Raw genomic sequence first — 66,059 nt, forward strand, 5'->3', positions numbered from 1 at the left:
GAATGAAGTAACTCTATGAAGACAAGACAAATCACTGCATAAGAACATCATTGTGTCCTGCAATGACAAGACACATCTCTGCATAAGAACATGATTTTGTTCTTTGATGACAGAATAATACCCTGCAACAGAACATCCTTCTGTTCTGTAATGACAAGACAAATCGCTGCAAGAGAACATCATTTTGTTCCTTGATGATAAGACAAATCACTGCATACTTGTAAGAGCATCATTTCAGTTCTGTGATTACAGATCAAATCACTACCTATGTACATTTTGCACATGTACAAAAATTTACAGGAGTACATTATTCTGTGGTGTGATGACAGCATAAAATAATGCATGAGAACATCTGGTTACATGTTATTATGACAAAATTATTTTGTTCTGTGACAAGACAAAACACAGCATGGACAAGATTGTTTTTTTTTCTGTGACAAGACAAAACACAGCATGGAGAAGATTGTTTTGTTCTGTGACAAGACAAAACACAGCATGGAGAAGATTGTTTTTTTTCTGTGACAAGACAAACACAGCATGGAGAAGATTGTTTTGTTCTGTGACAAGACAAACACAGCATGGAGAAGATTAGTTTGTTCTGTGACAAGACAAACACAGCATGGAGAAGATTGTTTTGTTCTGTGACAAGACAAAACACAGCATGGAGAAGATTGTTTTTTTCTGTGACAAGACAAACACAGCATGGAGAAGATTGTTTTGTTCTGTGACAAGACAAACAAAGCATGGAGAAGATTGTTTTGTTCTGTGACAAGACAAACACAGCATGGAGAAGAGTAGTTTGTTCTGTGACAATACAAACACAGCATGGAGAAGATTGTTTTGTTCTGTGACAAGACAAACACAGCATGGAGAAGAGTAGTTTGTTCTGTGACAAGACAAACACAGCATGGAGAAGATTGTTTTGTTCTGTGACAAGACAAAACACAGCATGGAGAAGATTGTTTTGTTCTGTGACAAGACAAAACACAGCATGGAAAAGATTATTTTGTTCTGTGACAAGACAAAACAAAGCATGGAGAAGATTATTTTGTTCTGTGACAAGACAAAACAAAGCATGGAGAAGATTATTTTGTTCTGTGACAAGACAAAACACAGCATGGAGAAGATTATTTCATTCTGCGATGGCAATACACACCTTACACTCCCAAGTAGTATGAAATATGGAAAACTTCATAATCATATTAACATGTTTGTGACTGAAATGTGCTGACAGAAACGCTCACTTTTGAAAATGATATTGCAAGCTAGCCATTTATACCACGTAAAGGGCTCACGTGAATATATATACATACTTCTATGGTGTCACCAACTGTGTAAATGAGAAAAAAGGTATTAGAGCCAGACAAATTTAATCTGATGTACTGTTAATGGAGAACATCAATATGCATTTCGGTGGTTTATGGTGTTATTCAGCAGTTCCAACCTTCATGCTGTCATCACGGAACAAAACAATGTCCTCATGCCATGTCTTGTCTTAATAGTTCAATGTGCTGGTTTTGTGTGCGACTCAGTTAAGGTGGTGATACATGTACTCACATGGGCCCCCTTGGAGGCTTCCTCCCTCTGAGCTCCAGCTGCAAACCTACTGACATGCTCTATGATGGGTGCAGCGTTAGTAGGGCCGTACAACTGGACATTGCGAATACAGTTAGCATAGGCGTCAAGGACTCCCTGGATACCTGTTGGAGGTCAAAGAATGCAAATGTGAAAAGACAATAAGAATTTGGGATCAAAATCAGAAGTGAAATGCAGCTTATTTAGATGCAGAATAAGTGAAGCCAGTACGACATCAAAATCTTTCTGAAGCTATCATCTCAGACAAACATCACCATAAGCAATTTTATATTAACAAAACCCAATTTTCCTCCCAAAACAAGCCTATCCAACCAGTGTGTTCTTTAACAAAGAGATGCATGTAGTTCACAAGCAATGCAGCATAACTGTAGAAAATGGAGAAAGTCCTTAGACAGCTTGGAACTGACTTGAATATGTCAGAATATGGGAAATGCTCAGTGATCACACGCATTACCCTGGTTTATCACCCTCCTGATTCTAACTTCTGATCATACATGTAGGTGTTCATCACTTACATGTAGAAGTGCAGAAGTATCTGAGGCTGACCTGCCATTATTATCATGTTCACTAGTGTCACTGCCTATGGAACTTCTATATGGACATACAATTTTTTGGAATACATAAAGTGAGAGATATCTACTGTACCAGTAAGATTTATTTATTTATTTGTTTGATGGGTGCTTTACACCATACTCAAGAATATTTCCATTATACGAAACCGAGCAGAGCCGTGGGAAAACCCATGACCACCTGCTGGTTGCTGGCAGACCGGATAGGAATCTCAATATGTAACAGTATCTTGAGTTCACCTTGACAGTAGGGATTCTGTGGGTTGAAGTTGATGGGAAACTCATGAGACACAGACTGGTACGGTGGAAGCCTAGCTCCAAACCCCAGGGCTGGGAATAACTTGTCACTGTTAACATAAAGGAAAGGCAACTCAAAAGTAAATATCAACATTTTCACCAATAAATGCTAACACTTCAAAGTATGTTTTTGTACAGAATTATATGCCAGCAACCTAAAGTTTTTTTACCACACACTGTATTAAAGTTTTGAGCCCGATGGAATTATGAGGCAATGGGAAAGTAATCAACTGTAAACACTATCTCATTTTCATTTGTTCTGATAACAAATTTTTGACAGACATACCTGTACATGATATGTATTACATGTGTATTGATTGTACAGTAACTTGGGAGTAGTACATTTAGGCCTATGGAAAGGAACACTTAAGGCTTCACCCACAGAGTGTATAGCCTGCATGTACTCATTAGGGACCTGGGAGAGGTACATGTAAGTCAAGACACACTTACGCATCATAGTCCTGACAAACTTCACCCACAGAGTGTATAGCCTGCATATACTCATTAGGGACCTGGGAGAGGTACATGTAAGTCAAGACACACTTACGTATCATAGTCCTGACAGACTTCACCCACAGAGTGTATAGCCTGCATATACTCATTAGGGACCTGGGAGTGGTACATGTAAGTCAAGACACACTTACGCATCATAGTTCTGACAGACTTCACCCACAGAGTGTATAGCCTGCATATACTGATTAGTGACCTGGGAGTGGTACATGTAGGTCAGGACACACTTATGTATCATAGTTCTGACAAACTTCACCCACAGAGTGTATAGCCTGCATATACTGACTAGTGACCTGGGAGTGGTACATGTAGGTCAGGACACACTTATGTATCATAGTCCTGACAGACTTCACCCACAGAGTGTATAGCCTGTATGTACTCATTAGTAGCCTGGGAGTGGTACATGTACGTCAGGACACACTGATGTATCATAGTCCTGACAGACTTCACCCACTGAACATATAGCCTGCATATACTCATTAGTGGCCTGGGAGAGGTACATGTAAATCAGGGCACATGTAAATCAGGGCACACTTACCTATCATAGTCCTGACAGACTTCACCCACAGAGTGTATAGCCTGTATGTACTCATTAGTAGCCTGGGAGTGGTACATGTAAATCAGGGCACACTTATGTATCATAGTCCTGACAGATTTCACCCACTGAACGTATAGCCTGCATATACTCATTAGTGGCCTGGGAGAGGTACATGTAAATCAGGGCACATGTAAATCAGGGCACACTTACCTATCATAGTTCTGACAGACTTCACCCACAGAGTGTATAGCCTGTATGTACTCATTAGTAGCCTGGGAGTGGTACATGTACGTCAGGACACACTGATGTATCATAGTCCTGACAGACTTCACCCACTGAACGTATAGTCTGCATATACTGATTAGTGACCTGGGAGTGGTACATGTAGGTCAGGACACACTTATGTATCATAGTCCTGACAGACTTCACCCACAGAGTGTATAGCCTGTATGTACTCATTAGTAGCCTGGGAGTGGTACATGTAAATCAGGGCACACTTATGTATCATAGTCCTGACAGACTTCACCCACTGAACGTATAGCCTGCATATACTCATTAGTGGCCTGGGAGAGGTACATGTAAATCAGGGCACATGTAAATCAGGGCACACTTACCTATCATAGTTCTGACAGACTTCACCCACAGAGTGTATAGCCTGTATGTACTCATTAGTAGCCTGGGAGTGGTACATGTTGGTCAGGACACACTTATGTATCATAGTCCTGACAGACTTCACCCACTGAACGTATAGCCTGCATATACTCATTAGTGGCCTGGGAGAGGTACATGTAAATCAGGGCACACTTACCTATCATAGTTCTGACAGACTTCACCCACAGAGTGTATAGCCTGTATGTACTCATTAGTAGCCTGGGAGTGGTACATGTAAATCAGGGCACACTTACGTATCATAGTCCTGACAGACTTCACCCACTGAACGTATAGCCTGCATGTACTCATTAGGCTGGTAGGGACTGATGTAATGGAGTGATGTGGGCTGCTGCGGATTCCCATTGGATGCTGTGAAGTCTATACCCACCTGGAAACAACAACAACAAAGGAGTGATTCTAGCTATTGGTTGGTAACATGGAATACAAATGACCTGGTAACATTAAATATATATAGCTAGATGAAATATCCTGGAAAAAATGGTAAAACTATAACAGAATACTTAATGAATCAGAAATAATCAAAATATCAAAGAATGAATGATTATGGCTTAATGTTACTTGCGCAATATTGTAGCCATATTAGTGGCTTAATGCTACTTGGACAATATTGCACCCACACTTAGGGCTTAATGCTACTTAGGCAATATTGCAGCCATATTTATGGCTTAAGGCTACTTGGGGAATATTGCAGCCATATTTATGGCTTAAGGCTACTTGGTTAATATTGCAGCCATATTGTGGTTTTAAATAATTATTGCATTAACTCAGCCTTGGTTTATGAAAAAAATTAATGAAAATAGAAACTAATTCCAAGATAAGCTTTGGAGATCATCGTAAGGATAAACTGATCAGTCTACATTTATAACTACATGTACATAATTTAATAAAATGCATCAAGACCTATATGTAGAAAAGCTTTATGATCAAGACAGAATTTAACAGACCTGATATAATTGAGTCAATATAAGCCACCCAATGCTATAGTCCGCTGATCATAGAGAGACAAAGAGCAAGTTGTGAACATCATGAACAGGTTAACTGATAAAACCATTTACACATTTATTTCTTACTTACTGTGAAGTTGATTTGCATTCCACCCATGACAAACTCCAGGAAAGAATGTTCTTTTGTTATCTGTTGGAATCCAGATAAAAAACAAAGCAAATCATATTTAAATACATTTCTCAGTTACCTAGTTATATGCTGAATATTCGTTTTGTTTTTACTGTTGAAGAAAGATAAAGCCTTTCAATTGTTGGATCGTAAATATTGTGAAACCAAGATAAAATTTAATCTACACCATTGAAGCAAGAAAACACAGCATGTTACATAACTTGTCCTAACAAATACATGAACTAAATTCTGCAGTGTAGCAATGTCCATATTAACTGAGGTCAAACAGGCACTTTCTCAGTATGGTAATTCTGACAACTCATGGGCTATAATCGAAATGGATATGAGGTATACAGATTCTAAGGTCATGTTATTTGACCCCTAATGGGGTATTACACCTGAAATGAGGTAAGGCATACAAATGATAGTCTTGACCTTTACAGGGATATTATTTTTGGTTTGATAATTTTGATCTCTCTCTCAGAATACTATCCCTACAGCATTTGGTTATGACATCTCGAGGTCTGGAAATTCCAACCTCTTGTAGGATATTATTCCTATAGAGGTTGGTCATGCTCATTTCTGACCTCAGCAATTCTGACTTCTTGCAGGATATTATCCCTATGGAGGTTTGTCATGCACATCTCAAGGTTTGGTAATTCTGACCTCTTGCAGGATATTATCCCTATGGAGGTTGGTCGTGCACATCTCAAGGTTTGGTAATTCTGACCTCTTGCAGGATATTATCCCTATGGAGGTTTGTCATGCACATCTCAAGGTTTGGTAATTCTGACCTCTTGCAGGATATTATCCCTATGGAGGTTGGTCATGCACATCTCAAGGTTTGGTAATTCTGACCTCTTGCAGGATATTATCCCTATGGAGGTTGGTCGTGCATATCTCAAGGTTTGGTAATTCTGACCTCTTGCAGGATATTATCCCTATGGAGGTTGGTCGTGCATATCTCAAGGTTTGGTAATTCTGACCTCTTGCAGGATATTATCCCTATGGAGGTTGGTCATGCATATCTCAAGGTTTGGTAATTCTGACCTCTTGCAGGATATTATTCCTTTGGAGGTTGGTCGTGCACATCTCAAGGTTTGGTAATTCTGACCTCTTGCAGGATATGATCCCTATGGAGGTTGGTCATAATGCCCTTCTCAAGGTTTGGTAATTTTGACCTCTTGCAGCACATTATCCCTATGGAGGTTGGTCATAATGCACATCTCAAGGTTTGGTAAGTTTGACGTCTTCAGGATACCATCTCTGGAGAGGATGGTCATGCACATCTCCAGATTCAGCAATTCTGGCCTTTCACAGGATATTATCCTTATGGAGGTTGGTCAGGCACATGTTTGGTAATTTTGACGTCTTCAGGATACCATGCTAAAAGTTTGGTAATTTTAACCTCTTGCAGGTTTTATCTAATGGCAGATGGGCATACAGATCCTGAGGTCTCGTACATGTAAATTTGACCTCCTATCCAACAGTATACTTTTAATAGAAGTCAGATGCAAACATACCTTGATGGAGCTCAAACAGATAACTCCTGAGTTTTGGTAATTTCTCTTCTTGGCCTTCTTCTTTGGATTAACACAAGGCCAGCTTATCTGATAAACAAGTACATATAATATATATATTGAGACCACCATCAATAAAACTAGAATCCAGATGTCTGATATACCTCCCATAGGCTGGAAAATGAGAATAAAAATAATCAGACTGTCATTATCCTTAAGATGTACATGTACACATGTTTTAGTTTCAAGGAAAATGGTGTCGGTAATCCTTTAGCTGAAGTCGCATGAACAATATCTGTGAACATCAAAACTCATTACTGCACTAAGTACCTGAATGGGAGTAATAGTGAAAACAATTAGCTGATTGTAATTAAACTTTTGATGAACAAGTTTATATGATAGGAAAGATACATGCTAAGTTTCATGGAAATTGGTTCAGTACTTTAGGAAGAACTACATGGACAAAATCTGGCTACTTGGAAAAGCACAATTAAGCAAAACCCTAACCGCATTGCCATTAAACTTCAGTATGCACAAGTTCAGATGATAGGCAAGATCAATGGCACAGTAGTTTGGGAGGAGATGCATAGACAAAATCAAGTCTAAAGACAAACAGACAGACAGACAGTATACCCCCTTTTCATTCCTAAATTCCTTGAGGGGGGTATAATGATACAAATCCTCAAATGACACAATCCTTAAGAGACGTTCACCAAATTGTCGTCAACATTATATTATTATTTGTTACAGATGTGTTCTCTTCATACGGCATAAGTAATGACATCAAGCCCATACTGTGTGCTATGTGAAGAGCCTTCATGTGCACTTTTCCTTGTGGGTTTAGCAAAAACTTGAACGCGGATGTGTCAATGAATGTATCATTAATATTTCAGAGTCACAGATGACTTAAATGAATAAATTAAAGTAACACAAAAACAGTCTATTCCTGTGGATCAGCGATTTTCATTGTCCAGTCATACTATGGCCGGTTTCTTCACACCATAATGCTGGCCACTGTTGTGGAAGTGAAATATTCTGGAGTATGGAATAAAACAACAATCAGATAAATAAATAAAATAAATTGTCCAGTCATAGTATTCCCATACAAGTACACAACCAATTCCACTGCACAACATGTTTGACTGAACTAGCATACCTCTCTCCCTGTGACAGCCTGAGCCATTTCATCCAGCGAGGTGGTGAATCCACCAATGAAATCATGCGAGCCATCATTATCCCAGTCATAGCAATCTATCTGTAAACATGGAAAAAACTCTCAACGTCTCTGTACACGATTTACATTTATGAACAAAGTCTGACATTCAAACCTCTGCTATTAAACTGAAACCCTGCAGTACCAACCAAGCAGTGAAGCCAGTAGTGGCAGCAGTTTTTGAAACTGGTTAGTATGGTACATGTACTTCTTGTTTGTTTGAGCTGCATGATGATCCAATATAAAATATTTACTACATAGATGCATGTATATTTGTACCAAGATTGGAGTACAAAGCAGAGCTGACCATTAATGCTTTCACCACTAAATTATGACCTTCACTTGTAAATTACGGAGAACCATCCATCTTACATTACTCTCTTTCAAAGGAAACTGCACCCTGTAAGAAGTTCACTACTGGGGGTATAACCAGCATTTATTTTATTGCATATAAAGTGTACTACTACTATAAAACATAAATACACTTTTGAGACGTACCTTGATTGGTCTTGTTCTATCATTATTGCACAAAGTCTGTGAGGACAACTGAAATGTTCTCCATGAGGGGTTTAAGTTATTGCGCACAACCTTTTCAAAAGAAACATAAAATCAATACAAACACCTGGTGTTTCGAATTTCTAAGGCAACACTAGGCTAGAGGGTCACACATTAATTCAAGCCACAGACTGACAAGAAAAAATAGGACTTTTAATATACACATGTGAGCATAAAGGATTTGTGAGGATTACTGTCATGAGATTTGGAAGATACTTCCCTACGTTTAATCATTTCAACCTGAACACTACAACAAGTTATTCGATAGTTATGTAAAATAAGTTTTCTACTGTTGAATAACATAGATTTAAACCCCAATAGCCTAGTTCTGAAGAGGCTAAACTAGGAAAGGGGAAAAAAAAAAAAAAAACGCACTGACAAGAACAATGAATAAGTGCAAAATCACTCTTGATTCATTTATGGAAAACAAAAACATTTTTGAAGCTACAAAACTTAGCTAACCATATATATATAAATAAAATGGAATGGAAGTTTTATCAGCCCATGGCCAGATTATCCCACAATGTACTAAATGTTTACCTCTGTCCTGTGTACCACTTGCCATGTCCCATCAGAGCACGCTCGGGAAAACTCCAGGTAAGGGTCAGACTTCCCCAGGAAATCCTGACAAATTGTAATTAAACTGACCAACTTAGAGAACAATTAACTATGCTAGTTTTGACCACAGTAAAAGAAAGGTTTTTAACCAAAAAAGTGTAAGCCCTCAACATATACCTCTGACCTTGAGCTACAATATACGAAAGCATCAACATGCATACATGTATTATTTATTTACTTGATTGGTGTTTTACAGCGTACTCAAGAATATTTCACTTATGTGACGGCGGTCTGCATTACGATTTGAGGAAACCTAGTAGAGCTCAGGGGAACATATACGTATATGCATTACCTTGTATATAGCCTACACATACACAAGGTTTACAACAATAAAGTCCAACTGACCACAAACACCCCAATAGAAACCTAACCTGCCAATTTCACATATCACACTACAGAACTTGCTTTACTTCCTTAATTTCCATATGAGTCTGGCCCCATGATGTATATCCAAGTTTGGTTGTTATAACAGGACATCTGAAGGAAGTGCTGCTTGTGTGCATATTTACATTTATTGCCAAATTTCCTGTTTGGCTGAAGAGTACATTTCACTTATTTCACACAGTCGCAAAAACATATGTATTATCGCCAGCAGAACAGTAGGCCTTATCATGACGATGTCATCTATTGATGGAGTACTACTAACAGTTCGTGTTTTGAACATTTACAGTAAAAATGGTCAAATTTTTGTACTTCAATGACTCATTTTATTGACAGTGTCGGAACTAGCATTGCTGCATCAGAACTGGCTTTGCTGTGAGTGTTTGGATAAAGCGTATTTTACGAACGTCTTAATCGACTTAGTATGTACTGATTTGATTTCTTTTTCCTGTATAAATTTCACATCAACTGAGGCATACAAACGATTCTATAACCACCCTGGCTACATTAAAATGATTTCAGTGAGCGCACTGGAACTGGCTACGTGACAGTACCTTTTTGTCCAGCTTTTTGGCTTTAAATGTCATCTGACAAATATCCTTACTTTCTGCCTTCTCTTCTGCTCTGATCTGAAAATAGAAAAAAACATAGCTATTTATCCATCCTACATATCGGTATATCAATGAGTCTTTAGTGAAATGGTCACATTTTAGTTAATTGTAGTATTTAACTGTAAGAATAATTATGATGTGTTTGAAAAGCAATTTAAAAAAGAGAAATTTTTTAACGAATTCTTACAGTAATAGTTCCGTTTCCGGCTTTGTGTCCATTCCTCAGTAGCAATGGTTGGCTGAACGTGGAGTTGGAGACCACCTGAATAGGTGAAAGACAATCAATAAGAACCACTACATACATGTCTAAATGAAACACCAAAATGTAGACAAAATGCCGTGCAATGTGTAGAAGTCAAGGTCATGGTCACTAAAAATGAATGGGGTTCTGTTCCCTCACTAAGTGAATGTGTGTAATAAGTTGGTGGATATCTCAAATAGATTAAGAAATACAATGATTACAAGGAAATGTACATTCAAATCTTGATTCCTAATATTTATTTTAAGGGTTTTCCACATGTGTGATGTAAGTTTGTAAATGTGACACTTTCTCCCCAAAGAAAATACTTTAAAATTATTCTGACACAAAGATTTTGTTGTTAATTCACACCACATTCAAAAACTGATGTAAGAATATAATCTGGTAGTACCCAGTACCAGTACCAGACAAATTTAGTGAACATTCTATCAGACATTTGAGAGAGAAAAAATGTGATTTCACAGAGTACGCCTGAAATGTACTGATTTTCGCACATTTTAACCATCTTGAAAATTATGTTTATGAGAAGTTTACAATCAGTTATATAACTTTTACCAGCTGAAGGCTACTCATTTAAGAGAAGAGTTCACTTTGATGTTTAGACATTTTAGATAATGAATCCTTGACAGACAGTGATCTTACCAAACCAAGAGTTGTTTCCACCTGGCCTAAGAAATCATCATCATCCAACTGTACTGTAGTATTATCAATATCGTACACCCCAACTCTGATTTTCTGCACCTCTTCAAACAAATAGTCCACCTCAAGGCAACGAGAAAATTTTGGGTCCAGGCAGTTTTTCACATTTTCTGTTCTGCCCATCTGAAAAAGAAATATTTCTTTTTAGAGGTGTTTGACAGCAACAATCATTCTCAAAAATATCTGACACTGACAACAGTGACAAAACGGTAACTACAGAGAACCATAAAAAGTAATATTATAACCATAGTACTGAACCCTAGGAAGAAGAAAGCTGGGATAACAACATACATGTACATGTATGTTTCTGTAAACTCTACTGACATCACTAGGACAAACTCACAGATCTACTTTCTCAAGATAAGCTTCCTTTAAAAATGAAAATTGAGTGAAACATGGTAAGCATACCTCATACCAGTGTCCTCTCTGAAACATGTACAGCACAGCACATGGGTCTGACTTAGACAACAAATCCTTGTTGAGTAAGTTTTTACACTCTATCCGCAGTTCTACTTTGGACTGACACTGAGAAGGGGGAGGAGGGGCAGGCCTTCCTGGCTGGTATCCAGGGATGGGACCAGGGGTGGAGCCTGCTGGATAACCAGGGGCGGGACCTGCTGGGTAACCAGGGGCAGAGCTAGCAGGGTAACCAGGACGAGGGCCAGATTGAGTGCCAGAGGCAGTGCCTGTTGGGTATCCAGAGCTTGGGCCTGCTTGATATCCGGGTGCAGGGCCTGCTTGATATCCGGGTGCAGGGCCTGCTTGATATCCAGGTGCAGGACCTGCCGGATATCCAGGGGCCCCAGGCGAGGGGCCTGTAGGATATCCAGGAGCACCAGGTGAGGGGCCTGTAGGATATCCAGGAGCACCAGGTGAGGGGCCTGCTGGGTATCCAGGGGCACCAGGAGACGGGCCTGTGGGATATCCAGGGGCACCAGGTGAGGGCCCTGTGGGATATCCAGGGCCTCCAGGTGGCCGTGCACCTGCTGCACCTCCTTGTGCATGAACTGACATCCTGATCTTTAAGTCTGTCAAAATATGCAAACACTATTATTTAATTTCACATAAGTATACATAACAGATCAATATTTGAAATAAAGGGCTTCCAGCATTTAGACATCCTTATGTGCACAACCTTTATACTAAATAAACTTTCAGAAGGAAATCCCATTCATCAAGCTGAAAACTTCTGTTGAACTGATAACACTGCTCTCAAGCAGATGACTGTACTTGACAAAGTCTTTGTGCTGCAATGAGCAACTGCAGAAAACCTGGTTTTCCTAATACTGAGACCTGATATGTGGATGACAAATGTACACTGACTACCAAACACCATAAACCCTTCTCCAGAAGGTTTGTTAAATTTGCACAGAAATATCAGATATCAACAAGAATTTGACCCTCTCCACAGCTCATTGTTAAAACTAAAATTAAATTAAAACTATAGATTGCTTGGATTAAGAGCTTTGTACATTTTCAGTGCATCAGTCAATATTTCTTTCCAAATTAGGTTTTGGAGCAATTTACACCTGTCAAGTGACACTGAATACTAATACAGCGAACTAAGTGTCTTCTATTAATATTTTTGGCATTTATCTGGTGTGTCATCATACTGTAAGTCAATCAGATCTGATCATGTTCAACTATACTCCACAACAGATTAAATAATGGAACTACACTGTAAATGTATAGTCAAACGAATGGGAGCAAGTTATACCAGCTATGCAACTAGGACAGTCCAAAGCCTCTTTCTTAGCTGAAGCTTATAAATGCATATAGCAATGACACGCTACTAAGATGCTTTTAATTAACCCACGTAATTGTCCTATGACTGTCTGTTCCATCGGACTACATGTAACTCCATCAAAAACACAATATGTGTACACATGCATGATAACTCCTCCCCGTAATATGACGCAATCATACATACATACAGACTGTTGTTTTGTCATGTCCAACTACTATTTTACAAACTGTCAGTGTATAGCAGTAATTGATGATGAATCCTGTAGATACAGAGGACCATGCGCGCTCTAACTAGTCTAATGAAGTAGACGTTACATATCCTAACGTTGTTTAGTTATAGCATACAACGTCTAACTCATTAGGCTAGCTCTACACTAATGTCTAGCAATAAATGTTGGTGGCCCTGGCGGAGTAATTTCATGCAACATGGACTAGAAATAGCAGAAAAAAAATGGTTTAAGTTCCTCTCTGATATAAGCATTTTTGACTTCAACAGCTGTTCAATACATGAGGAGCCGAACCTGCTTCCCACTTCCTCGTCGTCATCTGCAACGAGAACATGAACAACAACAACAACAACAACTAATACCATTTTGCATCCTACAGAACTTAGCATTCTTGTACAAATATTTTACCTTTTTGTGGACAACAATCTTTTTGCTTCGTGCACAGTTAAGTAGATTAGGAAGAGAACGACATATAAATATATACTGGCTTCTCTTGTTTACTACCGTTTCGCAACACCTTCTGGTTTGACGTTTATTTGCATTGCAACATCGGGAGCGACTCGGACATAAAGGGAGATAATTCATAGCTTTGACATAGAAAATACCCTATGCAGCCAAAGTTACTCATCTTTACCAGTTTGATACTAAAAAGTATGTAGACCTATTAGGCTATCCTAAGCCTTGTCCTTAAATTTAAACTTGCTTTATCCTTGAAAGACATTCGAGATTCGAATAACGTGCCAGCATCTTGTTCAAGGTCGCACTTCACCTAAGAACCGAATAGGGAGAAACGTCGTGGTACAAAATTGTGGAACTCGGGGTTTCAAGCCAGCCCTTTCAACAGAGTGGCCACCACCAGGTGCGAAGTCCGTGAGTAGGCTAAGTGTAGTTGACGGTCAGCACAAACGCCTTGGTATTGCGGGCAATATAGCAGGGAGAGGTTTAATGCCCAATAGAAAGAAAGCCGTACAGAAGTGGTCAACGGCATCCATGGAAAATATTGAAACAAAAATATCACGTTAACACAGAATGTACACAGGCATGAATCATGTGGAGAAAAGGATATATGCCTTTATATCTGAATTGGATTAAATTCAAATAATTACAAAACGTGCATGATGTATAAGATGCATGCTACGTCATTTTAGCTTTATCATTCTTACAATGAAATATATAGTTAATAACTATTGCAGGGCTATATATTTACTTACAGGAACGCATGTATGGAATAAACAATGCAAGTACATGTATGTACAAGTAATGGATACGTAATGTATAATACACAAATTATTAGGTTTTCGGAAGAATTATGATGTACAACTTTATATCGAAAGCTTTTTTTTAATCCAAATTTTTGGATATGTTAAAATAATTTAAGATATCTTGAATTCATTTAATGATATCATAAAAAGGGATTAATGATATCATGAACTGAATCATCTATTCATTTCATGGTATCGGGAATACTAACCATTTCTTTATATCTTGGAATTAATAGATGGTATCATAAATTTAACTAATGATGTCTTGAACTCAATTCGTGATATCTTAAATCCTTTTCAGGATATCATTCAAGATGGTGAATCTATCCCAGACTTCAGAGCGTAGCGAACGTCACACGAAGTCGTGTTTGTAGCCATTTCACCCATCTTGAGTATTGGGCTAAATACGCGTGTCCGTGAACCGCAGTCGTAAGTCCTTGGGAACTGTTTTGATAATCTCTCTGCCTCGTGACTTGAGAATTAATTTTTACAGATTTTTCTGCACGTCCCAGTTTAATATTCTTATACTTTAAAACTGTCAGTACCACGTTGCCAAACAACATACAAGTTATGAAAATATAGCATAAACTTAAACTTTTATAGCATAAAAGACCTAGGAATATTTTTTTACTAGGAATCATGGAACGTTTGTGTCCTTACGTCCAACGATATTTAATGATATCTTGAAATGAATTCGTGATATCATGAATTGAAAATATGATATGTTCACATGAATTCGTGATATCTGGAAATGTTTCGAAGATATCAAGAAACAGACTACATTTATTTATATCTTTAATTCTGTTCTTCGTGTCTTTAACTCCTTTCCTGATATATGTAAATTATTTCATGACATTTAAAAACGCACCAACATATCAGTAAGTAATTTCAAGACGTCAGGAATGATTTGATGATATCAAGAATGAATTTGTGGTATCTTATATTATTTTACTGATATCATTAAATGAATTCAAGATATCTTAAATTATTTAATCATATCAAAAAATTTGGATTAAGAGGTAAACGGCTTGCCATACGTACAATGTATATGCGTGCATGTGTGGAAGTTCGGATCTCGGATAGCATTTCTGTATGCGTGTAGGACCTATTAACATACATACGTTTGTCATTCGTATAGGATGTCATTCAAATGATGTGGTCAGTTAATCTATTGTAGATGTCATTATGTGGTTTGGGCAAAGCACTGAGTGGCATTATTGATGGATTTCCTGGTGAGTTTCTGGCGCTAAATGGGTTACTGTTGTTTAAATATAGTGGTCAGTTGAATGCCCATAATGAATGTAATATCTGGGTTGGCTGAGTACCGCGAGGCAACATTGGTATGCAAATGTTCTGACCTTTATATAATGATAATGGTTGATCGAGTGGTCACTGAATGGCGTGCACCGACCCGAACGCCAGTACAAACTAAACTTTCTCTTACCAGGCGGTATATTGATGACCTTTACTAATATAAATAATCCCCGCAGACGGTGAAAGAAATCTGTTCACCTTTGTTGGATTTGAAGGAGATAACAGATAGCTCTAACGGTACATCTTATTTGGACCTACATCTGTACAAGAACGGCCACGGTTTCATCTCACGCTATTTATATGACACGATTTAAGCTTTGGTATTTATTATCAAAATAATTTACTTGGTATAAATTATCCGTATTTGGCTATTTGGCTACACATCTCGCCTTAGTAACACTTATTCTATACAGTGTCAAATGTGATAATTCCAATGATGTACGTCATTCTAAGTTATTGATTAAAAAACTAGCGTGTCAAGGATATTCCATCAAACGCCTTCACTTTAAGTTTCCTAAACTCTACAGTGAGTGAAACACTATTATTGATATATATGCAAAAAAAAAAAAAAAAAAATAGAGCGATGTGTTATATTTTTACAATTGTGAAGTAATTCCGCTTCACGCGGGATAACGGGATGTATAAGTGACGCTTTCGGGAACAGTTGCAATTAAGCCGCATCTGCACGAGATAATTATATTTTTCTCCTTTCTGGATATTGTTAATGGAATAGGAAATTGAAATTGAAATTTGATGCCATGCCTACATTATAGTCTGTCTTTATTTCAGCATTGAAAACTGTTGACTACTTTTCTCTAACATGTTACCATCTTCAATTTAACTTTATAAATTTTGTTAAGGGTCTCCGTATAACGTCGTACCTAACAATGTTTCAGTAATATGACGACGAAGGAATCCTTAGAGTGCATGTAATGTGCCTCCTTGTTGCAGGACGGATTTCCACCGCTCTTTTATTTAGTGCTGCTTCACTGAGACGCCTTACCGAATGCAAGTAAGACGCCATAGCCATTATACTGATACGGGTCAACCAGTCGTTGCACTAACCCCTTCATGCTGAACGCAAAGCGAGGAAGTTCCAACTTCCTCTTGTAAGGTCTTAGGTGTGACTCGACCAAGGATTGACCCTAGATCTACCGCTCCCGAAGCGCACGGTCTACCATCTGTGCTATCGGTGCCGGTTCCGTACTTTGAAAATAGCCAAACGTGCAAGTCCACCTGTAATATTGACGAAGTTATGATTTGCAACATTTCTACGATCTACACAGCCAAAGAGAATTAATTTATCATGACCCAGATTATTGAGCACATAAGTAAACGTTTACTGAAAAAAGCTTTCTAAAATTCGCGCGCGAATTTATGTAGTTCTCTACCAGATGAAAACGAAAGAGATCTCCAGGTACAAAATCACACACATCGCAAATATCCGTTTCTGAAATACTGTATTTAAACAATTTATCTGTCGTAAAAATAACATTAGGCAAAATCTTGAAACCTAACTATACGCTCTCCGGGCATTTTTTCCAAATCTGGTTCATATTTAGAACCGGATACTAACAGTCCAAAACGCAACATTTGCTGCTGATTGTCCATAACGATTCTTAATAACTTATAATAATCACCAGTTCGGAGAGAAGACACCATAATGTCTTTCTCTTTACGGTTACCGGTAGCTATCGTTTCAGCGGTTCCAACACTCTCAGTCGACTCTTCCAGCCGCGCTGTCCATTCGACCGGATTTGATTAAACGATACAAGATTTCAATGCGGCGTTCATCAGACCCCGGGAAAACAGACCAGATTATTCCACACGCGGCCATGTCTGGCAACAATCTTGGCACAACTTTGATGATATAACACCTTAGAGAGATATTCGTGAGACACTCCGTCGAATGCTTTCTCTTGATGAGCTTGACGAAACATTTAAAAGACTAATCCGTCCCCAATTCTTCAGAGCCTTTACCCTTGTAAACAAGAGAAATAACCCCACTGATCTTGAAAGACGACCTGAGCTGAAAGCTTCTGTGTACAGGTGAAATAAAATTGGCCCCACCTCTTAGCAGAAATGTACTTTGAATTCCCAAGGCAGTCCACCCCCACCCGAACTCTTGTTTGTTGACATTCCGAATACGGCTATTTTAAGTTCCTCGTGAGTAATGTCTAAGTTACAGAAATCTGAATCCTTGGTAGATAATACTTGGTTCACAGAGGGCAAAATTCTCTCTAAGACCAGGCCATCGACAACATCTCTCTTATATAAGTTTTTGTAATAATCATAAATTTCATCTAGGATCTCATTTGTATTCATTATGAACTTCCTTTGATTGTCCACTAGTTCAGATATCAGTTTCTTTTCCTGTCTATTTTTCTCAAGGTTCAAAAAATGTCTTGAGTTACAATCCCTTTCATGCGTTAAGATATCCTTAATCCTCAAAATAGCACCATTACATTTTTGCTGTTCAAAAACATTCAACTCTTCTTGCAATTTTTCGACAACCCTGGCATCATAGTGGTTTCCATTTTCGGCATTTTCTGTACTCATTAAAGTTTGTTTTGCAATATGTACATTTTATCAAATGTTTCCATACTGTCGAGCAAATTGTTTCATTTTGTATTCAGTATTGTCCCATCAACTGAGAATACCCGCTTCATATAACGGACAGTGTTGGTGGTCGCTAATTATTTTTCTAATGCGTTCACAGAACTTTTCGTCAAACAACAGAGTAATGTTGAATACATATAAACCCGGTCCGCGTTCAACCACTGCAAAGTCTATATTTAAACATACACTACCGTGATCACTAAGGCTGTTGTGTTTGCTATGGACTGACTTCACACGGGTCATGATATCCGTCGAAAACAAAAGTATAGTCAATCTGGCTCTGCCCAATTCCGTAAAGGCAATTTTTGTCAGGGTTACGTAACCGCCACAAGTGACCTAAATCGTGCATTTCCAAAATATGCTTTCGTGTTGCCCGAGACTTGTCAGTCTCTAACAACCTGGACGAGCCATCTAAACTAGAAAAGACGGTGTTGAAATCGCGAACTAAATATTTATTATGGGGTAACCTTTCTAACTTTCAACAAATTGGGTACCGGTTTAATCCGGGCCTTTCTAGTAATCAACTTATCCCCACCCCCTTTGTTTTTTCTGGTTTGAGTTTTTAGATCCGACAATTGTCCGTTCTTCTTTAGTCTGGCGATTGCTTTCTTGGCTGCTTACCGATTTGTCCGAGATTTCAGGCGCTTGGCTTCCCAATACCCCAGCTTCAGGCATGTCAGGTGGGTGAGGTCCTGGCAAAGGTCTCAATCGCACTGCTTCTTGCTCTAGAGGTTCCTCCGTCGGTTGGCTTGTAGGCTAGGAATCGGCACGTGCACCACTCGTCGGCAGTGGGGTTTCTGTTGGTAACAGAGAACTCATATTTTTCTCTTGTTCATCACTCAAAGGCGTCAGAATTATTGAACAGTGGAATTGTCCTCGGTTACGGGGCACACACACTCCTGATCATGGCACAGGTTACACAACAAACACTCGCACGGAACCTCCCGACGATCCTCACACTATTCGCAAACACAGTTCTCACCATAGTGATCACACTTCGCACTTGGGTGTCTCATAATTTCTTACAACATATCCTTGTAATTTACATCTAAACTCTGGACACGATTTGTACGTTTGATCGGCACAAAGTCATAGGCTACATACTTTCGTTTGGTTATCTTGAATAAGTTTGAAATATTCAGAAGTATTACCTGTGCGGAATTTCTTGGCAAACGGTAACGACTTCACTTCATGTGACAGAGTTAAGCGCACATACCTTGTCCAGCCCGCCACATACGTGTCTCTGTGGTACCTTGGCAGGAGCACTGAATTTGGAAAATACAGGCTTTAGGTGGTCGTGAGGCTGAGGGAGAGCGTTTTCCCGAAGCTGATAGGAAATCCTTGATGATCCGGTTGCTGGCGAATACTGTGTCATTGTTTACCATTTCTAAAAGGCGTTTGACCTGGTAGCTGGTTTTGCCAATTTTGGGAATAGTAATTCTGATTGGTGCCGGGTCCCTGATTATGCGTTGCTGTTTGCTGAATAATTTTAGGGTCTGTGAAATGATCTTGTTGATTAGTTTTGTGGGGTAGTCGTTCAGGTCAATAAAGACAGATCTAAACAGGTATCCTAACCCGTGTGAGTTATCTCCGTTTCCAGGCCTTGTTGGGTGGAAGACAGGTTTTTTGCTCCACGGACTAGTGTAGAGATGATACCAGCCTTTATTCCGCTGGGATGATTGGATTTGAAGTTGACGTACTTGTCGATGTGTTTGGGTTTCCTGTAAACGCATATTTGAAGTTTACCATTGTCACTGTCTTTGGTAACTAGGACGTCGAAGAAGGGGAACCTCTGGTTCTGTTCTTTTTCCATGGTGAATTTTATCCGGCTGTCTTGTTTGTTGAGAGGGTCTAAGAGCTATTGGGTCGTCATCAGGTCGGAGTGTCGCAAAGGTGTCGTCAACTTTCCTGATCCAACAAAGGACTGCCCATGGGTTCCCCAACCCCCAAAGCCCCCACCCACCCCCATCCCCACCCCACCCCACCCCCATCCCCAGTCATCACAGGGATTTTTATGACTCACCTGGAAAATGCTGCTCTACAAACATCCCCAGTAAACCTCCTTTGTCGGACCAGGAAGTTGACGACGTACTGAACTTCTTTACAATCTTGTTTGAAACACTCCCATCTCTGTATTAGGTCAATATCCCCACTGATATAGTCAGTAAATGTATTAAGATGCATTTATTTGTGCCACAAGATCGTTATCATGTAGAACAGAAGTATTGCATTTCCAGTAAAAGGGTCCCCAAGAAATTACATCTACAAGTTTATACCAACAACAGGACATGAATGATCGGAAAAGGAGACATGTTTAACATGAAAATAAGTTACACAACCTTGAATAGAATTAGACACATAGGATTTGCCCAGTCTTCTTGCGCTCTGGCTTTTAGCCCAGGTATACATTTTTCTATCTGGGTGATGTTTACGAAAAATATCAGTCATCTCTTTTCAACTTAGTGATTTCCTCTATACCCTATTTCCGGAAATGGACATAAAAACCCTTTCTGTCTAACACTATTCGCAACACAATTAAAATCTACACCGAGAATTAACTATTCAAGTTAGTAATAAACTATCCTATCTCTTCCTTTACTGGTGACATATATACAAATAAGATTTAACGTTATATTATTTAAATCAGCTTTAACACTAATAAAGCGACCATTAGGACATCTGTTTACACTTTTAATAACGCAATCAACACTATATCTGATAATTATTCCCACGCCACAACATCTGCTAGAGCCGTATGCCCATTTGGCATCCCCAGTAATTGGTAAACTCCTAGCATCATTATAATCCTGAAAGTCTGTTTCCTGTAAAAGCAATATATCCATGTACTTACCAAACACAGTCTGTTTAAGCTGCTCTTGTTTACACAATCACACAAACCATTAACATTTAATAACGCGAAACAAAGCTATTTAACAACGACGTGACAAAAAGGCAAAAATGTGGGGAGGAGATCATGTTAAAACAAACAATTAATCTTTATTCATTCACCTCCTCCGAGAAGCAAATCCCTTCCTCTTTCTATATTCTAATGACATATTGTCATTTTCCTAGGACAGGGTGGGCGTCATGTAGGCTGAAGACTCCTCGACATTTGCGTAATCGGACGAAGGAGAGACTGAATTAACAGGAGAAATGACGTGTTCTGCATCAGACAGGCCACCATTGTCCCGTTTTGGTATTTTTTTTCATTTGAGGGGAAACCTGCGTGCTCTGCTCATTCTCGTGGACGTCAGCTGTAACGAACGCTAACAGATCTGACACTATTGTCACCATCAGAACGTGGCTCTTACGCATCAGTCACCTAAAAATCGTTGTCTTCATGACGTTATCGGAATAATCTTTTACGCAGCTGACGTCACGATTTGGAGTCGGCGCCATTGACGTCATCGACGCCATTGACGTCATCGACGCCATTTACGTCATCGTCTTCTCCCTCATGAACTAGCTCCATGACAGGCAAATTCAAAATCAGATTTTCATCGCCACTATCGACGGCCACTTCAACGTTACCGTCAACGTCAACGTCAACCTCACCAACCATGTCTGTTAATCCATGTCATTCACGACCTGGCGTGAAACGTCACTGACGTTACTTTTTACACGGGCTGCATAAGATGCCGTCCTCGCTCAACATCCGCTCACAGTATGTTGATGGGAGCCACACCACAAGGAGTTGCGGTCGGCTGCCTTGTGGCTTTACTGGCCATATTTCCGGCACTTATACGTGTGTCCTGGATAAGTAAACATGACATCACCCCCGAAATTAATAAAGTTCGGCACATATTGTACTTTATGGCACCTAAAACGGTATATCCGAATCCCTGTTCGTACATGAGACAGTGTGGCTCCTTTCAACATACTGTGAGCCGATGTTTTGCGAGGACGGGGTAGAAACACGTACGTAAAACATATTCTTCAAGTGGTTCTTCTGGAAGCCAATTAGCTCAGATTTATTTTAATAACGCTCGACAGAAATCCAATAAAGTCCCTCTGGACCGCCGTAGAAAACTAACACACTGCCTCTGGTTGAAAAAGGCACAGACAATGTTCTGTTTGGCTTGCTCACAGGGGAGAAAGTCACCGGTTCAGACATACCTTTTACAAACGGGCACAATCGCTCCTCACGGTACGTGATTCTGTCCAAAATTAGTCCGTATCTTCAACGAACCTAAGAAATATTTATCAAAAACACAACACGTCCGACCACCTTCAGAGTCACATCAAACCCCCATTTATGATTTGTACGTTAAAGGAGAAGAAAATTTAAATATCAATCAAATACCATTGAAAGCAGTATACATTTCCTCGCAGGTCCATGCCATAAAAATTCTAATATGTACCTCAAGTTGATAAATTATAAATAAAGCCAGCGCCCAAATCCGCTGTGGGCGACTCCATTTTGCCTAAAAACCGACCCCCATTATCTTTCCATAAGCGACAATGTTAACGTTTAGCGCTGTAGCTCAACCCCAAACATTTCGTGGCCAATAAGCTTTGGTGCATACCTGACCCAGCCTAGGGGTGCCTAGCAACGCCAAGGAGACGTCACTCGCAGCTTCATCACCACCCATCTCCTTGTTGTCCTCTCGCCCAGAATTTCAAACTTTCATCATTAAAACTCAAAGGAGTTAGACAATTTCCATCATTTTAATATCAAGCATGCACCTGTTTACCAAAAACGGCAGGCTGGCAGCAAAAAAAGACTTTAAACCCTAAAATACACAGAATTACATTCGTCCCTCCCGATAAACGGAAGTTCTAATGGGAGTTTGTGTCCAACTAGTCCTGAAGTTTTCTGTGTTAGCAGGAGAATTGCCGTCGGAAACCACCGAAGTGCAGTTCGTACATTTCCGGTAGAACTCTTCTTCCCAGAAGTTATTGAACAGTACAGTTCGTTTTCCGCTTGACGATCGGGAAACCGGAATGTTGGACGTAGGTTCCGAGTTTACACGAAGAAGCCGGCAGTTTTAATGACTCTGAATGGTTGAGAGGCAACACACCCCCAGATTAAATTACAGGGTTTTAGAGATGGAGGACGCGATGGACTCAGCGATTTATGCCAGCTTTGCCGTTTTCAGGCTTTACGTGTAAAGAGAGGAAAAATCGCAAAATTATACGGCAGGCACCACCAGGAGAAAAAATGTGCTCTTTTCGGTCCATAATGTCATCTTTTAAAACAAAAACAAAACGATTACGAAGAGAAAGAAATGGCAATGTGGACAAATATTCTAACTCATGTGGGTAGAGTATAATGGATTAACAGTCCATCGCCTTAACAACTCGGCCACTTCGTCATTGGCGACAATTATCTGCAGAACAGATTATTCGTTTATCACCAGTTTCGCTGACGTTTCATTATCTCTTTTTCCTACAATTGTGTCAAACCACAAGTTGGACAATGAATTTGCCCAAACAACAATCGAAAATCATGTTTGGGCTTCAAAAATTCCTTGATTTTCATGTGTTTTTGCTGCGATTGCAAGGATGGGTATAATTTTTTGGCAAATCAATAGGCAATAAAAAAAATAACTGGGTAGCCATGCCAAACATTGAATCACAACTGTTGAAAAATGGACTCGGAATCATTGTGGCAAAGGCTCAAAGAAAATGAGGAAAAATGTCCATTTACGAGAAAAACAAGCTACAAGCGAAGCGTGGCATTATATACCACATTGATAGTGGCAATAAAAGATGTTGTGAGGAAAAGTTTTCAGTCGATAAAATCTAAAAACCGAAAGATGTACTGTCATGCAAATGATTCAGGTGTAAGACACTACATTCATATTGACGAATGTGAAAACATGGAAAATGTCTCGATTTTTTCTATTTGTAAAATGCGAAAATTGTGCATATTTCCAATAAATTATAAGGGTTAGCTGAGAACAGAAAAACTATGACATGTATTTGAAATATTACATTAACGTAATACTTAAATAGCATTGTCGTCACGAAAACTGAAGAAAAAAGGCAACAATAAACAAAGCGATTTCGAAGATAAACAAAAGGCATTTACGACGAGGATGGCATTCGTACACAGGCGGGCAGAGTCCAATAAACCGGCAGTCCACCGCCTTATCCACTCGACCGCCTCGTCACTGACGACAATTATCCGTACAACAGTGAGTGAGTGAGTGCTTGGGGTTTAACGTCGTACTCAACAATTTTTCAGTCATATGACGACGAAGGAATCATTAGGGTGCATGCACGTGTAATGTGCCGGATTTCCACCGCTCTTTTATTTAGTGCTGCATCACTGAGAAGACTTACCGAAGGCAAGTAAGCCGCCCCGCCCGAGCCATTATACTGATACGGGTCAACCAGTCGTTGCACTATCCCCTTCATGCTGAACGCCAAGCGAGGAAGTTACAACTTCCTCTTTTAAAGTCTTAGGTGTGACTCGACCAAGGATTGATCCTGGATCTACCGGTCCCGAAGCGGACGCTCTACCAACTGTGCTATCCGGGCCGGTCTATCCGTACAACAGATAAAGGATTTACCAGCAGTTTCGCTGACTTTTCACCATCTCTTTTTTCAAGCAATCGTCAAAGCACTTCACTGGGCAATGAATTTGCTCAAATAAGGATCAAAAATCATGTCTGGACTTCAAACCTGCCATGATTTTTCACGTGTGTTTGCTACATTTGCAATTAAAGGTATAATTTTTTTGGCTAATCAATAAGCAATACAAAATATAACTCAGTGGCCAATACATTGAACGACAGCTGTTGAAAAAGGGAAGCGCAACCATTTTAGCAAGAACGCAAAGAAAATGAGAAAAAATATATGTAAAGTCCATTTACGAGAAAAACAAGGTACAGACGAAGCGTGGCATTACATGTCACACTGATAGTGGCAATCAAGGATGATGTGAGGAAAAATTATCAGTCCGAAAGATGTAATGTCATGGAAATGATTTATGTGCATGATACTACATTCATTCTGACCTGTTTAAAAACATGGAAAATTTTCGATTTCTCCGATTTGTAAAATGCAAAAAAGGTATGTATTTCCAATCATTTCTAAGGAATTAGCTGAAAACAAATAAACTATTACATGTATTCGATACATTTATGAACCGTACGTAACGGAAGCCTTAAATGGCATTGTTGTCAAGAAAATAAAAAAAAAACATCAAAAAAGAAAGCGATTTCTAAGAGAACAAAAGGCAATATCGACGAAGTCGGGATTCGATCCCACGCGGGCAGAGCCCAGTGGATTAGCAGACCATCGCTTTAACCACTCGGCTACATCGTCATTGATGACCGCAATGCAGAAGTATGATTTTCTAGCAGTTTCGCTGACGTTTGACTACATATGTTTGGAGCAATGGGGTCAAAGGGCCTTTTTGGACAATGAATTTGCCCAAATAACGATCGAAAATCATGCGTTGGCTTCAAACCTTCCATGATTTTTCACGTGTGTTTGCTACGTTTGCAATTAAAGGAGCAGGATGAGGACGAATGCACGAGCTACACTGAGCGGGGCGGCTCCCATGGCATTCTCAATCCCTGTTCAATGGCGAAAGGGTATATAAGGCCCTTCACGTACATAGCGTATTCGCCTCTAGAGAGCCCCAGAGACGGCCTACTGCCCTCGCCGGCCTGGTCAGTTACGTTTGACCCGACTCTTGACTAACCTTGCTGATCGAACTCCCATTTAGGGACTGCAATAGATATACCAAAAGCGCCATGAAGAGACATAATCACTGCGCCTGGATCAAAGTTGGTGAATCTGAGATCTGTGGAAAGAGCTGCCTCAAGACTTACTGTAAAGTACACTTTGCGAGGATCCGCCGCGGGCGTAAGATCCCCGGGCGCTGCAGATTTTGTGGGAAAGGCTTACAAAGCGGCATTGAACTTTGCCGGGACTGTGGTCGAAAGACGCTTCGACAGAGGCTGATAGCCAAAAAGAAGCGGGCGAACAGCAGTACTCAGTAGTCTTAGATGAGCTTCTTGCTCCCATTTAGAGCTTGCAATAGATATACCAAAAGCACCATGACACATCGGCAAGGAGCACACACATTACGGGAAGAGTTTGCGGCCGTCACAGGTGTGCGACCCAGATATCCCAGATCCCGCAAGGCTTTGGGAGCCTTGCAGGGGGTTCTCGACAGGTATAAAACATCCAAGGACCGGCATGAAACGACCAAAGCTATCAAGAAACAAATGGCCTTTGAAGCCGAGTGCAGAGGACTCGCAGCCATTGAAAATGATGTGTTTGTTGACCTGGATGACAAGGCCTCTCCCCCGGCAAGGTTCCCAACGGATGAGTCGTGCGTTATGACCCTGCAGTTCATCCAGGAAGCTACCCAGAATGAAGCAAAAGCATTCTGACTTCTTGGCCTGCAAGACAGGCAACTAACCGCCGACCAGTCCGTACTTCAGGACAGGCGTACCTACAGGACGCGGGAGGTTTACGAAAGGCTCCAGAAGGAATGTGAAGCCCTAGGCGACAATACGTTACTCGACAGAAACTTCGGAATCAACCACGCGGCCAGTATTATGGCCAAGGAACGCAATAGCTGGTAACCAACGCCAGCCAACCTCATCGACGATGTCCAGAAGGCTTGCGTTTAGCATGGCCACGAGGGGCTCTGGAACTCGATGTGTCCAAAGACGTTGTCAGCATCTACATGAGGGCCTGCTACCCGGTCTCCTTCGAGGGAAAGGGCGGAGCCAAACCCTACTTCGAGCGATTCGGACATCTAACCCACCGAATGGTCGACATCGCATCAATGCCCCCCTTTCGGAAGACATCGGCACAGGCTTCGCCGAGTTCCAGGTATGGGACTTCGTAGATAACTGCCATTCTGTCATCCCCACGTGGCTTGGTAGGCATTTCGCAGATGGCAAATGGGCCCCGAGGGCACTCCTCGCCTCCCTGAAAGAGTCTGGCCTCTTGAAATTCTTTAATGTCCGCGAAGCCATCGTTGCTTTCAAGACGCAGACTGACCTATCCCGACAGTCTAGACCAACCCTGCCCAATGATAGGCAAATTAACACAGGGCAGCATGGCCGATGGGTACGGCTGAACAGAAGGCCGGTGACAGACTAGGGTGAACTTGGCTTCCTTGTGAGGTACACCCTCCAAAACGGCACCTTGGTTTTCGACTCCCAAAGGAGCCCTCTGGACCACATCCTCACGTACTACGATGGTTCACAGCCCCAGTATACCCATCTAGGCGCAAGTATGCTCGCATATGCCCACATCAACCTGATCTCTATGCTTTCGAGGTTCGAACCAGAGGAGGCAGTCCGCGTTGGCTCAGTACAGCGCCTCTTTGAAGCTGCCATCTTCCATGTGAAACTGGGCGTCCATGATCACATATAGATAAACGTTCAATACGCCCGCTGCATCTGCCTCTTTTGTGACCTGTATGGTCATCCCTTCGCTGGCGTTCTCCACGCGCCTTCCACTGCCAGTGCAGCTGGTCGTCGTCTTGGTTCTTAGGCCCAAAGACAGAGCATACTTGGGCTTGAGGAATTCTTCCAAAGACACGTCTGCTAGGCCTAGATCTCTTACGACCCTGGCCACCTCTGGGTGCCGCTTTGTGATAGATGAGCAGGCGTAGGACTTCCCGGCCTCTTCCCATTGCTGGTACACCCGCATTCCTTGGTTGCACCTTGCATTCCACCCGCTGATTGGGGATGCTCTCGTAACCTCTACCGTTGTGATCTGAAGGCTGCAGAAGGACTTCCTCTTCCACGGCGCTCCGGCTGCTTCAGTCTCAAACAGCATCAAGACACCCTTCAGCGGTTTAGCTGGCACATTGAGGTTTATGTTCCAGAGTGTGTCCGATTTGTCCTTCACAAGTCTGCGGTGCCGGAGAACGCGATCATATAGTATGACGAGCCTCCCAAACTGGATCTTTCTAGCCATCTCCGGTTCAGTGACCATATCGAACTCCAGACTGATGTTTTCGACAGTGTAAATGCGTCCAAACGGGACGTTGATCTGGTTGTGAACCCACACCTGGTGCAGATATCAATGGGCGTTGTGGTACGTAAGATTTTTAATCGCGACACGGCTTTCCTCTCGTGCACGCACCTGGGAGGAGGTCCCAACTCAAAATCCTGGCTCGATCTCATCTCACCATTTCCACCATTTTCCCGGTTACCCGCATCATTCGGGGTATTGTATTGGGTCCTAATGCAGTACCCGATCCCTTCCATGTCCTTCCTGGCTTGAGGATTGGATGGTCGGAAGAACGTGTCGGTAGAGACGGACTCGTCGTAAAATTGCTGAAGGGAGGATCTATTAAAGTCAAGACGACGATAGACAATGTCCAGGCCGCTGCGGCACAACCGGTGCAGATGAGCCGAAAAAATTTAGAGCATGACATTTCAGTTGATTTATTTATTTAGTTTATTTATTTGATTGGTGTTTTACACCGTACTCAAGAATATTTCAAGAATTGTGCATGACACTACATTTACACTGACCAAAGTGAAAACATGGAAAATTCCCCATTTTTCCGGTTTCTAAAATGCAAAACAGGTATTTATATCCAATTAATTCTGAGAAATTAGTTGAAAATAGATAAACTATTACATGTACTTGATACATTTATGATTTGTACATTAATGGAAGCCTTAAGTGACACTGTCGTCAAGAAATTAAAAAAAAATAACATCAAAAAACAAATTGATTTTGAAGAGAAAGAAAAGGCAACCTGGACGAGGATGGGATTGGAATCCACGCGGGCAGAACCAACTGGATTAGCAGTCCATCCCGTTTTATTCTTATTGTGTTTTTTGATAAGAACTGTTGAAATGTACAATATAAGATTAATGACATACCCAGCACAGTTTTTATTCCCAAAATAATATCACAGAAAAGTGGGGATGTATACACATGTTTCTCTTTTAACAATCAAAAGTCATACTTGGTATACATTTAAAAACATACATGAGTTCTCCAGATTCAGATAATTTTATGACATGACTGTTTCGCAGAAATCGTTTGGAGAAATCTCCGATCCGCCTTTTAGATCTATAGTAATCATGATACTGTTCAAACGTCTGTTTAACTCAGTATACAAATAGTCTGTGGATATCAATATCAGTGCCATGAAAAGTCTTTAAACGTCTTCTTTTTTCAATTACAAATCTGGCCGTAGAACGTATTATGTTTACAGCATTTTCATTGACAAGTCTTGATTTCATAAGGAAGCCGAAAAGCAGTAAACATTGAAATGAATGGTAAGTTGGATAGAAATGTGGAGCTTTTTGAAAAAGTGCTTCCAACAAATCATTTACATTCAAGTGAAAATGGCTCAAAACTTCACATTGCAAAGGTATATGTGCTATATCTTCGGGTTCTTTTCCACATATACTACACAAAGTTGAATTCACAGTTCCCATTTAAAACAGTTTTGTTTTTGTAAAAATGGCGTTGTGCAAAATTTTAAGATCTAATTCTCGCCACTCGGGATTCTTCAGTGTAAAGTTTCTCGCCACGCGGGATTCTTCAGTGTAAAGTTTCTCGCTACGCGGGATTCTTCAGTGTAAAGTTTACCAGTTCCAGAATTCTATTCATAGCCACATTAGGTAGGGCATTTTTCCACATTTCCTCTGAGCCGCAAGACTTTTCCACACCTTTACCGAGACACATGTAGAACTCCCGTGTTTGCAATAAGCAAACAGTTTTTTTAATATCTCCATCCTTTACAACAATATCTTCAGACATTAATTCTGTCCGCCTAACAGTGGTATTTGTCCAATCCTTTGGGATGCATGACTTGATAAGAGTAAACATAGTTTCAGTTTAACTGCATCGGCGTTCGGGAACCGCTTGGATACAATCTGTATCACCACCTGAGCTGGCAAATAACCAGGAATTATCTCAATAAGTGTTTTACCAGAACAATGCCACTGCTAGTAAATGTGTCTGAGCTGAGCGACCTCCCGTTAACAGTTATTCTCGGATTAGAAAACAAAGGTTGGCACAATTTCTGGGACTTTGTCTCAACAATTAGATCTGCATGCTTCAGAAAATTATACCAACTGGCAAAAACTTCCTTATAGTAATGAGGATTGTGAAAAGCACGATGAACATTTGACATAAACAGTAACTCAGTTGTTACATTGAGTTTACAATGTTTCAGTAGAAAACCCCCCAAAAATTCCTTCCACAGTACACGACAGCTGGTATTTAAAATTTTCGCCAATGTTTTCAGTGTAAACGCCTCCTGTTTCAAAGCTACATCTTTGAGGTTTAAACCGCCTTCTGTTCTAGTTTTAACAACAGTGCCATAAGCTACTAAATGGGCACCCCCATTCCACAAAAAATCTACACACATGTTTTTAATTCTTTTTATGTATACTTCAGGCATTGGAATAACTTCTAACTTATACTACACTCGTGACACAACCAATGAGTTGATAACCGTTACCCTACCATGTAGAGTCAAAAGACGCCGTCGCCAGTTTTTTTTAGCAGGCGATGGGTATCATTAGTCACCTCTTGCCAGTTGAGCTCACTACACAACGTTGCGTCAGGGCCTAGACATACACCCAGTACTTTTATACAGTCTCGTTTCACTCGTATGCCTGAAACATGGCTTTCATGTTCATTATTTCCCACATACAGCAAATTATTTTTACTCATGTTCACTTTAGCGTTGAACGCTTTACAATATACATCAATAAATGACAATGTCTTCGTTACTGATTCTTTGTCCCTTAGCGTCAAGGTAGTATCGTCTGCATGCTGAAAGCAGAGCGACGTGCACGAGGAAAATGGAATATCAATGCCTTGTATAGAACTACAGTTTCTTATTAGGGCCCCCAGTTGTTCAGCAGTTAACACCTATAACATGGCGGAGATAGGACAGCCTTGTCAGACCGATTTGCCCACCCTAAAAAAGGCATGACAAAACCGTTGACTTTTACAACACTTCTAATGTCATTATAAAGCATACTAATCCATGTGATAAACATCGTGCCAAAGCCAAACTTATCCAGCACTTCTAACAAAAAGGCGTGCGAGACCCTGTCAAAGGCTTTCTCTTGATCAAGTTTTAGTAAATACATTTTGAGATTGTCCTCCGCTACACAATCGATAACATCTCTAATGCTCGCTACGGTGTCCGCTTTATCTCGACCAGGCACACATCAGCTTTGTAATGGCAATATGAGACTTTCCATAACACACTTTAGTCGGTTCGACAGGCATCTAGGCAATATTTTGTAATCTACACTGAGCAAAGTCATGGGTCTCCAGTTTTTTTTAGGTTGTTACGAGCACCTTCCTCTTTATGTATAAGAGTGATTACACCAGAACGCATTGAGCGAGGCAGATTGCCACAGGCAAAACTCTGGGTGAAAACATCAAACAAAATTTTACACAACTAAGGTCAGAAGAAACAATAAAATTCAGCCGTGAGCCCGTCATTGCCAGGACTTTTGTTTTTCGCCATACCTTTCAGTGCCACACACAATTCATCCTTTGTCAACTCCGTGTCACAGAAAGTTCTATTACCATCATCTAACATCATACTGTAACATAGGCCAGTAAGTTTTTAACATCATTCAAATCAACCGCATCTTTAGTATACAGTTGCTCATAATAATTATACATCTCATTTATAATGTCATCTGTAGAGGTCACAATATCATCGGTAGTCTTAATTCACTGATAATTTTGTTTTCCTGATTGCATCTCTCTATATTGAGAAAAAAGAGGTATTTCTGTCACCCTCCACAGCCCATAGGGTCTTAGACCGTAGAATAGCGCCTTTACATATATCCAATTCTATGCTCTTGAGTTCCGATTCTAACTGACAAATTGATGTTCTGTCATAGTTGGGTATATTCGCAGCCCTCCTGTATTCATTAACCAACTTGCATTGAATGCTGAATATCTGATTACATCTTTAATCCTTTCTCGTCTTGCCAAATAATAGGGCTAAGCTTTTAGATTATCCCACAAGACAGTAATTTCTTTGGTATACTGCTCGTTTTGTTTCTCTGTATCGATGAATTCCAGCACACGATTAACGAAATCGTTGTCTTGCAATAATAGGTTGTTAAAATAAATAACCCCAGGGCCTTGCTCAACAGTACAAAGATCAAGTCTGAGGACAATGGTGCTGTGGTCACTAAACGAATTTCTCCGCTAGTGCACTGATTGTAATTTAGCTGTTAACGCCCTGCTCGCAAACACATGATCAATGCGGTTTTGTTGTAATACATCGTTAGCACATCGTCTCCAAGAAAAACTAATCTTATCAGGGTGGCAATACCGCTACATATCTCTGACATCGTGCTCACTGACAAAGTCAAGAACACCTGACGTGACCTATCATGTTGTAGGACCTTAGCTGACCTATCACGAGTTGAAAACACCACATTTAAGTCCCCAACCAAAATACAATAAGCCTCTGGACGTAAATAGTTTGAAAGAGACTGGACAAAAACAGTTCATGATATCATATTTCACAGCATTTACTTCTACACATAAGCAAATAATTCTACCTGCTGCGTCACGTTTCCATTCAGTAACACAATGTTGCGGTTTCTGACTTACTACAATGCGCCCCCTTCCCGGCTTCTCCCGTCAGCATTGCTAAAGTACAATTTGCCGGGAAATAGATGTTTGAATTGGTCAATAAAGTTATCGTCCCAAAATGTTTCCTGGAGGCATATTATGTCTGACGCTCAAGCAGAGAATAATATGACCAAATTTGGGTGAGGCTTGAGTTTTCGTCTTCTTTGGTTCCGGACCGTGGAGAAACCCGAAGATTGTGTGACCAACGCCTCACTGTCGTCGCTGTCCCCCTCCTTTGTTTTTTCGTTTTCCTGACTTGCTGGTTCTTCACCACCTTTTCTTTGTATTTCAGCGTGGGGTTCAGGAGCCTCGGCTTGTTCATGCACGGGTATTTCCAGGTCACTGGTGACAACTTCTCTTTGCTGCACGTCCCCCTTTTCTTTCTGTACATTTTCGCCGGTTTCTGGATTTTTGTCAGTTGTATGAGATTGGAACCCAAGCTGAGATACCTTCGCAGATAAATAAAGGGCAAGTGTCACACAATTCACGGTTGTCGTTGTATCTACATCTCAAAGAAACAAAAGGCAATCTCGACGTAGATTGCATTCGAACCAACGCTGGCAAAGCCCAATGTATTAGCAGTCCATCGCCTTAACCACTTAGCCACCTCGTCACTGACAACAATTATCTGCAGAACAGAAAAATGAGTTAGCAGCAGTTTCGCTGACATTTCACCATCTCTTTTTTCCAGCAATTGTGTCGAAGGCCTTCATTGGACAATGGATTTGCCCAAATAACGATCGAAAATCAAGCCTTGGCTTCAAGCGTTTTTTGAATTTTCACGTGTGTTTGCTGCATGTGCAAATTTAAGGTATAACACTTTGGCTAATCAATGAACAATACAAAACATAACTGTGTGGCCAATACACTGAACGGCAGCCGTTAAAAACGGAAGCGCAATCATTTTGGCAAGAACGCAAAAAAAAAAATGAGAAAAAATATATCTAAAGTCCATTTACGAGAAAAATAAGTTACAGACAAAGCGTGGCATTACACGTTTCATTGATAATGGCAATCAAAGATGTTGTGAGGAAAAATTATTAGTCGAGAAAATCTAAAATCCGAAAGATGTAATGTCATGGAAATCATATAGGTGCATGACACTACATTCATACTGACAACTGTAAAAACATGGACAATTTCCGATTTTTCCGATTTCTAAAACGGAAAAAAGGTATTTATATCCAATTAATTCTAAGCAATCAGGTGAAAATAGATAAACGATTACATGTATTTGATACATTTATGACTTGTCCATTAACGGAAACCTTAAGTGGCACTGTCGTCCTGAAAATTAAAAAAAAAACCCTTAATAAAATGATTTCGCAGACAAACAAAAGGAATGTCGACGAGGATGGGATTCGAACCCACGCGGGCAGAGCCCAATGGATTAGCAGTCCATCGCCTTAACCACTCGGCCACCTCGTCACCCACTACAAAAATCTGCAGAACAGAAAAATGATTTAGCAGCAGTTTCGCTGACGTTTAACGATTTCTTTATCCAACAATTGTGTCGAAGGCCTTTATTGTAGAATGAATTTCCCCAAATAACGATCGAAAATCATGCTTTGGCTATAAACAGTGTTTTGATTTTTCACGTGTGTTTAGCGCGTTTGCAATTCAAGGTATAACTTTTTGGCTAATCAGTAAGGAATTCAAAATATAATTGGGTGGCCATTACAATGAACGACAGCTGTTCAAAAAGGGAAGCGTAATTTTATTTTGGCAAGAGTGAAAGAAAATGAGAAAAAATATATGTAAAGCCCATTTACGAGAAAAACAAGTTACAGACAAAGCGTGGCATTACACGTTTCATTGATAATGGCAATCAAAGATGTTGTGAGGAAAAATTATTAGTCGAGAGAATCTAAAATCCGAAAGATGTAATGTCATGGAAATCATATAGGTGCATGACACTACATTCATACTGAGAACTGTAAAAACATGGACAATTTCCGATTTCTAAAACGGAAAAAAGGTATTTATATCCAATTAATTCTAAGCAATCAGGTGAAAATAGATAAACGATTACATGTATTTGATACATTTATGACTTGTCCATTAACGGAAACCTTAAGTAGCACTGTCGTCCTGAAAATTAAAAAAAAAAAACCTTAATAAAATGATTTCGCAGACAAACAAAAAGTAATGTCGACGAGGATGGGATTCGAACCCACGCGGGCAGAGCCCAATGGATTAGCAGTCCATCGCCTTAACCACTCGGCCACCTCGTCACCCACTACAAAAATCTGCAGAACAGAAAAAATGATTTAGCAGCAGTTTCGCTGACGTTTCACGATTTCTTTTTCCAACAATTGTGTCGAAGGCCTTTATTGGAGAATGGATTTGCCCAAATAACGACCGAAAATCATGCCTTGGCTTCAAACGTTTTTTGATTTTTCACGTGTGTTTGGTGCATTTGCGATTCAAGGTATAACTCTTTGGCTAATCAATAAACAATTCAAAATATAATTGGGTGGCCAATACAATGAACGACAGCTGTTCAAAAAGGGAAGCGTAATTATTTTGGCAAGAGTGAAAGAAAATGAGAAAAATATATATGTAAAGCCCATTTACGAGAAAAACAAGTTACAGACAAAGCGTGGCATTACATGTTACAGTGATAATGGCATTCAAAAGATGTGAGAAAAAAGTATTAGTCGAGAAAATCTAAAAACTGAAAGATGTAATGTCATGGAAATCATATAGGTGCATGACACTACATTTATACCGACCTTTGTAAAAACATAGAAATTTCCCAAATTTTACGATTTCTAAAACGGAAAAAAGGTATTTATACCCAATTGATTCTAAGCAATTAGGTGAAAATAGATAAACTATTACATGTATTTGATACATTTATGACTTGTACATTGACGGAAGCCTTAAGTGGCCCTGTTGTCCTGAAAATTAAAAAAAAACCTTTAAAAAAAATGATTTCGGAAACAAACAAAATGCAATGTCGACGAGGATGTGTTTTGCAGTCCATCGCCTTAACCACTCAGCCACCTCGTCACCCACGACAATCATCTCCAGAACAGAAAAATGAATTAGCAGCAGTTTCGCTGACGTTTTACTATTTCTTTTCCCAACAATTGTGTCCGCCTTTATTTTTGGTGTATTTGCGATTCAAGGTATAACACTTTGGCTAATCAATAAGCAATACAAAATATAACTTGGTTGCCAATACATTAAACGATAGCCCATGAAAAAAAGAAGCGCAATCATTTTTGCAAGAGCGCAAAAAATGAGAAACAGTATATGAAAAGTCCATTTACGAGAAAAACAAGTTACAGACGAAGCGTGGCATTACACGTGGCAATACACGTTTTATTGATAATGGCAAAATAACAGAAAAATGATTTAGCAGCAGTTTCGCTGACGTTTCACGATTTCTTTTTCCAACAATTGTGTCGAAGGGCATTATTGGAGAATGGATTTCCCCAAATAACGATCGAAAATCATGCTTTGACTTCAAACATTTTTTGATTTTTCACGTGTGTATGGTGCATTTGCAATTCAAGGTATAACTCTTTGGCTAATCAATAAACAATTCAAAATATAATTGGGTGGCCAATACAATGAACGACAGCTGTTCGAAAAGGGAAGCGTAATTATTTTGGCAAGAGTGAAAGAAAATGAGAAAACATATATGTAAAGCCCATTTACGAGAAAAACAAGTTACAGACAAAGCGTGGCATTACATGTTACAGTGATAATGGCATTCAAAAAATGTTGTAAGAAAAAATTATTAGTCGAGAGAATCTAAAAACTGAAAGATGTAATGTCATGGAAATCATATAGGTGCATGACTCTACATTTATACTGACAACTGTAAAAACATTGAAATTTCCCAATTTTTCCGATTTCTAAAACGGAAAAAAGGTATTTATATCCAATTAATTCTAAGCAATTAGGTGAAAATAGATAAACGATTACATGTATTTGATACATTTATGACTTGTACATTGACGGAAGCCTTAAATGGAATTGTCGTCCTGAAAATTAAAAAGAAAAAACATCAAAAAAATTCAGATTCGCAGACAAACGAAAGGCAATCTCGACGAGGATGGGATTCGAACCCACGCGGGCAGAGCCCAATGGATTAGCAGTCCATCGCCTTAACCACTCGGCCACCTCGTCACTGACAACAATTATCTGCAGAACAGAAAAATGATTTAGCAGCAGTTTCGCTGACGTTTAACGATTTCTTTATCCAAGAATTGTGTCGAAGGCCTTTGTTGGAGAATGGATTTGCCCAAATAACGATCGAAAATCATGCCTTGGCTTCAAGCGTTTTTTGAATTTTCACGTGTGTTTGCTACATGTGAAAGTTAAAGGTATAACTTTTTGGCTAATCAATAAGTAATTCAAAATATAAGTTGATGGCCAATACATTGAGCGACAGCTGTTCAAAAAGGGAGGCGTAATTTTTTTGGCAGAATGAAAGAAAATGAGAAAAAATATATGTTAAGTCCATTTACGAGAAAAACAAGTTACAGACAAAGCGTGGCATTACATGTTACAGTGATAATGGCATTCAGAAGATGTGAGGAAAAATTATTAGTCGAGAAAATCTCAAATCCGAAAGATGTACTGTCACTGACAATGATCTGGAGAACAGAAAAATTATTTAGCAGCTGTTTCGCTGACGTTTCATAATTTCTTTTTCCAACAATTGTGTCGAAAGCCTTTATTGGAGAATGAATTTGCCCAAATAACGATTAAAAAGCATGCTTTGGCTGCAAACGTTTTTTGATTTTTCACGTGTGTTTGGTGTATTTGCGATTAAAGGTATAACACTTTGGCTAATCAATAAGCAATACAAAATATAACTGGGTTGTCAATACATTGAAGGACAGCCCATGAAAAAAGGAAGCGCAATCATTTTTGCAAGAACGCAAAAAATGAGAAACAGTATATGAAAAGTCCATTGACGAGAAAAACAAGTTACAGACGAAGCGTGGCATTACACGTTTCATTGATAATGGCAAAAGAACAGAAAAATGATTTAGCAGCAGTTTCGCTGACGTTTCACGATTTCTTTTTCCAACAATTGTGTCGAAGGGCATTATTGGAGAATGGATTTGCCCAAATAACGATCGAAAATCATGCCTTGGCTTCAAACGGTTTTTGATTTTTCACGTGTGTTTGGTGCATTTGCGATTCAAGGTATAACTCTTTGGCTAATCAATAAACAATTCAAAATATAATTGGGTGGCCAATACAATGAACGACAGCTGTTCAAAAAGGGAAGCGTAATTATTTTGGCAAGAGTGAAAGAAAATGAGAAAAATATATATGTAAAGCCCATTTACGAGAAAAACAAGTTACAGACAAAGCGTGGCATTACCTGTTACAGTGATAATGGCATTCAAAAAATGTTGTAAGAAAAAAATATTAGTCGAGAGAATCTAAAAACTGAAAGATGTAATGTCATGGAAATCATATAGGTGCATGACTCTACATTTATACTGACAACTGTAAAAACATTGAAATTTCCCAATTTCTCCTATTTCTAAAACGGAAAAAAGGTATTTATACCCAATTAATTCTAAGCAATTAGGTGAAAATAGATAAACTATTACATGTATTTGATACATTTATGACTTGTACATTGACGGAAACCTTAAGTGGATTTGTTGTCCTGAAAATAAAAAAGAAAAAACATCAAAAAATTACAGATTCGCAGACAAACGAAAGGCAATCTCGACGAGGATGGGATTCGAACCCACGCGGGCAGAGCCCAATGGATTAGCAGTCCATCGCCTTAACCACTCGGCCACCTCGTCACTGACAACATAATCTGCAGAACAGAAAAATGATTTAGCAGCAGTTTCGCTGACGTTTCACGATTTCTTTATCCAAGAATTGTGTCGAAGGCCTTTATTGTAGAATGGATTTGCCCAAATAACGATCGAAAATCATGCTTTGGATATAAACAGTGTTTTGATTTTTCACGTGTGTATAGTGCGTTTGCAATTCAAGGTATAACTCTTTGGCTAATCAATAAGGAATTCAAAATATAATTGGGTGGCCATTACAATGAACGACAGCTGTTCAAAAAGGGAAGTGTAATTTTATTTTGGCAAGAGTGAAAGAAAATGAGAAAAAATATATGTAAAACCCATTTACGAGAAAAGCAAGTTACAGACAAAACGTGGCATTACATGTTACAGTGATAATGGCATTCAAAAGATGTGAGGAAAAAGTATTAGTCGAGAGAATCTAAAAACTGAAAGATGTAATGTCATGGAAATCATATAGGTGCATGACACTACATTCATACCGACCTTTGTAAAAACATGGAAATTTCCCAAATTTTCCGATTTCTAAGACGGAAAAAAGGTATTTATACCCAATTAATTCTAAGCAATTAGGTGAAAATAGATAAACTATTACATGTATTTGATACATTTATGACTTGTACATTGACGGAAGCCTTAAGTGGCCCTGTTGTCCTGAAAATTAAAAAAAAAACCTTTAAAAAAAATGATTTCGGAAACAAACAAAATGCAATGTCGACGAGGATGTGTTTTGCAGTCCATCGCCTTAACCACTCAGCCACCTCGTCACCCACGACTATCATCTCCAGAGCAGAAAAATGAATTAGCAGCTGTTTCGCTGACATTTTACTATTTCTTTTCCCAACAATTGTGTCCGCCTTTATTTTTGGTGTATTTGCGATTCAAGGTATAACACTTTGGCTAATCAATAAGCAATACAAAATATAACTTGGTTGCCAATACATTAAACGATAGCCCATGAAAAAAAGAAGCGCAATCATTTTTGCAAGAGCGCAAAAAATGAGAAACAGTATATGAAAAGTCCATTTACGAGAAAAACAAGTTACAGACGAAGCGTGGCATTACACGTGGCATTACACGGTTCATTGATAATGGCAAAAGAACAGAAAAATGATTTAGCAGCAGTTTCGCTGACGTTTCACGATTTCTTTTTCCAACAATTGTGTCCAAGGGCATTATTGGAGAATGGATTTCCCCAAATAACGATCGAAAATCATGCTTTGACTTCAAACGTTTTTTGATTTTCACGTGTGTTTGGTGCATTTGCGATTCAAGGTATAACTCTTTGGCTAATCAATAAACAATTCAAAATATAATTGGGTGGCCAATACAATGAACGACAGCTGTTCAAAAAGGGAAGCGTAATTATTTTGGCAAGAGTGAAAGAAAATGAGAAAAAATATATGTAAAGCCCATTTACTAGAAAAACAAGTTACAGACAAAGCGTGGCATTACATGTTACAGTAATAATGGTATTCAAAAGATGTTGTGAGAAAAATTTATTAGTCGAGAGAATCTAAAAACTGAAAGATGTAATGTCATGGAAATCATATAGGTGCATGACACTACATTTATACTGACCTTTGTAAAAACATGGAAATTTCCCAATTTTATTGATACCCAATTAATTCTAAGCAATTAGGTGAAAATAGATTTTGTAAATATTTGAATTTATTCCCAGATTGTCATCAAATACACAAGATTTAACAATACCCGGCTATCACAAACTTTTGAAATCACAAGGCAGTCTTAATTAAAATAAAATATCATAGAAAAGATGACTGCTTTGTGAATAGAACAATTGCACATTAGCTGCTCATTTCAATAAATGCACTAATTTATCATTCTGTAATGTACAGAATACTTTGTTTATACACCAGATTTTCTCGAAAGATGGCCTGTCTAGTCGAAAAAAGTCAATATGAATACGTGTTTTAATTATTCCTTTGGCAGCCTTAACAATAGCAACAACATCCCTGTTCTTTTTCTGAAATATTATGTCGTTGCGTGCACACCAAATACTAAACTGAAGAACACATATGACATACACCATCACCGCTCTAACTTCCTGGTTAAAGGTGGAATTGAATACCTTGTAAATTAATGTTTCCGAGTCCATATTTGGTAGGTAGTTCGCAAACAAAACAAATATCCGGTTAAAGTCATTAAACACATCCTCAACGATCTTACATTGTACAAACAGATGTTGCCGAGTTTCAGACAGGGAGCAAAAAACACAAAAGTCATCGGTGGCTACATTTCTCCTAAGAAGTTTTTCCTTAACGGGCAAAATGTCATGAACCAACTTATAACTGAAGTTGACCAAATTGTGATCTAAGAATTGATGAAAAACAGTTTTCCATATTCTAACCCAGTCCAAATGCGGCATAGACACCATTGCTCTTGGACAATGTACTGTTTTTGTTACAAAATATTCATAAATATACCTGCTTGAACACAATGTTACAGGTTGCTGTACACCTGTGGTAAATTCTCTCCAGGCGCTCAGGGCCAGTCTATAAAAAGGTGGAATGTTTTCAGAATGTGGGACATTGGAACGACAGAATTCACGACAAACATGCCTTAAGGGTAAACCCAACCAATAGATGGCAAAGTATTTCCATTCCGCTGTTGTTCCATGAATTAATTTTAAAACATGCCGAGTAACAAGTGCTTTTATTTTACATTCTATATTATGTACGTTTATGCCTCCATTCCCTATTTTATTATGTACGACAACTCTCTTCAAACTTTCGGGCTTGTTATCCCACAAAAGTCTGAACACAGTTTGGGAACATTGATTGACACATTTAGGTGGCAACAGAGTACACTGTGCAGAAAACCATAAGACAGCTAAAGCAACTGTATTAATTAAGACAGACCTCCCCCGTAGAGTCAAATATCTTCCATTCCATGCTAATACATGTTTCTTTACCTTACTTAAAACACGCTCAGAATTGAGTTCTGTTTGACCTGGCCCAAAAAATACCCCACAAATCTTTGAGTTTGTAGTGATGTTAAGCCCACCACCGTGCACGTTAGTTTCGTCCCAGTTACCAATGGGAAGAACCGTGCTTTTCAACAAGTTGAGTTTTGCTCCTGAGGCTTTTCCATACCTTTCTGCTATTTTAATTACATGCGGAACAGAACTCTCTTCAGATAAAATTGCAGTCGTATCATCTGCAAATGCGGACACTCTTTTTCCTTATTTGTGCCGGGTAACCGTACACCATTAATTTCGTCATTGTTTCTAATGGCCGCTATAAAGGGCTTTAAGTACACATACAATAATGGTGACAAAGAACAACTCTGTCGGACACCTCGACTCAGTTTAAATTCTTCTGTTATGTGCCCGTTCACAATAACATTACTTGTAATGTCAGTATATCATAATTGCACCCACTTACAAAAGTCGGGTCCGAAGTTAAATTTCTCTAAACATTTGAACAAAAATGACCAGTCTACTCTGTCAAAGGCTTTCTCTTGGTCTAAGTTAAGAAAGCATCCTTTTAAATCTTTTTGTTCAATATAATCATATGTATTTCGTAATAAGTGAAGGTTGTCAAAAATACTTCGGCCTGGTATTCCACATGTCTAATTCTGAAGTACAATTGTATCGATCACATTTTTAACCGATTGCACAAAGCTTTAGAAACAATCTTATAATCTACATTTAGTAAGCTAATTGGCCTCCAGTTTTTTATGCTTTCGGCATTGTCGGGGTCCTTACATAATAGTGTGATTAACCCAGAACGCTGTGAATTACTTAATCTACCCAAGTTAAAACAGTAATTAACTACATCCGTAAACACACCCGAAAACAGGGGCCAAAATTGTACATAAAACTCTGCTGGCAAACCGTCGCATCCCGACGAACGGTTTTTAGACATATTTTTTACTGACAAGAACTCATCTTGAATGGAAGAGTCAGTATCTTATTCAGTATACAATTTCATATAATACGACCTTATACACTTAGCAATACCTTCCTCATATTCATGGAATATTGAAGAATCACTATGACAAGTAATACTTTTGATCATCTTCTTTCTGCCCCTACCAACTTCTGGTCTAATGAATTATTTCGTTGTTTTTTCTCCCTGATCAAAATGAACAACTTTAGCACGGATAACCGCTCCCGCATGATTCGACTTATAAAGGGCATTTAGAGTCTTTTTCACATTGTCAATACGCTCACAGTAAGTGACTGGACTAGATTTTAACACATTTAATTCTTGTTCAAGTTCTAACAAATCACGTTTTTTGTTCATAGATTTCTCCTTACAGTAACTCCGAATTCTGTCTTTACATTCCCTTTTAAAAATCTCCCATCTGTCTATTAGATCTGCATGACCAGTTGTACAGACAGAGAAAATATCATGGAAGACGGGTTTAATATTATCAACAAGCTCCATGTCATTTAACACAGAAGTATTACACTTCCAGTAGAACGGCCCCCCTGAAATGACATCTTCAAAAGAAATATCAAAAAAACAAACACGAATAATCAGAAAAAGACACATGTACAGCATCACACTGGGTTACATACTTAAACACAGCGTTAGGGATATAAAATCTATCCAGTCTACTGGCACACTGGCGCCTAGACCACGTGTAACAATTCTCATTCGGATGGAGTTTCCTAAAAATATCACAAATACCAAAATCTCTTTTCAAATTATTAATTTCGTCCACTCCATCATTCCTTCCATTAGTGGCACAGCCAGCTCTATCTAATTCAATGCTCTCGACACAATTAAAATCCCCACCCATAATAACCAACTCACTGCCCTGCATCACATTATCTAGATTAGAAATAAACTCTTTTCTTTCCTTTGGATTATTAGGGGCATATACACAAACAAGGTTTAAAGCAATGTTGTTGAGTTCAACCCTAAGACTTACCGACCATTAGGGCACCTCTGTATTTTCTGTATAAAGCAGTCTACCGTATACCTAATAATTATTCCCACCCCACAACTTCGATTTGACCCAGACGCCCACCTTGCATCGCCCGGGATTTGCAAATATTTAGTGTAATTATAGTTTTCGAGGTGTGTTTCCTGTAAGAATAGTACATCAATTCCTTTATCGAAAACAAATTGTTTGACATGTTCTTGTTTAGACGGATCCTGTAAACCATTAACATTTAAAGTCCCAAAACGAATATTATTTAAGCTCATTATACAAATAAGTAAAGGTAGAGCGTACATACCCATTGTGGTCAAATAAGAGAGTCCTAATTACGCTATACCTCATTTGTCTCTTTTCATTCGCTGCCTCGCACGAGAAGCAAGCGATTTTCTTTTCCTGTATTCCAGAAGCATGGTGTCCCCCTCCTCAGATGGAGTCGGCGTCATACAGTCTGACGACTGATCGGCATCAACACCATCATAATCAGTAGGATGGGAACTGGGCGGGATAGATGACGCTGCCTTTTCAGCTGTACTGCCATTGTCCATCATAGATCTCTTTTCCTCGACTGGGACTGGTGAACCCACGTCGGGAGCGTGCACGTCAGCCACGACCACATTCTTCACCCTCAAGATAGGTGATGACGTTTCATTATCACCAACATCCACTTCTTCGGTGTTCTTAGTATTCTCCCGGACGTCCATCTCTTTATCAGACTCGCTGTCGTCGCTGACGTCATCATCGGCGCTGTCGTCACCATTCTCGTCGATTTCGTCTTCGTTCTCGTCGCCGTCTTGAACCAGTTCCATAGCAGGTGGGTTGAATGGGTCATCATCGTCGCTGACCTCAACATCAACGCCATCTTGTTTTACAGCGTCTTCCTTATTATACTGGCGCATAGTCGGTAGGTTCCCCTTAACCCGCGCCTCGTACGACATTGCTCTTGCACAACAGTCACTGACCGTATGAAGCCCTGAGTCACACATTCGGCATGGATCTGTACAGTCCTTCTCTGTATGAGGATTCTGATGGGGGGGAGAAACCGTCGCAGTTAGAACACCACAGTGCCCTACACTCTGCTGCCTTGTGTGAATTTTGGCCACACTTCCGACATTCATAGGTTTGCCCAGGGTAGGTAAACATAACAATGTCACCAATGTATAACATTTTGGCTAATCAATAAGCAATTCAAAATATAAGTTGGTGGCCAATACATTATATGACAGCTGTTCATAAAGGGAAGCCTAATTATTTTGGCAGAATGAAAGAAAAAGAGAAACAGTATATAAAAAGTCCATTTACGTAAAAAACCAGCTACAGACAAAGCGTGGCATTACACGTCTCATTGATAATGGCAACAGAACAGAAAAATGATTTAACAGCAGTTTCGCTGACGTTTCACGATTTCTTTTTCCAACAATTGTGTCTAAGGCCTTTATTGGAGAATGGGTTTGCCCAAATAACGATCGAAAATCATGCTTTGGCTTCAAACGTTTTTTGATTTTTCACATGTGTTTGGTGCATTTGCGATTCAAAGTATAACACTTTGGCTAATCAATAAGCAATACAAAATATAACCGGGTTACCAATACATCGAACGACAGCCTTTGAAAAAAGGAAGCGCAATCATTTTTGCAAGAACGCAAAAAATGAGAAACAGTATATGAAAAGTCCATTTACGAGAAAAACAAGTTACTGACGAAGCGTGGCATTACACGTCTCATTGATAATATCAACCAAAGATGTTGTGAGGAAAAATTATTAGTAGAGAAAATCTAAAAACTGAAAGATGTAATGTCATGGAAATCATATTGGTGCATGACACTACATTTATACTGACAACTGTAAAAAACATGGAAATTTCCCAATTTTTCCGATTTCTAAAACGGAAAAAAGGAATTTATACCCAATTAATTCTAAGCAATTAGGTGAAAATAGATAAAATGTTACTTGTATTTGATACATTTATGACTTGTCCATTAACGGAAGCCTTAAGTGGCACTGTCGTCGAAAATTTAAAAAAAAACCCTTAAAAAATGATTTCGGAAACAAACAAAATGCAATATCGACGAGGATGGGATTCGAACCATGCGGGCAGAGCCCAATGGATTAGCAGTCCATCGCCTTAACCACTCGGCCACCTCGTCACCCACGGCAATCATCTCCAGAAGAGAAAAATGATTTAGCAGGAGTTTCGCTGACGTTTCACAACCTCTTTTCCTTACAATTGTGTCGGCCCTTATTGGAGAATGGATTTGCCCGAATAACGATCGAAAATCATGCCTTGGCTTCAAACGTTTTTTGAATTTTCACGTGTGTTTGGTGCATGTGCAAATTAAAGGTATAACTTTTTGGCTAATCAATAAGCAATTTAAAACATAACTGGGTGGCCAATATATTAAACGACAGCTGTTCAAAAAGGGAAACGTAATTATTTTGCCAAGAATGAAAGAAATGAGAAAAAATATATGTAAAACCCATTTACGAGAAAAACAAGTTACCGACAAAGCGTGGCATTACATGTTACAGTAATAATGGCATTCAAAAGATGTTGTGAGGAAAAATTATTAGTCGACAAAATCTCAAATCCGAAAGATGTACTGTCAGGGATTTGATTTAGGTGCATGACACTACATTTATACTGACAAATGTAAAAACATGGAAAATTTCCGATTTTTCCGATTTCTAAAACGCAAAACAGGCATTTATATCCAATTAATTGTAAGACATAAGCTGAAAATAGATAAACTATTACATGTATTTGATACATTTATGACTTAATAAATGGAAGCCTGAAATGGCATTGTCGTCCTGAAAATTAAAAAGAAAAAACATTAAAAAATAAAGATTCGCAGACAAACAAAAGGAAATCTCGACGAGGATGGGATTCGAACCCACGCGGGCAGAGCCCAATGGATTAGCAGTCCATCGCCTTAACCACTCGGCCACCTCGTCACTGACAACAATTATCTGCAGAACAGAAAAATGATTTAGCAGCAGTTTCGCTGACGTTTCACGATTTCTTTTTCCAATAATTGTGTCGAAGGCCTTTATTGGAGAATGGATTTGCCCAAATAACGATCGAAAATCATGCTTTGGCTTCAAACGTTTATTGAATTGTCACGTGTGTTTGTTGCATGTGCAAATTAAAGGGATAACTTTTTGGCTAATCAATAGGCAATACAAAATATAACTGGGTTGCCAATACATTAAACGACAGCCGATGAAAAAAGGAAGCGCAATCATTTTTGCAAGAACGCAAAAAATGAGAAACAGTATATGAAAAGTCCATTTACGAGAAAAACAAGTTACAGACAAAGCGTGGTATTACAGGTTACTTTGATAATGCCAATCATAGATGTTGAGAGGAAAAATTATTAGTCGACAAAATCTAAAATCCGAAAGATGTAATGTCATGGAAATCATATAGGTGCATGACACTACATTCATACTGACGAATATAAAAAGCAAGGAAAATTCCCGATTTTTCCGGTTTGTAAAACGCAAACAAGATATATATTTCCATTTAATTCTGAGGAATAAGATGAAAATAGATAGACTATTACATGTATTTGATACATTTATGACCTGTATATTAATGGAAGGCTTAAGTGGCATTGTCGTCCTGAAAATTGAAAAAAAAAAGAAGAAAAAAATTTCAAAAACAAACAAACAAAAGGCAATCCCGACGAAGATGGGATTCGAACCCACGCAGGCAGAGCCCAATGGATTAGCAGTCCATCGCCTTAACCACTCGGCCACTTCGTCACTGACAAGAACCATTTGCAGAACAGAAAAATGATTTAGCAGGAGTTTCTCTGACATTTTACGATTTCTTTTTCCAACAATTGTGTCGAAGGCCTTTATTGGAGAATGGATTTGCCCAGATAACGATCGAAAATCATGCTTTGGTTTTAAGCGGTTTTTTGATTTTTCACGTGTTTTAATCGCGTTTGCAATTCAAGGTACAACTATTTGGATAATCAATAAACAATTCAAAATATAACTGGGTGGCCAATAAATTGAACCACAGCTGTTCAAAAAGGGAAGCGCAATCATTTTGGCAAGAATGGAAGAAAATGAGAAAAAATATTTGTAAAGCCCATTTACGAAAAAAACAAGTTACAGACAAAGCGTGGCATTACATGTTACAGTGATAATGGCATTCAAAAAATTATTAGTCTAGAAAATCTCAAATGCGAAAGATGTACTGTCAGGGATTTGATTTAGGTGCATGACACTGCATTCATACTGACAAGTCTAAAAACATGGAAAATATCCGATTTTTCCGATTTCTAAAACGCAAAACAGGTATTTATATCCAACTAATTGTAAGAAATTAGCTGGAAGTAGATAAACTATTACATGTATTTGATACATTTATGACTTGTACATTAACGGAAGCCTTAAGTGGAATTGTCTTCCTGAAAATTCAAAAAAAAAACATTAAAAAAAAATGATTGCGCAGACAAACAAAAGGCAATCTCGACGAGGATGGGATTCGAACCCACGCGGGCAGAGCCCAATGGATTAGCAGTCCATCGCCTTAACCACTCGGCCACCTCGTCACTCGAGACAATCAACTCCAGAACAGAAAAATGATTTAGCAGCAGTTTTGCTGACCTTTCACGATTTCTTTTTCCAACAATTGTGTCGAAGGTCTTTATTGGACAATGGATTTGCCCATATAACGATCGAAAATCATGCCTTGGCTTCAAACGTTTTTTGATTTTTTCACGTGTGTTTGCTGCATGTGCAAATTAAAGGTATAACATTTTAGCTAATCAATAAGCATTTCACAATATAAGTTGGTGGCCAATACATTATACGACAGCTGTTCATAAAGGGAAGCCTAATTATTTTGGCAAAATGAAAGAAAATGAGAAAAAATATATGTAAAGCCCATTGACGAGAAAAACAAGTTACAGACATAGCGTGGCATTATATGATACAGTGATAATGGCATTCATAAAGATTTTGTGAGGAAAAATTATTAGTCGAGAAAATCTCAAATCCAAAAGATGTACTGTAACTGACGACAGTTATCTGCAGAACAGAAAAATGATTTAGCAGCAGTTTCGTTGACGTTTCACGATTTCTTTTTCCAACAATTGTGTCAAAGGCCTTTACTGGAGAATGGATTTGCCCAAATAACGATCGAAAATCATGCTTTGGCTTCAAACGTTTTTGATTTTTCACATGTGTTTGGTGCATTTGCGATTCAAAGTATAACACTTTGGCTAATCAATAAGCAATACAAAATATAACCGGGTTACCAATACATTGAACGACAGCCTTTGAAAAAAGGAAGCGCAATCATTTTTGCAAGAACGCAAAAAATGAGAAACAGTATATGAAAAGTCCATTTACGAGAAAAACAAGTTACAGACGAAGCGTGGCATTACACGTCTCATTGATAATATCAACCAAAGATGTTGTGAAGAAAAATTATTAAGTGAGAAAATCTAAAAACTGAAAGATGTAATGTCATGGAAATCATATAGGTGCATGACACTACATTTATACTGACAACTGTAAAAACATGGAAATTTCCCAATTTTTCCGATTTCTAAAATGGAAAAAAGGAATTTATACCCAATTAATTCTAAGAAATTAGGTGAAAATAGATAAACTATTACATGTATTTGATACATTTATGACTTGTCCATTAACGGAAGCCTTAAGTGGCACTGTCGTCGTAAAAATTAAAAAAAACCCTTAAATAATGATTTCGGAAACAAACAAAATGCAATGTCGACGAGGATGGGATTCGAAACCACGCGTGCAGAGCCTAATGGATTAGCAGTCCATCGCCTTAACCACTCGGCCACCTCGTCACTGTGAACAATTATCTGCAGAACAGAAAAATGATTTAGCAGCAGTTTCGCTGACGTTTCACGATTTCTTTTTCCAACAATTGTGTCGAAGGCCTTTATTGGACAATGGATTTGCCCAAATAACGATCGAAAAGCATGCTTTGGCTTCAAACAGTTTTTTGATTTTTAACGTGTGTTTCCTAGGTAAAACTCTTTGGCTAATCAATAAGCAATACAAAATATAACTGGGTGGCCAATACATTGAACGACAGCCTTTGAAAAAAGGAAGCGCAATCATTTTTGCAAGAACGCAAAAAATGAGAAACAGTATATGAAAAGTCCATTTACGAGAAAAACAAGTTACAGACAAAGCGTGGTATTACACGTTACTTTGATAATGGCAATCATAGATGTTGTGAGGAAAAATTAAATTATTAGTCGAGAGAATCTAAAAACTCAAAAGATGTAATGTCATGGAAATCCTATAGGTGCATGACATTGCATTCATACTGACGAATATAAAAAGCATGGAAAATTCCCGATTTCTCCGGTTTGTAAAACACAAACAAGATATATATTTCCATTTAATTCTGAGGAATAAGATGAAAATAGATAGACTATTACATGTATTTGATACATTTATGACCTGTATATTAATGGAAGCCTTAAGTGGCATTGTCGTCCTGAAAATTGAGTGAGTGAGTGCTTGGGGTTTAACGTCGTACTCAACAATTTTTCAGTCATATGACGACGAAGGAATCATTAGGGTGCATGTACGTGTAATGTGCCTTCTTGTTGCAGGACGGATTTCCACCGCTCTTTTATTTAGTGCTGCTTCACGGAGACGACTTACCGAAGGCAAGTAAGCCGCCCCGCCCGAGCCATTATACTGATACGGGTCAACCAGTCGTTGCACTATCCCCTTCATGCTGAACGCCAAGCGAGGAAGTTACAACTTTCTCTTTTAAAGTCTTAGGTGTGACTCGATCAAGGATTGATCCTGGATCTACCAGTCCCGAAGCGGACTCCTGAAAAAAAAAAAAAAAAATTCAAAAACAAACAAACAAAAGGCAATCACGACGAGGATGGGATTCGAACCCACGCGGGCATAGCCCAATGGATTAGCAGTCCATCGCCTTAACCACTCGGCCACCTCGTCACCCACGACAATCATCTCCAGAAGAGAAAAATGATTTAGCAGGAGTTTCGCTGACGTTTCACAACCTCTTTTCCTTACAATTGTGTCGGCCCTTATTGGGGAATGGATTTGCCCCAATAACGATCGAAAATCATGCCTTGGCTTTAAACGTTTTTTGAATTTTCACATGTGTTTAGTGCATGTGCAAATTAAAGGTATAACTTTTTGGCTAATCAATAAGCAATTTAAAACATAACTGGGTGGCCAATATATTAAACGACAGCTGTTCAAAAAGGGAAACGTAATTATTTTGCCAAGAATGGAAGAAAATGAGAAAAATTATATGTAAAGCCCATTTACGAAAAAAAACAAGTTACAGACAAAGCGTGGCATTACATGTTACAGTAATAATGGCATTCAAAAGATGTTGTGAGGAAAAATTATTAGTCGACAAAATCTCAAATCCGAAAGATATACTGTCAGGGATTTGATTTAGGTGCATGACACTACATTCATACTGACAAATGTAAAAACATGGAAAGTTCCTAATTTTTCCGATTTCTAAAACGCAAAACAGGCATTTATATCCAATTAATTGTAAGACATAAACTGAAAATAGATAAACTATTACATGTATTTGATACATTTATGACTTGTACAATAACGGAGGCCTTAAATGGCATTGTCGTCCTGAAAATTAAAAAGAAAAAACATTAAAAAAATAAAGATTCGCAGACAAACAAAAGGAAATCTCGACGAGGATGGGATTCGAACCCACGCGGGCAGAGCCCAATGGATTAGCAGTCCATCGCCTTAACCACTCGGCCACCTCGTCACTCACGACAATCATCTAGAACAGAAAAATGATTTAGCAGCAGTTTCGCTGACGTTTCACGATTTCTTTTTCCAACAATTGTGTCGAAGGCCTTTATTGGACAATGGATTTGCCCAAATAACGATCGAAAATCATGCTTTGGCTTCAAACAGTTTTTTGATTTTTCACGTGTGTTCCCTACATGTGAAAGTTAAAGGTATAACTTTTTGGCTAATCAATAAGCAATTCAAAATATAAGTTGGTGGCCAATACACTGAACGACAGCTGTTCAAAAAGGGAAGCGTAATTATTTTGGCAAAATGAAAGAAAATGAGAAAAAATATATGTAAAGCCCATTGACGAGAAAAACAAGTTACAGACAAAGCGTGGCATTACATGTTACAGCGATAATGGCATTCAAAAGATATTTTGAGAAAAAATTATTAGTCGAGAAAATCTCAAATCCAAAAGATGTACTGTCACTGACAATGATCTGCAGAACAGAAAAATGATTTAGCAGTAGTGTCGCTGACGTTTCACGATTTCTTTTTCCAACAATTGTGTCGAAGGCCTTTATTGGACAATGGATTTGCCCAGATAACGATCGAAAATCATGTCTTGGTTTTAAACCTGCCATGATTTTTCGTGTGTGTTTGCTGCATTTGCAATTCAAGGTAAAACTCTTTGGCTAATCAATAAGCAATACAAAATATAACTGGGTGGCCAATACATTGAACCACAGCCGTTAAAAAAGGGAAGCGCAATCATTTTGGCAAGAACGCAAAAAAAAAAATGAGGAAAAATATATGAAAAGTCCATTTACGAGAGAAACAAGTTACAGACGAAGCGTGGCATTACACGTTACATTGATAATGGCAATCATAGATGTTGTGAGGAAAAATTATTATTCGAGAAAATCCAAAAACCAAAAGATGTAATGTCATGGAAATGATTTAGGTGCATGGCACTACATTTATACTGACCATTGTGAAAACATGGAATATTCCCGATTTTTCCGATTTCTAAAACGCAAAACAGGTATTTATTTCCAACTAATTGTAAGGAATTAGCTGAAAACAGATACACTATTACATGTATTTGATACATTTATGACTGGTACATTGACGGAAGCCTTAAGTTGCATTGTCGTCAAGAAACCTTTGGAAAAAAACATAAAAAATAAAATGATTTCGAAAAGATACAAAAGACAATCTCGACGAGGATGGGATTCGAACCCACGTGGGCAGAGCCAAATGGATTAGCCGTCCATGGCGTTTTTTTATCGTGTTCATTGGTCAGATCTATTGAAATGGACAATATAAAATTGAGACATATACACAGCACAGTTTTTATCCCCGAAGGTCAACAAAAACAGCAAACATTCAAATGAATGGTAAGTTGGATAGAAATGTGGAATTTTTTGTAGAAGTGTTTCCAACAAACCATTTACTTACAAGTGAAAATGGCTCAAAACTTCACATTGCAAAGATATATGTGCTGTATCTTCGGGTTCTTTTCAACATATACTACACAAGGCTGAATTCACAGTTCCCATGTTAAACAGTTTTGTTTTTGTACAAATGGCGTTGTGCAAAATTTTAAGATCTAATTCTCGCCACTCGGGATTCTTCAGTGTAAAGTTTACTAGTTCCAGAATTCTTTTCATAGCCACATTAGGTAGGGCTCTTTTCCACAGTTCCTCTTCCCCACACCTTTACCGAGACAAATGTAGAACTCCCGTGTTTGCATTCAGGAAACAGGTTTTTTGATATCTCCATACTTTACAACAATGTCTTCAGACATTAATTCTGTCCGCCTAACAGTGGTATTTTGTCCATTCCTGTGGGTAAACTAAGAGTAAACATAGTTTTAGTTTAACTGCATCGGCGTTCGGGAACCGCTTGGATACAATCTGTATCACCACCTGAGCTGGCAAATAACCAGGAATTATCTCAATAAGTGTTTTATCAGAACAATGCCACTGCTAGTAAATGTGTCTGAGCTGAGCGACCTCCCGTTAACAGTTATTCTCGGATTAGAAAACAAAGGTTGGCACAATTTCTATGACTTTGTCTCCACAATTAGATCGGCATGCTTCAGAAAATTATACCAACTGGCAAAAACTTCCTTATTGTAATGAGGAAGATTGTTATAAGCACGATGAACATTTGACATAAACAGTAACTCAATTGTTACATTGAGTTTACAATGTTTCAGTAGAAAACCCCGAAAAAATTCCTTCCACAGTGCACGACAGCTGGGATTTCAAACTTTCGCCAATGTTTTCAGTCTAAACGCATCATGCTTCAAAGCTACATCTTGGAGGTTTAAACTGCCTTCTGTTGTAGTTTTAACAACAGTGCCATAAGCTACTAAATGGGCACCCCCCATTCCACAAAAAATCTACACACATGTTTTTCATCCTGTTTATTTATATTTCAGGCATTGAAGTAAGTGCTAACTTATACCACACTCGTGACACAACCAATGAGTTGATAACCGTTACCCTACCATGTAGAGTCAAAAGACACTGTCGCCAGTTTTTTTAGGAGGCGATGGGTATCATAAGTCACCTCTTGCCAGTTGAGCTCACTCTACAACGTTGCGTCAGGGCCTAGACATACACCCAGTACTTTTATACAGTCTCGTTTCACTCGTATGCCTGAAACATGGCTTTCATGTTCATTGTTTCCCACATACAGCAATTTATTTTTACTCATGTTCACTTTAGCGTTGAACGCTTTACAATATACATCAATAATTGACAATGTCTTCGTTACTGATGCTGAAAGCAGAGCGACCTGCATGAGGAAAATGGAATATCAATGCCTTTTACAGAACTACAGTTTCTTATTACGGCACCCAGTTGTTCAGCAGTTAACACATATAACATGGCTGAGATAGGACAGCCTTGTCAGACCGATTTGCCCACTCTAAAAAAAGGCGTGACAAAACCGTTGACTTTTACAACACTTCTAATGTCATTATAAAGCATACTAATCCATTTGATAAACATCGTGCCAAAGCCAAACTTATCAAGCACTTCCAACAAAAAGGAGTGCGAGACCCTGTCAAAGACTTTCTCTTGATCAAGTTTTAGTACATACGTTTCGAGATCGTCCTCCGCTACACAATCGATAACATCTCTAATACTCGCTATGGTGTCCGCTTTATCTCGACCAGGCACACATCAGCTTTGTAATGACGATATGAGACTTTCCATAACACATTTTAGCCGGTTCGACAGACATCTGGACAATATTTTGTAATCTACATTGAACAAAGTATTGGGTCTCCAGTTTTTTAGGTTGTTACCATTAAGAGTGATCACACCAGAAGGCACTGAGCGAGGCAGATTGCCACAGGCAAAAGCCTGGGAGTAAATATCAAACAAAATTTTACATAACTAAGGCCAGAAGAAACAATAAAATTCAGCCGTGAGCCCGTCATTGCCAGGACTTTTGTTTTTCGCCATACCTTTCAGTGCCACACACAATTCATCCTTTGTCAACTTTGTGTCACAGAAAGTTCTATTACCATCATCTAACATCATACTGTAACATAGGCCAGTAAGTTTTTAATATCATTTAAATCAACTGCCTCTTTAGTATACAGGTGCTCACAATAATTATATATTTCATTTAGAATGTCATCTGTAGAGGTCACAATATCATCGGTAGCAGTCTTAATTCACTGATAATTTTGTTTTCCTGATTGCATATCTCTAAATTGAGAATAAAGAGGTATTTCTGTCACCTCCATAGGGTCTTAGACCGTAGAATAGCGCCTTTACATATATCCAATTCTATCCTCTTGAGTTCCGATTCTAACTGACAAATTGATGTTCTGTCATAGTTGGGTATATTCGCAGCCCTCCCATATTCATTATCCAACTTGCATTGAATGCTGAACATCTGATTACATCTTTAATCCTTTCTCGTCTTGCCAAATAACAGGGCTAAGCTTTTAGGTTATCCCACCAGACAGTAATTTCTTTGCTATACAGCTCGTTTTGTTTCTCTGTATCGATGAATTCCCGCACACGAGTAACGAAATCGTTGTCTTGCAATAATAGGTTGTTAAAAATAAATAACCCCAGGGCCTTGCTCAACAGTACAAAGATCAAGTCTGAGGAAAACGGTGCTGTGGTCACTAAACGAATTTCTCCGCTAGTGCACTGATTGTAATTTAGCTGTTAACGCCCTGCTCACAAACACATGATCAATGTGGGTTTGTTGTAATACATCGTTAGCACATCGTCTCCAAGAAAAACTAATCTTATCAGGGTGGCAATACCTCCACATATCTCTGACGTCATGTTCATTGACAATGTCCAAAAACACCTGACGTGACCTATCATGTTGTAGGACCTTAGTTGCCCTATAGCGAGTTCAAAACACCACACTCAAGTCCCCAACCAAAATACAATAAGCCTCTGGACGTAAATAGTTTGAAAGAGATTGGAAAAATCACATCTGTCCGCTACATTGTTAGGGGCATAACAATTCATAATATCATATTTCACAGCATTTACTTCTACACATACGCAAATAATTCTACCTGATGCGTCACGTTTCCATTCAGTAACACAATGTTGCAGTTTCTGACTTACTACAATGCGCCCCTCCCCGCTTCTTCCGTCAGCGGCCTGAAGTGTGTACAATTTGCCGGGAAATAGATGTTTGAATTGGTCAATAAAGTTATCGTCCCAAAATGTTTCCTGGAGGCATATTATGTCTGACGCTGAAGTAGAGAATAAGGTACTTACGTTTTAAAGCTTCTGTACATTGCACAATCCATTGCAATTAAGTGATCCCAAGAAGACCATTTCTAGAGAAAAAGTAACAATTAAGATACTGGTTTTGAACTTGATTGCTTGGTAGTTGGATACTACAATACAGGTTATAGTGAGTCCTTATCAACACTTTTCTTCATGTATGGCACTGTACGTTTTGCCTTGGCCAAACTGGGCTGAGGCTTGAGTTTTCGTCTTGTTCCTGACCGTGGAGAAACCAGAAGATTATGTGACCATCGCCTCACTGTCGTCGCTGTCCCCCCTACTTTTTCTTTTCGTTTTCCTGACTTGCTGGTTCTTCACCACTTTTCTTTGTATTTCAGCGTGGGGTTCAGGAGACTCGGCTTGTTCAGGCACGGGTATTTCCAGGTCACTGGTGACAACTTCTCTTTGCTGCACGTCCCCCTTTTCTTTGTACACATTTTCGCTGTTTTCTGGATTTTTGTTTTCCTTTTCACGGGCCACTACGTCATTTGTATGAGATTGGCACCCAAACTGAGATACCTTTTCCCCACAGTCGCAGATAAATAACCGGCAAGTGTCACACAATTCATCGCCACTGTTGTCGTTGCATCTACATCTCATGAAATCGCATACATCAAAAGGTTCGCAGAAATACTTATTCCCAGCGTAACCACATTCATCACAGTCCACCTCTTTGCACGCTTGTGCCACGTGACCTTGTTTCCCACAATGGTAGCATGTAAAGTCCGGGTAGTCCCTATACAGATGTTCATCAGACAAACATATTGAGTATACTGTTTTTGGTTATCGTGTACAACTCGATAATACGCCCAACCCACAAGTAAAGCGCATTGCGTAAGGCAGAGATTTGATTTCTGGAGGCATTTTTACCCTCACATACCTCGTCCCGTCTGCAACCTGAGTACCTGGGTGAAAACGCCTCCGTATTTCTGACACAGGCTCCATTTCGAACTCCCACAACTTGTCATAAATTCTTTTGTCTTCCACACAGCTCGACAAATGCAAGAAGGACACGACTAGGGTCCTTAAAGACACTTCCGTGCACGAAAATTGTTTATTCTTTATCTGTATTCCTCCCACCAGTAGATCACTTGCTTCACGGTCTGAAACAGTAATTTCATACTGGTCACTTCCTCTGGGGACACACGCCAACGTTGTGCTCAATCCACATGTTGATTCAACGGCAATAATCACAACTGTTGCAGATATTTCTGAGGTGCTTCCATCATTCACTTACAAAGTGAAGTCTCAAACAGCCGGTTTGTCATGTTTACTTGGCCACCTAAGGCAGCCATGGCATAAATGTGCCAGTACCCAGGCGAGCCTGTTAGTTCCACTGAACAACAACAACACAATGAAATGCGCTCTCTCAAGAAACACGTCCAACCAGTTCAACAGTCACCACCGGACTCAGAGTCCATCGCCTTAACCACTCGGCCACCTCGTCAGTGAACACAACTGTCCGCAGAACAGAAGAAGAATTTACCAGCAGTTCGCTCTTTTCGAACAGCTGTGTCAAAGCACTTCATTGGACAATGAATTTGTCCAAATAACCATCGAAAGTCATGTCTGGGCTTCAAACCTTTGATGATTTTTGAAGTGCGTTTGCCACGTTTGCAAGGATAGGTATAACGTTTTGACAAATCAATAAGCAATACAAAAAATAACTTGAAAAAGGGAAAATGACAAAAAATATATAAAAAGTCAGTTTGCGAGAAAAACACGCTACAAGCAAAGCGTAGCATTATATACCACAGCGATAGTGGCAATCAAAGATGTTGTGAGGGATAGTTATCAGTCGATAAAATCTAAAAACCGAAAGATGTACTGTCATGGAAATGATTTAGGTGAATCCCACTACATTCATACTGACCAATGTAAAAACATGTAAAATTCCCGATTCTTCCGATTTGTAAAATGCAAAAGGTATGTAATTCCAATAAACTCTAAGAAATTAACTGAAAGAAGATAAACGATTACATGTATTTGATACATTGATGACTTGTATATTAACAGAAGCCTTAAACAGCATTGACGTCAAGAAAATTAAAAAAAAGAACAAGAAACAAAACAATTTCGAAAGGAAACAAATGGCAATATCGACGAGGATGAGATTCGAACCCACGGGTGCAAAGCCCAATGGATTAGCAGTTCATCGGCTTTTTTTTTCTTTTGAGAAATATTTTATTACCTTCAATATACAAGGAATGGTACAGACATTTTCTTACACGTTTGCCCCGGCATTAAGAACAGTTTTATCACAGTAGTAGGGTTTCCATTAATATTAGTTGTCTGGTGTCTAATCTGCTCAATTTACGGTTGTTTCACCTAATTCATCTAACTTGATGAAAGGATTTTTGTTCAAGAAGTGCTTGTTAAACAAATCTCTACGTTTTCCCCAATACAAACTAGAGGAAAGTATGTATGTTTTTAATAAGAACTTAAATAAAGCCTTAAGTGACCCTTGTTGTCAGTCATACACCATCACATTTCTTGTTTTGTACATCGCCAATCTGTATAAACTACATACAATATGGTATAAAGACATATGGTATAAAACACTTGGGTGAGCAGAACGAAATAACGTTTCTAGAATATCGCATATATATTTTATAAAGTCTGAATTTTTAGGAGAGTTAATAAATAAATGAAACAAGTCTTCTACATCGTCATCACATAGATTACATTTGTCATAATCAATTAAGCCGATGCGGTAAAGCTTTTCTTTCGTGTAAATGACATTATGAAGAATTTGCCAGTCCAGTTGTACCGATTCTGGACACTTTACAATGAGAGCTACAAGTGGCCACACAATGCCAACATCAACATTAGGAAACACCCTGCTCCAGTATCTCAAAGAGGCTAGTTCCTTCAGCAAGAGCTGTCTGATATATTTGTACAAATTACTTTTGTGAGTGTATACAGTTGCCAAACAGTCTCCTTCACAGTGATACGGAGTTCACTCTCTGTCTAAAAGCATTTATTAAATTTACCCAATGTGTTTAACCATTTCATTGGAATAGCAGATTATATAGCGCGATACACACCAAGAACTTTAGAAATATTTGCATTCGAGCATTCATCTAACACCATCTCAACAATAGCTCTTTCTGGTAGAAACCCGGGAACAACAATACACAGAAAATCCTCAATACAAAACAACTTTGCATTAACAAAAACATTGAAGGTTTGAGTGTGTTGCTCTATAGCAATGTTTGGATTATAGAAAACAAGTTGATAAAGAACCTGTTGAGCATTTGTAATACACGCTGTTACATGTTCCCGTAAGTCAGACCAACCTCACATCATTTCGGCGTAAGAAGGAGTACCGCGTAACAAGGATTTAACAAGGACATAAAACAAAGGCATGTATAAGTTGAAATTTTCCCATATGAATAAGAAAAACTTGAAGGTCTTCCACACAGCAGACCGTGTATTATCGAAAAACCGGCTCATAAATTTCAGCCGCAAAGCCTTCACTTTACTTCGAATATTTGGCAGATCTAGACCACCTTTAGTCTTGTCATTTATAATTGTTCCGTAAGACACCAAATGAGCCTTACCACCCCAAAGAAAATCTGTGCAAGTTTGCTTTACATCATGCAAAATAACATCTGGGACGGCTAAAACGGCCCTGCTGTACCAGAATCTAGACAATAATAAGGATAATATAATGGCGACTTAACATTACAAGGACAATTTGCGTTGTTTCCACATATTAACAATGCACTTAACGCTTTTGAGCTTTTCTGACCAATTCCGCTCGTTACATATGTTTTGGTTCGAACCAAGATTCACGCCTAGGACTTTATTAAGTCCTTTACAACAGGAATGTTTTCGATTTTGTCAACGTTATCATTAATACCACGGCAATAAATTTGAGATTTTTCAACATTTACCACAATATTTGTTGACACATGTAACACACTTTTAACCTAAGAACTATTACGGGTCGTTACAGTTGCGTCATCTCCATGCTGAAATAGTAGACATTGTGTGTTCATGCAAGGGTTATCAATACCCTTTACACCTGGTGATTGTCTGATTAATAAGCCTAAAGGCTCAACACTAAGATCCTTCTCGCTTTATTTAGATTCAGCTGGGGTTTGTATCGCCGCCTACGTTTGCTGGAGCATCGGTCTTGTGAAGAGTCTATGTTTCCACAATCGCTGTCTCTTCCCTCCCCTTGATCAACCCTCAACGCTCCCTTTTGGCACCTGGCAGTCTAGGACATTGTTGTAGCCTCCACCCTCATCGAGAACCGGCACGAGATCTCCGCTCTCCAGCGCCCGATGCTCTGGATCTGGTCTTTCATTACCGGTCGTTGTCGAGCTGAGTTTCAGGAATATCTGGGCTGTTGATCTCGGGCATTTGCGAAACAATAGACAGGCTTACATGCCCACCTTCGCCTTCATGAAGTGTTATGGCCTGGATGGCCAATCGGTAGCCATTCTCTGATTCTGAGTACTGGCAAGTAAACATGTTGCAGACGTCACATTCTGTGCGTTCGATACATTTGCAGGGGGAACATTTGCAATCAAAACACTCGCGTGTTGGCGCATGCCCTTGTCATGTGGCAAGCAGATATGGCAGCGAAATTCCGGACAATCTTTAAATGGTCGTCGGACAAGCACAGTGAGCAGACCTTTACTTGAATGTCGTGTACAACACGAACATATTCGTAGCTATTTCCCGTACTAGACTTCATGGCATACGGCAGTGACTTCACATTTGGTGGAAGAACAACACGCACATACCTTGTTTCCTCGGTTACATTCGTTCCTCTGTAAACGCGCCGTTTGATTTCCGTCACCGTTTCCACATTCATTTCCAAGAGTTTGGCTCTATTTTCATCGTCCAGTACATAGCTCGACAAATGCATAAACGACACGACCACGGACCTTCTTGTCACCTCAGTGCACGAACATTCCTGGCCTGCGACCGTAATCCCATCTTTCAATAAATCACACACTTCTCTCTCTGCCACCGTAATTTCGAAACCATCGGCCACCTCGTCACTGACAACAACCGTCTGCAGTACGGAGGAAGGATTTATCAGCAATTTTGCCCAAATAACGATGGGAAATCATGTCTGAGCTTCAAACCCTTGATGGTTTTTGACGTGTCTTTGCCATGTTTGCAAGGATAGGTATAGCTTTTTGGCAAATCAGTAGGCAATACAAAACATAACTGGGTGGCTAATATGTTGAACAACAACTGTTGAAAAAAAAGACTCGCAATCATTTTGGCAAGGACGCAAAGAAAGTAACAAAAAATATATAAAAAAGTCCACTTGCAAGAAAAACAAGCTACAAGCAAAGCGTAGCATTGTATACCACGGCGATAGTAGCAAACAAACATGTTGTGAGGGACAGTTATCAGTCTAGAAAACCTAAAAACCAACAAATGGAAAATGATTTAAGTGCATGACACTGCATTTATACCCACGAATGTAAAAGCATGGAAAATGTCCCGATTTTTCCAATTTGTAAAATGAAAAAAAAGTCTATATTTCCAATAAATTCAAAGGAATTAGCTGAAAATAGATAAACGATTACATGTGTTTGATACATTTATGACTTGTATTTGTGGATTAGCAGTCCATCGCCTTAACCACTCGGCCACCTCGTCAGTGAACACAATTATTTGCAGAACAGGTTAAGGAATTACCAGCAGTTTCACTGACTTTTCCCTTTTTCGAACAGTTTTGTCAAAGCACTTCGTAAGACAATGAATTTGCCCAAATAACGATCGAAAATCATATTTTGCCTTTGAAACATGATTTTTCACGTGTGTTTGCTACAATTGCAAGGATAGGTATAGCGTTTTGGCAAATCAATAGGCAATACAAAACATAACTGGGTGGCCAGTACATTGAATGACACCTGTTGAAAAAAGGACGCCCTGCAGCTCTTCAGGCATTACATTCAAGGCAAATTTTGGCTGCCTTAAGCCACGCATGTAGGCATGATGTGTCGCTCCAGCACATCCCAAACTCTTTCATTTTTAGAATTGGCTTTCACAGACCTTAAAATCCACGCTTATCAGGATATATGCACGTATTTACTTGAGACTGGAAATGCACGTTAATTATATTGTAGCAAACTTTAAGCACAGTGACGTCACAATGAATTTTCAACAGAAGGAAAGGCGACTTTTCATTGGACAAGAAAGTTCAACGTGCCTCAAATCGATGGATGGTGTAGAAAATGACAATGTTTAAAACCGTTTTTCTCTCTTACGAATTTAAAAAAAATAAAAAATAAAATTCCACACAGTTTGTATAGGTCTTTCATTGAAAGGACAACACTGTGCTTGGCTACAACATATTTCAGTCGAAAGCAGAATAGTCAGGCTTTATAGAAAGTATCATACTTTATTATTTTAATGAGATGTCACCGAATAACATAAAGAACAAAATAACTACCGCACAAATGGCTTCTGTGAATCGAAGCAGTCATTAGGTTGAGCGGCCTAGGCTGTGATGTAGCCTTCACCCATTCACTCCATAAAGTGACATATGACAACACAGAACTACAAACTGCATGGCATACCGTCTCCGCCCAAGCCGCTTGAAGAGAATTTACAATGAGTTATACAGTCATAACTTTCCCTGAATCCGTGTCAGAAAATTTAAATAAAACAATCCAGACAATAGCACTTTTCCAGTAGAAAGCGGAAATCAGAATTAAGAGCAAATACTCAACACAAAACAAATTTGCCGTATTAAAAGTTTGTTGTGCTAAAGCATTGTTTGGATTGTTAATAATTAGCAGCAGGATATTTGTGGTACACACAGCTTGTTCCGTTGTGCTAAAGCATTGTTTGGATTGTTAATAATTAGCAGTAGGATATTTGTGGTACACACAGCTTGTTCCGTTGAGCAATGGGAAAGTAACTCTGAATGTTCATACCGTTTAGGTTCGTCTTTCAGTGTCTTTCATAACACTTTATCGTCGTCATATGACTGAAAAATTGTTGAGTACGACGTTAAACCCCAAGCACTCACTCACTCATAACACTTTAAGGAATGAAACAACTAATCTTATAAATATACGTACACATTGCAGTAAAGTATATAATATTGTTACTGAGAAGATGATTGCGCCACAGGTTTAAGCGTGAGACCGGCATCCTCTCAGGTTATGAACTGAGGAAATTTCTCATCTTCTCCCTTATCCCGTTATTACCTGCATGGGCTTTGGAACAGGTCATACCACTGATGTTTTCGTCATATAACTGAAAAACTGTTAAGTACCACCTCAAACCCCAAGCATACATATCACTAAAGAATGCTTGAGTTTCCATCAGTGCTCGCACGTACAATGTCTTCAGTAGTGAAATATTTGAACAAATCACTAAACATGAGTACACTTTACTCAAGATACCTCTACAATCAAAATGGGCATTTCCATTTGACGCCGTCAGATTTTAAATGATTTTGTCCATCTGTTTGTGCTTTTGCATTTCCATTCCCATTCTTTCTCATTCCAATATATACGTTGTGTTTATCACTGTCAGCGCCTCTTTCCACCACGAAAAAGTCACAGGCTGCATGCATATTGGACTGAACAGCCATTGTAAGCGGAAATGTTATACTGACTGGACAACAACTGCTTACAGACCATTCTGTTGTGGCATAAAACACCGTTCACGCTACGTAAAAACCATTTTTACCACGGTGTTGTGCAAGATTAGAAGTCTGCGTATAGTTGTATAATATAGCAGTAGGGTTATCATGTTATCATGAGCTGAGGCATCCTTCCTTGCAAAAACTGTGTATATAAAACACAAGGTAAGTAAAAATATACTTACCCATGATACCGCCATGGTACCGCCATGAAAACCATGGTAGAGAAAATATGGTTGTGTCGACTTCAGCATTGTCCTTCATTTTCTATGGGGTAATTGTTTTCGCCTAGATTTACACCACGACTTCGCTTGTTTATAAATGTAGCCCTCGTAAAAGCTCGACACATGAAGTACTTGTGAGGAATCAGAACCTTCATAATCGCTGTCTCTCCTTTCCTCTCAATAAACCCTCAAATCTCCATTTGACCCTTAGCATGAAGTCCTCTTCAGTGTTCTTGCCCATGCCATCATCGAGTACCGGTACGAGATCTTCGCTCTTCAACAACCACAGATTTGGTCATGGTCTTTTCTGGCACTTTTGGACGTGTTTTTCACACCAGTCCTCACTTAGGTGAACTGTTCTCGTCTTATGGTTGGTCACCCATTAGTCATCCTCGGCTTGAATGCACTGGCAAGTAAGCAGATTACCCGAGTCTTGTTCTGTGCAATGTTTACATGAACATGGAAAACAGCTGCAGTCATATGGCCATTGAAAAAACAAATATATGGCCCAAAATTCCCGGCAATCTTTAAATTAATGTCCTTGAATAGGGAAAAAGAGCATATTTCAGCTGTTCCGTGCTAACTTTTCTGGCGTTGTTGCCGGATACAATAACAAGAACATGCATGTTTGTACCTTTTCGAAAACGTCCATTGATTTCTGTCACATTTTCGACGGAATTTTACGGTTCCACAAATCAAGAACACATATGTACGTGACCTGATGGTCATCTCGATACATCAACACTTTCATTCCTCGACCACAAAAACAACCAGTATACCTTTGGGCAGACATTCAAGAAGAAAATTCAAGTGGAATCCAAACCCCAGATTCGTGGGCAGATTCCAAGTGAAGTAGCAGTCTACCGAATTAACGTCTGTGCCACCTCGTCGCTGATGTCAAGTATTGGAGAGGAGCGGAATCATTTAACAGGATCTCCCGACCTTGTAGAATTGGTAAATTCCCCTACTCTCATCGCTTGTCTCGCCTTGGTAACATGAGCTCCCGGCCTTGTAGAATTGGTGATTTCCCCCGTTCTCATCGCTTGTCTCGCCTTGGTAACAGGAGCTCCCGGCCTTGTAAAATTGGCGAATTCCCCCGTTGTCATCGCTTATCTCGCGTTTGTAGCAGGAGCTTCCCTCCTTGTAGAGTTGGTGAATTCCCCCGTTTTCATCGCTTGTAACAGGATTGGTGAATTCCCCCGTTGTCATCGCTTGTCTCGCTTCTGTAACAGGAGCTAATGGCCTTGTAGAATTGGTGAATTTCCCCGTTCAAATCGCTTGTCTCGCCATTGTAACGGGAGCTCCCGGCCTTGTAGAATTGGTAAATCCCCCCCACTCTTATCGCTTGTCTCGCTTTGGTAACAGGAGCACCCGGCCTTGTAGAATTGGTGAATCCCCCCGTTCTCATCGCTTGTCTCGCCTTGGTAACAGGAGCTCCCGGCCCTGTAGAATTGGTGAATCCCCCCGTTCTCATCGCTTATCTCGCCTTGGTAACAGGAGCTCCCGGCCTTGTAGAGTTGGTAAATTCCTCCCATTCTCATCGATTGTCTCGCCTTGGTTACAGGAGCACCCGGCCTTGTAGAATTGGTAAATTCCCCCATTCTCATCGCTTGTCTCGCCTTGGTAACGATAAGCAGTTGACGACGCTCGTGTGGTCGTTTTCGCAGTCTAACGTTTTCTGAAGACCGCGTGTCATCCAACAATATTGTCAGTGAGCATATCTGTGCGTCACATGTAGCAAACAAATAACCTGATGGTGAGAAGGACTTGTTTTAGAAGATCCGAGAGCCAAAAAATACCTGACTTGGCCTCGGGTTTTTTCCAGTTTCCTTCAACCAAAAGAGTCAAATAATTTAGATATTACTGAGATTCTAACCAAACAGATATATGAAATAGGTCCGTGGCCATTTTGAATTCCATAAACCTTGCTTTCGGAATACACTACATATTCAACAATATATATCATGCTTCTTTAATTTTGGAACGGAGATTTAAAACAAATTTAAAACAAATGAAACGTTGTCTGAAAGTTAATTAATTATGACA

At 39.2% G+C, this 66,059-nt stretch overlaps 1 protein-coding gene and 11 non-coding genes across 13 annotated transcripts in view; all 12 read right to left on the reverse strand.

Annotated features, from left to right (window-relative positions):
* The window catches only part of LOC135475946 (copine-4-like), a 19,099-nt gene extending 7,386 nt beyond the window's left edge, over positions 1 to 11,713 (reverse strand). For both annotated transcript variants that reach the window (XM_064755917.1, XM_064755916.1), the window contains exons 1-13: positions 11,560 to 11,713; positions 11,095 to 11,274; positions 10,381 to 10,455; positions 10,137 to 10,211; positions 9,124 to 9,207; positions 8,527 to 8,616; positions 7,972 to 8,070; positions 6,819 to 6,905; positions 5,257 to 5,316; positions 4,416 to 4,549; positions 2,406 to 2,512; positions 1,558 to 1,700; positions 1 to 13 (exon numbers count right to left, since the gene is read on the reverse strand). The exon at positions 1 to 13 is cut by the window's left edge and continues 224 nt beyond it. In XM_064755917.1, coding sequence (XP_064611987.1) covers positions 1 to 13; positions 1,558 to 1,700; positions 2,406 to 2,512; positions 4,416 to 4,549; positions 5,257 to 5,316; positions 6,819 to 6,905; positions 7,972 to 8,070; positions 8,527 to 8,616; positions 9,124 to 9,207; positions 10,137 to 10,211; positions 10,381 to 10,455; positions 11,095 to 11,274; positions 11,560 to 11,586 — 1,174 coding nt within the window. In that variant the 5' untranslated portion in view covers positions 11,587 to 11,713. The remainder of the gene's footprint in view (positions 14 to 1,557; positions 1,701 to 2,405; positions 2,513 to 4,415; positions 4,550 to 5,256; positions 5,317 to 6,818; positions 6,906 to 7,971; positions 8,071 to 8,526; positions 8,617 to 9,123; positions 9,208 to 10,136; positions 10,212 to 10,380; positions 10,456 to 11,094; positions 11,275 to 11,559) is intronic.
* Positions 11,714 to 34,236: 22,523 nt separating this feature from the next.
* Trnas-gcu (transfer RNA serine (anticodon GCU)) lies at positions 34,237 to 34,318 on the reverse strand. The gene has a single exon. It is a non-coding gene; the product is annotated as a tRNA-Ser (tRNA).
* Positions 34,319 to 35,042: 724 nt separating this feature from the next.
* Positions 35,043 to 35,124, reverse strand: Trnas-gcu (transfer RNA serine (anticodon GCU)). Its single transcript has one exon. It is a non-coding gene; the product is annotated as a tRNA-Ser (tRNA).
* Positions 35,125 to 36,951: 1,827 nt separating this feature from the next.
* On the reverse strand, positions 36,952 to 37,033 carry Trnas-gcu (transfer RNA serine (anticodon GCU)). Its single transcript has one exon. It is a non-coding gene; the product is annotated as a tRNA-Ser (tRNA).
* A 1,567-nt stretch (positions 37,034 to 38,600) lies between these two features.
* Trnas-gcu (transfer RNA serine (anticodon GCU)) lies at positions 38,601 to 38,682 on the reverse strand. The gene has a single exon. It is a non-coding gene; the product is annotated as a tRNA-Ser (tRNA).
* Positions 38,683 to 45,677: 6,995 nt separating this feature from the next.
* On the reverse strand, positions 45,678 to 45,758 carry Trnas-gcu (transfer RNA serine (anticodon GCU)). The gene has a single exon. It is a non-coding gene; the product is annotated as a tRNA-Ser (tRNA).
* Positions 45,759 to 46,484: 726 nt separating this feature from the next.
* On the reverse strand, positions 46,485 to 46,566 carry Trnas-gcu (transfer RNA serine (anticodon GCU)). Its single transcript has one exon. It is a non-coding gene; the product is annotated as a tRNA-Ser (tRNA).
* A 731-nt stretch (positions 46,567 to 47,297) lies between these two features.
* On the reverse strand, positions 47,298 to 47,379 carry Trnas-gcu (transfer RNA serine (anticodon GCU)). The gene has a single exon. It is a non-coding gene; the product is annotated as a tRNA-Ser (tRNA).
* A 718-nt stretch (positions 47,380 to 48,097) lies between these two features.
* Trnas-gcu (transfer RNA serine (anticodon GCU)) lies at positions 48,098 to 48,179 on the reverse strand. The gene has a single exon. It is a non-coding gene; the product is annotated as a tRNA-Ser (tRNA).
* A 1,187-nt stretch (positions 48,180 to 49,366) lies between these two features.
* Positions 49,367 to 49,448, reverse strand: Trnas-gcu (transfer RNA serine (anticodon GCU)). Its single transcript has one exon. It is a non-coding gene; the product is annotated as a tRNA-Ser (tRNA).
* Positions 49,449 to 50,504: 1,056 nt separating this feature from the next.
* Trnas-gcu (transfer RNA serine (anticodon GCU)) lies at positions 50,505 to 50,586 on the reverse strand. The gene has a single exon. It is a non-coding gene; the product is annotated as a tRNA-Ser (tRNA).
* A 732-nt stretch (positions 50,587 to 51,318) lies between these two features.
* On the reverse strand, positions 51,319 to 51,400 carry Trnas-gcu (transfer RNA serine (anticodon GCU)). The gene has a single exon. It is a non-coding gene; the product is annotated as a tRNA-Ser (tRNA).
* Positions 51,401 to 66,059: the final 14,659 nt, after the last annotated feature.

The sequence above is a fragment of the Liolophura sinensis genome, chromosome 9 (genome assembly GCF_032854445.1).
Source record: "Liolophura sinensis isolate JHLJ2023 chromosome 9, CUHK_Ljap_v2, whole genome shotgun sequence".
Classification (NCBI taxonomy): domain Eukaryota; kingdom Metazoa; phylum Mollusca; class Polyplacophora; order Chitonida; family Chitonidae; genus Liolophura; species Liolophura sinensis.